This window comes from Ursus arctos, unplaced genomic scaffold (genome assembly GCF_023065955.2).
Source record: "Ursus arctos isolate Adak ecotype North America unplaced genomic scaffold, UrsArc2.0 scaffold_10, whole genome shotgun sequence".
In the NCBI taxonomy this organism is placed as follows: Eukaryota; Metazoa; Chordata; class Mammalia; order Carnivora; family Ursidae; genus Ursus; species Ursus arctos.
In genome coordinates, this window is record NW_026622764.1 from 59,588,759 (window position 1) to 59,652,032 (window position 63,274).

General features: G+C 45.3%; 1 protein-coding gene across 2 annotated transcripts; it reads right to left on the reverse strand.

Annotated features, from left to right (window-relative positions):
- Positions 1–10,243: 10,243 nt before the first annotated feature.
- On the reverse strand, positions 10,244–40,695 carry SLC25A15 (solute carrier family 25 member 15). Of its 2 annotated transcripts, none has more exons than XM_044381785.3 (7): positions 40,558–40,695; positions 36,079–36,203; positions 21,857–22,115; positions 17,808–17,945; positions 14,578–14,747; positions 13,533–13,691; positions 10,244–12,480 (listed from the first exon to the last, which is right to left on the reverse strand). In XM_044381785.3, exons 2-7 carry the CDS (start codon positions 36,131–36,133, stop codon positions 12,356–12,358), a joined length of 906 nt encoding a protein of 301 aa, XP_044237720.1. In that variant the 5' UTR covers positions 36,134–36,203; positions 40,558–40,695; the 3' UTR covers positions 10,244–12,355. The 2 variants fall into 2 exon arrangements, with proteins under 2 accessions (XP_044237720.1, XP_026348974.1); XM_026493189.4 differs by lacking the exon at positions 40,558–40,695 and adding an exon at positions 39,020–39,154.
- Between the last annotated feature and the right edge of the window lie 22,579 nt (positions 40,696–63,274).

Sequence of the window (63,274 nt, forward strand, 5' to 3'; positions counted from 1 at the left end):
TCCCCTTCTATTTTTTGGGATAGTTTGAGGGCATAGGTATCAACTCTTCCCTGCATGTTTGGTAGAATTCACCTGTGATTCCATCTGGCCCTGAGCTTTACTTTGTTGGTAAAGTTGTTTGATGATTGATTCAGTTTCATTTCTAGTCATTGGTCTGTTCAGATTTCCTGTTTCTTCCTGACTCAGTGTTAGAAACATAAGCCTTCTTTTGGAATAAGAATAATCTTCCTTTGAGATTGTTATGATCAAAGCAGAATGGGAATGGGGAGACGGTCAGAAGAAAGGGGGAAAGGAAAGGCTTTGAAATGAGTATTTTGTCGAGTGCACTCTCCTGGGATTATCTCAACCTCTCATGATCTTTAAGCTCTTTATAACTCTAAGTTGTAGAAAATGAATAATACTGTAAATAATTTTTGTACATAAAAATACAAATTAGTTGTGTGTAGTGGAATGCAACTGATTGTTGAGCCATTTTGTATCTGTAAACTCACGTCATCAGCTTTACCCCCCTATAGATGCGCAGTACTTTTTTTAATTGAAGTACAACTAACATACATTAGCTTATATTAGCTTCAGGTGTACAATATAATGATTTGATAATTTTATACATTACTCAGTGTTCATCAAGATTACTCTCATGGGGCACCTAGGGGGCTCGGTCTATTAAGCATCTGCCTTCGGCTCAGGTCATGATCCCATAGTCCTGGGATCAAGCCCCAAGGCAGGCTCCCTGCTGGGTGGGGAGCCTTCTTCCTCTGCACCTCCCCCAGCTTGTGCTCACTCGTGCTCTCTCTCTCTCTCTCAAATAAATATCTTTAAAAAAAAAATAAGTTTACTCATTATCCCCCTTTATTTCACCCATCCCTCCACCCACCTCCCTTCTGGCAACCACCTGTTTGTTCTCTGTATTTTATTTTATTTTAAAGATTTTATTTATTTATTCGACAGAGATAGAGACAGCCAGCGAGAGAGGGGACACAAGCAGGGGGAGTGGGAGAGGAAGAAGCAGGCTCATAGCAGAGGAGCCTGATGTGGGGCTCGATCCCATAACGCCAGGATCACGCCCTGAGCCGAAGGCAGACGCTTAACCGCTGTGCCACCCAGGCACCCCATGTTCTCTGATTTTTTGTCATTTTTTTTTTAATTCCACATGAGTGGAATCATATGGTTGTCTCTCTCTGACTTATTTCACTTAGCATTATATTCTCTAGGTCCATCCACATTGTTGCCAATGGCAAGATTTCATTTTTTTTTTTTTACAGCTAAGCAGTATTCCATTGTGTGTGTGTGTGTGTGTGTGTGTGTGTATACACACACACACACACACACACACACACACACATCTTTACTACATCTTCCTTATCTGTTCATCTGTAGACAGGCGCTTGGATTGCCTCCATACAGTGGCTATTGTAAATACTGCTGCAATAAAAACATAGGGGTGTATATATCCTTTCAAGTTAGGGTTTGCATATTCTTTGGGTAAATACTTAGTAGCAAAAGTACTGGACCATATGGTAATTCTATCTTTAATTTTATGAGGAAACTCCATACTGTTTTCCCCAGTGGCGTGTAGTTTACTTTGAACCAGCTGTAACATTTTATTGGTTTTTTATTAATTAATGAGTTAAATAAAATTTTTGACACGTATTTTAAAAATGCAAGGTACAGGACAGTGCTATGGTACGCAACAATTTCTGTAAAACAGAAGTGGGAAATAACATGTATTCATATTTGTGTGTACATACATAAAAATCATATTTGATTATATGTGCATAAAATACCATTTGGAGCTGGAGAAATAGGTGGGAGTGGGTGAGACAGACTCTTCATCTCACGTCTTTTTTACCTTTTTAACTGTGTAAATACGCTTTATTTTAAAAGTTTTAAATGTGTGGGAATGAAGCTTATAAATCAGTGCCCTTTCCTATCATGTGATAAGTATTTGAATTAATTTACATTTCACTGATTTCTGGTGGACATCAGTGCAAAGGAGTTCTGCAACTGGAATGGGCTGGGGGAAATAAGCCTAAGAAATGATGACACAATACAAATTAATAATGTGGTATTAGTGAAAACAATGCAAATACAATATGAACATCTAGAATGATTAATACGTGACTTAGTTAGAATATTTATTTCCATATCTTTACTTCTGTGCATGTTTATGACATTTATGGTTAAAAGAAAAGCAGTAAGAATTAATTGAAGGCTTGAGAAACCAGCCCTTTAAGAACTACTAAAAGGGGGTCATTTGAATTGAATAAAGAGCGAGAAACCATTTGTCTGTAGATGTATCCTGAATGCCACAGGAATGTTTGGTTACAGCTGTCCAATATCTTCTTAGAGACTGCCCTAGGAACTGGAGTTAGACGAGGGCAAGAGGAATTTGACTGTTTATTTAGAAACATTATGGGATGTCTGAATGAAGCAAGCAACACATTAGCAGAAAAGGTTGCAACTCACCAACCTGATTTTTTTTTTTTCTAGAAAGGGGAAGAGATGAAATTCAAAGTTTTAGAAGATGAACTATATGTCTTTTTTCCCCCTCCAGCTTTATAAATTGTGCTTTAGGAGACAAAGCTGGGCTCAAAGCTTTGTCTTCTGGAGATGGAATCCAAGCAAGACCAACGTGATTCAATATTGACACACTGTTAGCTGGGATAATTTTCTGTTTAATCCATAATGTTAATCGGTGAGACATTTTGCTCTTTGCTCTAACGAGTCTAACTTTATTTCCTTCAGGTGTTGGAAAAGGCAATGGAAGTGACCTAAAAGTACAAATAATAGTGCAGCACAAGATCGTCTTTTTCTGTTCAGCTTCCAAAAACTGTCAGGTAAGAGCATGTAAACTGAAAATTCTGGTGTTTGTTTTAAATCTCAATGTTAAACCAGCATGTTGACCATCACTCGCCACAAAGACAGACTCTGTTGTTTTCTCGTGACCATCCAACCTGGTGTCCCTGGGTTTGGATGCAAGTCAGAGATCAATTAAACGCATTATTCAAAATAGTTTTTTCAGGGCATTTTCCAGAATATATTTTCAGTTGAGAGTGTTGCTTGGCCTTTCATTTTTCCACACAGGCCAAGCATGTTCCCAGGAATCGATCAGAATTTTAAATTCATGTATCTGGTCATGTTTCGCCATATTGTCTTGGTCACTTTATAATAGGGCATCGATTCTGAAATTTTAGTGTGCATGTGAATCACCTAGGAGCTCGTAAAGATGCAGATACCTAGACTGTACCCCAAAAGTATGATTCAGGAAATCCGGAATGGGGCCCAGGCATCTCTAGAGTTAGCAATGTCCCAAGTGATTCTACCTCAGATGTCCTATGGGACTGCACTGCGAGAAGGAGCGCAAGAGTGGTCGGACGGGGGCAGATCTCTTTGCCCGAAGCAATGGGACCTGACAGTCTGCTTTCTTACATGTTGACGCAGTGCCTTAGACTACCCACCTTTTCTAAAGCAAGAAGAAAGCTTCCTGCATCTAAAAAGTATAAACCCTCAAAATTCTCTCGCAAGGTTTTGTCTCTCTTCTTCTATTGCTTCTCCAACACCACTCCTTCCCCCTTGCCCCTCGGAAGACACTCACCCAGACCTCATCCTTGACTTCCTGTTCTCTCTGCACACACTCTACTCTTGGTTCTGCTCATCCATTCCCCAGCTTTAAACTATTTTTTTTTCTTCCATCCACTCTACACATTTACGAGCACCCACCACGGGGCAGGTGCGGGGTCTCTGCCCCAACGATGTAACCACATTTGTCAGTCGGAATTTGTCAGGTGAGCTTTTTCTCTGCTTCTGCAAATGACACCAGAATTCTCTCAGGCCTTAAAATGTAGTAGTATCTTTCTCTCTCTGCTGTGCCCCCACATCCAGTCACTCAGTTCCTTCCTGTTGGTTATACCTTGGGAATCTCTCTTCACTCTCTCCATTCCCTTCTGTTCCCATTGCCACCGCCGAGTCCAGCACCTCATTTGCTCATGCCCGGATTTCTACAACGGTCTCGCTACCTCTTCCTTCTCCTCATACAGTACAGTGTAGAGAGTCCTGCAACATGCGGGTATTTCTCTGCTCCTACTGTGAAAAGCTGTAAGTAGAGCAAAAGAGGAACGCACTGTGCGCCCGTAGCCAAAGCCAGTTAGTATCTTTGGCTCAGTAAATCTGTAAAATAAAGATCACCTCTCAAGTGTCGTGAGGATTAGATTAGATAATATATATCAAGTTGCTTTGTGAGCTATAATCACTAAATAAGTGCTTTAAGTGGTAACTATCGGGCCACTTGGTCACAGGAAATGCCCCTCCGCCCCGTGCTTCGACAACTTATTTCCTGGCTCTTGAACCTTTAAGACCTTTCCCTTTCACACCTGAGAACTGAGCTTATTTCCATCAGCCACTTGACCACAGACTCCATTCTAGATAGATTGGGTGCCCTCTGACCCTTGGAACACAACACTCTCATTTACGTTTCATGTGTTTTCTGGCCTTTTCTCTCCCTCCCCCACACCACCCTGTGCACAGGATTCTCTTTTCACTGTTTCTCATGTATACAAATCTTTCCGTTTCTTCTCCTCTGTGAAGCTTTCTTATTCCATGCTTCTCATTAACCTCCCCAAAGCTCACAACCACACACAGTCTTCATCATGCAGCTTGACGTGTAATTTATACATTCTATTGTTTCTTACGTGTATAGCTCCCTGAAGCATCACCTGAGTCTGCCCCTTCTTTTGTATTTTGCACAAGGACTAGCACAGACTCTTCTCATTGTGCGTGCCGCTATTATACAAGGGTAAATGAGTAACAAAGAAATACTCAGTATAGCTTCAAAGTCCTTCATTCCAGAACCTTGGCCGATCTTTGGTCACTCCATCCAGTAGTCGGCTATGGACAAGGTCTGTGATCCCATCAGCAAAACCTTTTTGATAAAACATGACCAGTTACATATTGCTTTCTGAATGTCAAGGCCAGCTTTAAAACTGAGCTTGAGTGTGTCCCAGCATATGAAAATCAGGTGACACACATTCAACAGTAATGTTTAAATTGTAATAGAAAACTGAATACTTCGGTTTTCAACAGTGCAGTACCATAACCTCCAAACATGTTGGCCTTTTTTTTTTTTTTTAAGATTTATTTATTTATTTGACAGAGAGAGTACAAGGAGGGGGAGCAGCAGGCAAAGGGAGAGGGAGAAGCAGGCTCCCTGAGGAGGGAGCCCAGTGTGGGGCTCGATCCCAGGACCCCAGGATCACGACCCGAGCTGAAGGCAGATGCCCAACTGACTGAGCAACCAGGCACCCCTCACATGTTGGCCTTTTAAAAATGTGAACAGTATTGCAACTTTATAGAAATAATGATTCACATTTATTTATATGAGTAATGACTGGGCTGGGAGACCAAGCGTACTTGATAAACCCAGGAAGCCTCGATAAGCAAACTGAATTTCACTGTTGTTCCCCCATTGGCTAGGGTTATAGTTCTGAATTCCATGTGACCATTCACAGATTCTTCATGATGTTGAAACAGACAGCGTAATAATTCATCTGTCCAACTGCCCACCTGTGTGTGACGATGTGAAAGTGCAGTTTTTCTCTTCTTCGGTGAGTAAGAAACAACCTAGGCCGATGTTCTCGTCTGGCCTTTTGAATGATTCTGATTTGGGTTTCCTTTGCTACAATCCCAGTAAGGAATATGATAGATGCCAACCTCTAGCCAGGGCCGGGGAGAAAAACAAGTCAGGTCTATAACAAAATTTTTTAAAAGAACATAGGTAAAGAGATTTTTGCTCAGTTATTTTTTCTAAATTCTATACAACTTGCAAATCAGAAAAGGAGAGGAACCGTGAGAGACTATGGATCCCGGGAAACTGAGGGTTGGGGGGGGTGGGTAGCCAGGTGATGGGTATTAAGGAGGGCACGTGTTACAATGAGCACTGGGGGTTATACACAACTAAGGAATTGTTGAACACTGCATCAAAAACTAATGATGTACTATATGCTGGCTAACTGAACATAATAAAAATTCTATACAATTGCATATATTTTCAAATGAGAAAAAAACCAAGGTATGTTTACTCCATAGTAGCGATCACATTTTTGTTTTGGATCTTTAAAACACATCACTCCCCGTAATTTATAAAGTACTTTAAAATGAGGGAGATTTGACTTTCCTTTGAATTGATATATAATTCATTTTAAATAGTATTTTTAACCCAATATTTACCTGATGAAAAATGGGAACGTTTGCCATTAGGAGTAACTTCTACTGAGCAGAATGTACAAGTGTTATTCTGTATGTAACAAATTTCTAAGCCTCAGTAGTTTTTTCTATTAAGATCATCAGGCAGAACGGCCAACAACTAACGATGCTGATCAGTTTAAAGCTTGTATCCTGTGCCCTCTTTCACCCCCTTGCTTGCTCCCTGTTGTGGGACAATCTGTTCGATAGGGAAATGGTATGTGTGTGGAAGCAAAGTGACCTGGGTAGTTTCCCATGCCGGACGGTCACCCTTTGATTACCGAAACCAGTCTGAACTCTAAGTTCATGGTCTCTAAGCAGCACGGCTACAGGCACTCCTGGCCCAGGCAGTGTTGGTAATTTTGTGATTTTCAAGGGCTAGGAGATGAAACCACTTTCAACATGTATAGATATTATTACTGACAGTTAATTATCAACGTAGCTGCTCCTTGTAGAAATGGACAATCTCTTTGGACATAAACTGGCATCATCGGTCTCTGGTCAGCACTATAGAAACTAGATTAGAGGACTGTTGTCTAAGTTTATAAATACAGAAAAAAACTACATTTCCTTACATTTTGATAGAAACAGCAAGAGAAAGAAACGGCCCTTTCTTAAAGCCTCTTCCTTTGTGTCATGAGTGAAAGGTTATATAGACTGTTAAGGGTTGGGTGTTTAATGGCTCCAACTGTTTGACAAATATAGAAAGGAAGGAATTTTAATCTCTTTGGAATTAGTTTTTAGTAGTATTTTTACTATAAAAAATAACTTTTTTTTTTTAAATTTTAGGATCTTCCTAAATACTATGACAACTGCCCATTTTTCTTTTGGTTCCATACATCTTTTATACAAAATAACAGGTACGGCTCTGATATAATCCAGTAGAAACAGCACCATCTCCAAGGTCTGTGTAAGGCAGAATGACATTCCTACCTTCAATTTATAGAAACCAAGAAATCCTCAAGTCCCCCATTCTTCACTGCCTTTCTCCTCTTACTCTGGCTATGTAAAATAGAGAGCTATTCTTGAGAACCACTGAGGTGTTATCCCCAAAGTCCACGACATAGGACTGTGTCACATGAGTTAAAACACATTCTAGTCAGATTAGAATTACCCTATGGCAGGTCCTCCATATGTATTCATCTACTGATGACAGATCGCCCACCAAATTCTATGCCGAAAAGGCAGGCATCCTCGAGAAAGGCTTCAGCTAGTTTAAAGGTGACTGACACACTTAGATCTAAGGAAGAAGTTATAAGACAAAGTATCAGTGAAGACCGCTTTAAAAAAAAAAATCATTAATAGTCTCCCATTTAAAAATGATTTTCTGGTGACTAAATTAGGAAACCTTTTTTTAAAAAGGTAATTAACTGAAGATTACTATTCTAAGGAAACTTCTTCCCTATCTGGAAATTCATTCCTGAGTCTAGAAGTTCTCTAGAATTCTAGTTCTCTAGTACTGCAAGGAGTATTTGTTCCTCAATGCTGAGAAGCCGACACGTACTGGTATCACCATACTATCCATCCTCCAATACAAAAGGGGAAAAATATTTTTTAAAAACTCATGTTTTGAAGTAGTTGATTGTACGTGGCATGAATGCATAGTTCCCATGACATACAATCCTAGCCTTTTCTTCAAATCTGAACCACCTCTCATCATACTTCAAGTCCAGTAAGGCAACAGTAAATGGAACATCTGGTCTACATACTTCTAATAACTATTTAATGGAGTGAACTTTGGATTTGATGGAAAATTTTTACCAAACAATAAACCTTGACTCCCACCATGAACAGAGTCCCCGCAGGAGACAGGTGGACACAGCTTCATTTGGTGCTTCTGCTCCAGGGCAGTACTTGCTAAGGGGCCCAGTTTCATCCTTTACACCGGCATGCTCACAGTGGAGAGGCAACACATTAGATCACTTTTCTCCTCACTTTTATAGAGTCCTAGGTTTCCCTACTACTAGGTACAGCGGTTTTGTTCATTACAAGGCGGTCAATTAGCAAAAGTGCCCTGTTCTCATTGAAGAACCTCTCGGTATTTTAGTACTTGGTTTTAACACACATCTAGTCTGATTTCATATGGCAATTTGTTGTATTAAAGTCAAATGTCACTAATTCCATAAAAGGCAACGTGAGAAGACTCAGTGACATGTTGTTACTGATGATTAAGATTTTGTTCGCTAGTAAAGGGGGAGGGGGAAGACTTGGCTCCAGGGAAGCCGACTGGGATCAGGAGAGGGGCTGAGACTAACCTGGTTGACCTTCTGTGCTTGAAACGATGTTTCTTCTTTTCAAGGCTTTATCTTCCAAGAAATGAATTGGATAATCCCCATAAACAAAAAACATGGAAAATTTACCGTCCAGAGTTCGCAGTCGAGGTATATTTTGATGAAGTCGTAGCTGATACCTGATCAAGTGTAGTTCCCTTTCTAGGACAGAATCATGTTCTTCCCGATCCCTGCCACATATTTATGTCTTCTAAACCTACTTCCTTGCTGGTATACTTATATTTACATTGTATGTACATATGTTTTTGAGAAACCTTAAATATATACAAAGTAAAATGTCAGTGGTGCTTTTTTATTTTCTGAAGGCGCTATGGCAGGGTTGAGAGAACTACTGAGTGTAAGAGCTTGGAAACAACTTTCATATCAAAATAACATTTAAAATGGTTCCTCACAATGCTGTGTGAGGTTTATTATGCATTTTTGGGTAAGTATTCCCTGCTTTCACATTTGTAATTTCAGATTAGAAAGGTCATTTCTATTTTCTTCCTCCACTTGATTTATAAGCTATTTGTTAACAAACATCAGATTGGCGCCAAAACTTGTTTTAAACCCAGAGAACTGTTCATATAAGCAGTCCCACCACTGCTTGTGCTACAAGCTTCAATTACAGTCCTTGGGGAGGACAAGAGACTCTTGGTAAACGTAACCAGATGTTACTGTAGATTCTTTATCCTTTTTTGTAACATCACAGTGAAGTATAAAGAAATGTCTGCCTAGAGACATCATCTAGATTATTTTAAAATCCACCCCCCTTCGCCTCACCGATCCTGCTCCCAGCCAACTTCATTTAAATTTAGGAAACTCTATGAAGAAAGGTTATCTTTTCATTATAAACACTGGTTAGTCCTGTGTCCACGGGGAATCCTATTCTCTTTGGTACTGGATGCTAAGTACCTTTACGTCCTTGTATCTTAATCGTCCTTATTTATGGACCTGGCCTGGATGCAGGTGCTCTTTTTCCCTCCAAATAGCCCTCCAAGGGTCCCAACTGCCAGTGCAACAGCCCATCTAAAAGGCTTTTTAGGAAAAGATGGGACTTTATTACTCCTGTAATTTGTGTTACAGAAACACGTGTTGCAGCTGAACAGCTTGTACTGTGCCCGTGAAAATGCATGCAGCCTAAGCCAGAGCGGGCAGACCAAGCTGCAGGCTTGGGGCGGGGGGGATACTTAGCTGGCGATAAGGAACGAAGGAAACCCTAATTTTTAAGACTTGCTGTTTGAAAGAAAATTATAGTTACAGTTTCTCTTCCCTAACCCTCCAAGATGCATCAAAATTCCTGGCCATAAGGATTGCCACACTCCTGTGCTTTTGCTCGTATCAAGAGAATTTATGGAGGATGCCTCCTTAGAACCTGAGGTAAATATTTCCGTGAACAACTTGAGAATCATCCATCATGATACAGCGGAAGGATACTGTTTTTGTCAAAAAGAACTAACTACCCTGGAATAGAACTAGCCAAAATGTAATAGGAAGCTTAACTATTTTTAACAACAGAACAGCATCCTGTCCCATCACATGCACAAGGCACAGGGGGAATAATGCTAGCAGGCCAACTTTCACAACTGCAGAATATATTTTATATCCGGAATACTGCCGACAAAAAACAGTGCTCATTGCAATAAATCCACTACCTTGAAATATTACTCTACATAAACACTCCTGACGGCTGGTTCTTAGCATGTAAAGTACTTAAATCATCATATACTCAAATATTAGGTAAATAATTTAATGATAGAATTGCTTTAAACACACGATTTCAAGTTACTGTTTTTGTCTGGAGTACAGAGCTGAAATGGTACAAAGTGTGTCCAAATACCGAACCATGAATTAAGCAAACAAACAAATTGCCCTGATTTAGGTCTCATTCCTTACTCCTACTTGTACTTGCCTCGGACTGTTGCTATTGCAGCTAGTTCAATCTTTCTTTAAAGGACAACGTGTGAGAGGGTCCACTGCCGACAGGCCTAACTCAGCTGGGCTCACGGGTGCAAGGCGGGGGCTCAAGGATTCTGAAGTGGCTTACTTCCTGCTGGAAGCCAGCCCCATTTTCTCTTGCTTCAGTCCAGGCCTGTCCAGATGAAGCACCACTCATAGCTACTGACCATTGAAAAGAAAAGGCAGAAAAATGGTTTTCTTTCAAAGAAAAAGCAGATGGCAGACCAGCCATTGCTCCGGAGTCCGTCAGGCACAACACTCAGCAACCCCCCCCCCCCCCGCAAAAGTCTGCAGCAGCCCCCGGGGGGTCAGCAGCTCACTTCCCTGACCCTCTTGCTTCTGGCACATGGCTAGAGTTAGCACAGAGACTCTGCAGAGAACAAAGAGCTTCAGGAAACCGGAGGTTTCACTCAAGGCTGACGCTGTGCCAACACGGACAGACACACACGGGACAGACAGGAGTAGTGTCAGCCTGCTCGCTTCCAGCCTACCTAAGAACACTTGTTACTGAGAGCGCCCTTGCTGGTCTTGGAGCAGCATGGAATGATGAGGCTTGCCTAAGTGGGGACAAGAAGGGACCCTCTTACACCAGGTGACCTGGGGCTTGGGGGTGGAGGTTAGTGCATACATACGGCATAGCTTAATAAAATTACTTGGCTTGTTTCATTGCTTTAACTCCCTATATACAATCATGAAAAGCCACGGACTGCCAGTACCAAATGTAAAAGGCTCCAACACTGTAAGAAACATGGCAGTTCTGGATCCCGAGATAAACGTGAGAAAGGGTCAGCCCCAGCAGCACTCACTGTGGAGGACAAGCACTAGGTTCTGTCCAGTTCTGTCCAGCACTGTCCTCGAGGCACCAGACAGGGAGCAAGGGCTTCTCTTGGCTTTGGCACTCTGCTCCCGGGAAGGGTTTCTGATCAGGGGAGGCGATAAGTGAGTGGTCCAAAGTGGATCAACAGCCCATAGGCGGTCCAAAGAAATACTCTGCAACCCTACCCGGACCAGGACCCAGAGACAGAGGCTAAGGGCTGCTGTCAGTCACAGGTCTTCACACAGCACAGCAGCAGAGCCCCCCGCCCTCGGCCTCTCCCTAAAGCCCAGCAGGGGGGGAAGTTCTTTGGGAGAGAAGGAAGCTGGCGCAGGTGAGGGGCGTGCTGCTCTCGCCACACCTGACACTGCAGCAGGTGTAGATGATCCCACCTAGGGAATGAATGGCACTATTTTAACGGTAGAACGTCCTGGGAAAATCCGCGATGCTTACTCCTAACCTAAACCATGAACATGGAAGCCGCACCGGTACGCACGTATGTTCTCCTCGACAAAATCTACATGGATATTTTAGTTTTCAAGCACCACAGAAAAACTTAACAACTTTAGCCACTTAGAGTACGTACCAAGCAAATTTTAAAAGAGACCCTACATCTAGAACGAGTGCAGCGATCATTCAGAGCCATCTTCATGAAACATGGTTACCTCTGAGTTTTTCTCGTGAGGTTTGAGCTGAAACATGGGACCAAACTGTGCTTTGCTAACACGTACCCATCCGATCTGCATGGACACATACAGGTTTATGCCAAAGCCCTGACAGAACTAGAGTTAGCCGTTCAGATTGTGCACAGGGCCGGCGACTCACCCTAAATGTCCCACCAAGGACAACAGCAGCAACTTTTCTATTTCAGTATAATTATGGGCAGAAATTATAGGATATAAAATAGAGGCCCTTTCCACAAAGTTTAAGATTTAGGGTACAATAAGGGAAGACCAAAAAAACAAAATTCCTATGAAATCAAAATAATTCCACATTGGTCTTGTACTCCATGAAACCCTGAGATGAACTGTAGTCATCCAACACCTCAACTTAGATCTCGGTTCCCCGGGACACTTCAGTATGCTTCAAACTGGCTCATCATCAGCTTCCTGCTGTATTCGTAGGCCAAAAAGAGTGCCCCATTGGCAGGGAACGCTCGAATCATAGTAGGTTTCAGTCCAGAATATAAGGCCGTTATTCCTAGAAGATAAAAAGTGATCAAAGACTGAGACGCCCGTCCTTGGAGAGACCCCGTGAAGCCACAGAGCACAGGGCTGGACTCCTACAAATCCAGACAGCGCACTGAACACCAGCAAGTGATGCAAGGACTTCTTTCTAGATTTCCCAGGACTAATGGGAATGAAAGAGTAACGGAAACAAGGACAGGCATCAGGTCTTCTGGCAAAGCTGGGTGATGCTCAGATACCATATACACTAATCCCAGCCCGGGTTCACTCCTGGTAAGTGGACCAGGCCCAGCGGAGGCCTCATCTGGGCAGACAGAAGCAACCCCAGGGCCACAGGGGGCGGCAGCCTTGCAGTGTTGCCTGGGAGGGCAAAGACCGCAAGGCATTGGGCCAAAAGCAGAGTCGGAGCCCCGTGTCTACTGCTGGCACTGCCCAAGGTGGCTCTGAAGGTCCAAGTGGATGAGGGAGGTGTAAGTACACTGTGAAACTACGAAGTGTGATGCAACTCTGGGGTATGAACTAAACTGTCTCCACACCCTGGGACTGCTCACTCTCAAAATCAAGCCCGAGAAGTTCACATCCCGAGCTGGAAGGTGTATAGTGGATGCTGGAAGGACAGGTCTTTACTCACCAGTGGCACGACCCTGGCTTTACACAAACATCACCTAGAAAATCTTTATCCTCCTGCAGAACGCTCAATCAGAGCCCATCACCTTCAGGAAGTCTTAGCATTAGGGACTTGCTGCACGTTCTTTAAACTCCCTTAGTGGTTCTGCTAGAGATCATTTTCTGATACCATATTATATAGAACAAATGGGTCCCCTCAGGCAGTCTATTTTTAAAGTTCCCTCCAGGCTACTCAGAACACAACATCCTGGCCCAGAAGTGAGGAATAACAATATTAAGCATTCTTGAGAATGGAAGTAAGCTAAAGAAGGGGTTTAGAAACGGAAACCATGCTAGAAAGAGGACAGGAGGCAGGGGAAGAGAGCAACCTCAACAAGGCTTCCAGCGAAATGACTGGTCTACACACACCCACTCCGTTTCTGCAATGAGCAGACTCACCTTCATTTCTCACAATGCTTATAACGGTTCCGATAAATCCTGCCTGCTTTCCAGACATGGAAAGAACTTGAATTCTGGATTTGACGCAATCCACTGGGTAAACAGCAAGCCAAAGGCAGATTCCACCAACTCCACCGCTTAACATCAAAGGGACAGGGCCTAGAGAAGGGAATGAGCAAACAGCGTCCTGTCTCAAGACCAGCATTTCCAGAGGTCAGTGTAGTGGGGGCTGCAGGTAGCTGAGAATAAAAATGCTGAGGCTCTGTCAGTAAGGCGTCTGCCTTCAGCTCAGGTCCCGATCTCAGGGATCGAGCCCCCTTTGGGCTCCCTGCTCAGCGGGCACGGGGACCCATGTGGCACTCCAGGCCTGCCCCTCATCACGGCAGGACCAAACTGGTGCCGGTCACTGTGGTGCCACAGCCCTGCTGTCCTGCCCTCCAGAGGGCTGGCCCCGCCAACGTAACACCCCCGCCATGGGGCATGAGAACAGTGGCCACTGAAACACAGGCCCCGTTTTTTCCAACAGTCTCAGTCTGAAGTATTTCAATATTTTAATACCCCACAGCCCTGATTCTTCCTTAACCATGAAAACCAAAGTTGTCTTCAGTTAAGCCTGGGAGCTTGCCTAACTGCAGAATAAGTCCCAACACTGAAGGGACGTGTTGGAGAAAAAAAAAGTAATCATTCATGCAAGCCAAACGTGCACAGGGTTGTCAAGCAGCTACACAGGACAGGCTAGAAAGAACGACACTTTTCAGTGCTCCGGAAACACTTTCAAGATTTATTACCAAGTTTTAAGCTTATGGCAAAATGCCTTATAGGCGATTTACCCATTTTTTGGAGATTTCCCACAGGAAAAGTAATTTCTGTATTCGCCCCTAAAATGTTATTCTAGTAAAGAAGTTTGGGATGCCCAACTTCAGCCCCGTCACGAGGACACGAGTGCACCCAGTGGAAGGTGCCAAGGCCCCTTCCAGCCTCCAGAAACCCCAGGGCCCGGCAGACCCCCACGGGCTCCGCAACAGGCACCCCACGTCACGCTTACCTAGTTCATCCTTCGATCTCCCTGATGCGAAAAACGACCTGCTCAGTTCGTAGCCGCCAAAGAAGAAGAAATAGCCGGGCACCTCTCGGAGTAAGGTGCTGGAGAGGCCGTGGTAGAAGCCCAAGGGGCCGTCCTTCCTGAGCACGGTCTTCACCACGGACCAGACGGTGCTGCAAGGAGACAGGGAGCTGCGTTTAGGGCAGGTGGGAGTGGGGGCGGGGGGGGGGGGTGGCGAGGCCAGTGATCCCACCCCAGTGACCGCCTGGCTCAGCCCTGGGCAGGCAGGGAACGGCTAATTCTAGAAACAGAAGGACCCGGATTCTGAGACTACGAGGCTTCTGCAGGGAGGAAATCTCAGAGCAGCACAGATACGATTATTTTGGGACAGCTGGTCTCACCTGAACTACCCGACAGCAATGACATTCAGGTGCACGTTCATACAGAGCTGCGCGTGCCCGCCACAGCTCCGGCCAAGATTTCAGCCGACCACGCCGGAACCCCATCTCAAATGGAACCGTGTTCACATTTCCCAAGTGTGCCACTCAGCCAAGGAAGCCCTGAGAATACTCCTGGAAAAGGAGTTCCCTGGATTTTTGGAAAATCAGAAAGACGTCCTCTGGCTGTGGACAAAACAGCGAAGGACCTGGACCAGTGCCCGCACGCGCGGTGGGCTCCCAGAGCCGCTCTGGGCCAACTGCTGGGCTCGCCGCCGCAGGCAATGGCTACTTTGCGGTGCGCAGGAAGCAGAAGGCAAAGAAGTAGGTGGCACCGAGCAACACTCCTGCCCGCGGACAGTTCTCCCGGGGGGGGGGGGGGGTGTCTTCAGGAATCTGCCCCACAGCTTCCGCCGTATAAAGGATTCCGTGAGCAGATCCGGACCCTCAGAAAACGTACAAATAAAATCCAACCCCTATCTGATAGGCAGAGAAAGAAAAGTCAGGGAAAGCCAGACAAGCTCTTGACTTTTATACTGCTTGTATCCCCTTGCCCTCCATAAACAAATGTGTTTTTTAGGGCATTCGTCCATTCTAGATGTCCTTATCCAAGACGTAAAAGAGCCAATACCTATTTTCTTCCGACACTAAGAGAAATTACGATAAGGAGCTGTCCAAACTCAGCAAGAACTGAAGGAATGTGTCCTGAAGGAATCTGTTCGGGGGCTTAGGGTTTGTTTTGTGTTAGTGCAGGGGATGAGCAAGGGAGTAGATGTTACTTGAAGGCAATTCTTACAAATTCTACAGGGCAAGAAGCACCGAGTATTTAGTTCCTAGAGCGTAGGTAGGCAAGAATTCTTATTTCAGGCTGATCAGAGCCCTGTAGCAGCTGGGACGCAGGGCTACACCATGGCAGGCTTTCTCCGTCAGGAAAACAGCCCCGGAAGCCATATTCTCAGTGCGGTTCAGAGAACCCCTTGCTCCTCACTCTGCTCTCAGCAGGTGACTGCGCTTGGACCAGTGAAGAATCGAGCCCCCAGGTAATAAGAGGCACTTCAGCAGGCTTCACCGGGCATCACTCACTATCCAGGTCCTTCCTGCAACTCGGCTCCCATTCTAGTGGGAATGCAACACGGTAATCCAACTCTACGTGACCGTGACCGGCCCGCCTTCTGACCCGTCTTAACCCCAGGCTGCCATACACCCCCGCGGGCACTGCCGCACCTAAAATAGAGTCAACCAGGACTTACTTTTGGGCAAGTTGTCCATTCGCTTAAGTTTTTGGAGCCAACAATTACTTTCTTTAAAAATACCTCAGGGAACAAATGGAGGGTTGCTGGAGGGGAGGCGGGGGGGGGGGATGGGGTCACTGGGTGATGGGCATTAAGGAGGGCGCCTGTTGGAATGAGCACTGGGTGTTATATGCAACTGATGACTCACTAAATTCTACCCCTGGAACTAATAATACGTTAACTAAATTGAATTTAAATAAAAAATTAAAATTGAAAGAAAACACCTTAAACTACTTCTAAGGGACCTGAGAGCAACTTCCTGGGTGCTATTCGTGTTCTACCTCTTAATCTGGGCACTGGTCACAACCGTGTTTATGACTGTTAGAACCCCCACTCATGATTTCTGTGTATACACGTATCTCAACAAAAAGTTTTGAAGACTTATGCTTTTGGACCTCTAGGCTATAAGTAATAGATTCAAACTGGTTGTAATGAGTCTCAAGGGGGCAGATACAGAGCTCTATTAGAAGCCCCATCCTCTGGGGCGCCTGTATGGCTCAGTCGGTTAAGCATCTGCCTTCGGCTCAGGTCATGATCCCAGGGTCCTGGGACTGAGTCCCGCATCGGGCTCCCTGCTCAGTGGAGAGCCTGCTTCTCTCCCTCTGCCTGCCACTCCCCCTGCTTGTGTGCACGCACTCTCTCTCTCTCTGGCAAATAAATAAATAAAATCTTTAAAAAAAAAGAAAAGTAAAAAGACACCCCATCCTCACTGGGAGGAGACTAATTCTATAAATGGTCAATTTACCTGATTTTTCCCATCAGATTCACAGACTTTGAGTTAACCACAGTGATGGAGAGCTTTAGTCAGCCAGATGTTAAGATAAATAAGCAAGTGTTGAGATTAATAAAGACAACAAATTGCTTTACAATCCAAATCAATCATACTGTACATGACACACTGTCATGTAACTAGAATCTGTTTTCAAGACACATGGCGGAGGAGGGGGGACTGTTTTGATGGTTACAGAGTAGCTCACGAGGGCTCTGAGGCATGTTCTCAGAACCCGGGCCCTCTGTGGGTACGTGTGAAGGATCGGGGAGGGAGATAAGGAAGCAAGCAACCCTAGGATCTGAGCTGATCAGCCCATGTGAAACCTGGGAATGGGCACCAGATATTCATCTTGGAACCCAAATTGGCACTTACGAAGGCTCAGCTCTCAGACACGGTCCCCAGCTGCCTGCTGTGTGCCTGCAATCCAGCTGGGGACCAGGCCTCATGCCTCAACAAGCCAAGAGTGATGGGAGCTCCCGGACTCTCTGCTCCCCAGGCATTGACTATCTGCCTACAGTGTTCTGTGGTGGGAGCGGGGCTGGGTCCAACCACCAGGAAGTTCATTCAGAAAGTGATCCTTTAACTGGTAGGGGAAAGAGTTTTAAAAACGCAGTATTTTGGAGCAGATAAATCTCTTTCTGTGCCACTTAGTTTTGGTACAATATAAAATCGACAAATGCTCAATGCAGCAAGGCAACAGGGACCCAACATTTGTGCCCAAGCAGTGCTTACTTCTGGCTTCTGGCTATCTTTCCTGATGACTCCATCTCATACATGGTCTGTAGCCGGCACTTGACAAGCTCAGTGGGGCAGAGCACCAGGGCGGCAAAGGCAGAGGCGAAGGAACCCGCGGCCGCATTCTGCAGATCACTGGAAGGAAACCAGCACGGGAGTCCGGTTACTCATTCATTCAGCACTCACCATGCAAAGCACGCGGCTGGTAAGGGAGGGCAAGGATCGAAGGAGAGGGGCTCTTTCCTGAGTGCCCGCTGGGAACTTGCACACGCTGCTTCATCTAAGGATCCCACAGCCCTGGCAGGCCAACACCGACACCCCAATTTTCATATGGAAAAAAACAAGGCATCGAATACATAACGCACCCGAAGTCACACCACTACTATGTGGCAAGGCTAGGATTCAAACGCCGGTCTGCCTGCTGCAAAATCCATGCTCCTTTCCTCAGTCATAGTGCTACGCACGGAATGTATCCCCCATCCCTACAGCTCTATGCTGAAGCCTTAACCCCCCCAAGGGGACGGTATTCAGAGGGGACCTCTGGGAGGTAATTAGGTTTAGATGAGGTCATGAGGGTAGAACCCCCCCAGGTTGGGATTACAGTCTTAAGAGACCACCGATCTCTCTCCACCCTTTGAGGACACAGCAAGAAGTGTCCATCTGTACATCAGGAAGTGGGCCCTTGCCAGACGCCCAGTCAACCAGCACCATGATCTTGGACTTTCCAGTTTCGGAAACTGAAAAACGAACGTTTGTTTACGCCGCCCGGTTGAGAATATTGTGTTACAGCAGCCAGAACTAAGACACAGTGATCTAGAAAACAGAGAGAGAGGGGAAAAAATGACCCAAACTCTCACCACTCAGAAGACACAGATCATCAGTGCTTCAGCGTAGCTGCCACTACGCCAGGACCACCCCTGCACGCCCAAAATCCAACCCGGAGCAACCACGTGTGTGATGTAACCGTCGTAGATGAAAGCCCAGGATAAATTTTTAACCAAAAACCTGCTCATTGCAAAAAGATTGCCCAGTTCTGCTGATGACCTCCTGACCTCAGCCCCAGAGAGCAGCAGGAGCTGCTGGCGGTGGGGACAGGGTGGAGGCAGTGCCAGTCAGCAGGCCCGATGGCTGGAGGTAAGATGGCTATGTCAGAAACCTAAATGGAGGAACTGACGCACATAAACACAAAAACCAGAAGGCTTCATTTCACCTCGGAGGGGTCTGGTACCGCCAGCCAGTCACCAGCAGGGCTGTGAGAGTGAGGTCCCACCAGAGTTCAAAAATACGGGGAAAAGTCTGAGAAATCACTTGTCAGGAATTCTCTGAGTGTTTATGAGGGTTGGAAAAAAAGATCCCTTCCAACCTGGGACAGTGTTGTCACAGGAGCCACTGTCACAGGAGCTCGGCTGGCACCTGGGGTCGGGCAGGAAAGACCGAGCTGCTCCCAGGACCACTGGCTCCCTGACTCTCACCTGTTCAATGCCAGCAGCCCGCCGTCACCTAACCCCCGGGCTGCCACCCCCCGTGAGGTAACCCCCTGGCTGCCCTGGGTAGCGAGGTCCCCTCACAGGTTTTCCCCAGACCGTGAGCAAAAGCCTAACAGACCTAGCTCACGAGCTGTCCCGGAGTTACATTAAACAGTTACATAAACTGAGGCTTATACTCCTGAGACAGGAGCATAAAATCAAGGGCCACCTCTGATCTTAGCCCCAAACTTCTATTCCCTGGTGACCTGGCCTCGGCGCCGTGGGCAGACAGAGGGCAGGCGCCCAGGCCTGGTGGGTCCCAGAAGAGTTGGCTGGGAGCGAGGCTTGCTTCCAGGAGGAAGACCCTGCTTGCAGTCTGGACTTGCTTTTCATTTTAGAGAATCGGGTATCAGACCATTACCTGGCGAGAGCCAGACACACGACTGTACTTGCTCTCAGCTTCTAGCGTATGGAAGCTGTCCAACACGCTTCACCCTGACTTAGCGGTTTGTCAAAACCAAAGCTTAAAGTGGCTTCTTTCGGCCAGCCCACAGATCCGTACTTTGTCTCCCTCAGGGACTCTCCATCAACTCGCTGACCGGCAACAGCGTCGTTAACCAGGGCTTGCCAGCTTTGCTGGCACAAAGGTGGCATCAATCGAGGTGGACCTCTATCCAAGCGAAGCTAATGTCAGCTGCCTACGCTGCGGTAAGGAGTCGGCCACCTGAACGAACCCCAAGCACGCTGTCTAGTGCAACCACAAGGCCAAATCAGACTTGCAGCGGACCCTGGCGCTCTAACGAATACTCTCGTCTACCAGGGCACTCAGTGAGGGGCGCGGGCCCCAGGCCGCACCTGCAGGAGAGGCGTTTAGACCTGGCACTGAAACCTCAGTAGACATAGGATGGGATCTGGTAAGCATCGACTGCTTGTCACCCATTCAACAAACATGCACCTGAACACTCCTGCTGTGCTAAGACCCCGTGCGGCCAAAGGTCAAAGGAGAACCCTACTCGGGGTGGCGTTCAAAGCAAGGACAGGCAAATATTTACGGTATTATTGCTGAAATTCACGGCAGGTTCTTCCAAGTGGTGCTTTCCTTTCACTGCCCCTACTTATCACGCCTTCCTCTAGACCTGACCCCTACACCGGAGTCCAGAGCCCCCACTCTGGTCTTACGGAAAGAGTACGGACAGGGACTCGGAAGACATGGCTTTGGGTCCCGCTCTCGGTTAGGAACTCAGATAACAGGATCCGAAACCAGTATCTGCACGTCAGTCTTCATCTCTACAACAGAACAGCACGGGCTTTGCTGAGGGCTAGACAAAACAGGACGGCCGCGGTGTCCCAGCTCTGTAAACTCCAAAGGAGCGTTTCCCCCCAGGTAATAAGCAAACGCTGCTCTGTGGGATGAAGACGCAGCCCCCTCCCACCTCACCAGAACCGAAGAAGAGGAGGCTGCGGGGGTAGGCCACGTGAAACAGGACGGCTTCTTGGCTGTCGGACCTCCTCCAGGGCCGCGGGGGGCTGCTCGCTATCTCCGTCTCCGGGAGGCGTGGTCCTCCAGGAATGCTGCAGGGACCTACACCTCCGGTCTCCTCCCAGAGAAAGTCTCCCCCTCCAGTGGGGACAGTGACAGTTGCTACAGTGCTCTGTCAGTCTCTATCATGAGATCGCACACTCTCCCAGTTTGTCTCCTGCTTTCTTCTTTACTTCTGCCTCTTCTTCATGACCCTTCTGTGCTAGAAGGTCCTAGAATCAGTGCGCAGCCCTCTACAGTCATCCAGTCCCAAGCCTTTAAAAAATAAGTTCCATCCATGAAGACAGAACTCCTGCCTACAAAAGGGCACATCTTTGAGACCGCCATGCACCTCCAGAGAACATTTCTGTACAAAAGGGGCCTACTTTAGTCAGGTGGGACCTGAGCTGCAACAGGGTTTCCAATTCCTACCAAATGACCCATACGGCTATTTGCCCTTCGCAACCATGAAGCTGATACAACTTTAGATGATTTAAAATAAATCAACGTTCAGAAAAGGGAGGGCTACACGCCCCAGTGGTTCCTGGCTTCTTTTTAGTCTCTGCGTAAATAAACACCCAAGGGACGACCGAGCACAAGCCGAAGTCTGAGGTTTGGGCAGACGTGGCCAGACAAAGAGTGCATTCATCTCCATCTTCCCAGATGCTTCCAACCCTTCCGAAAATTCCAAGTCTCTCTCAAACCTGTCTGGCTCAGGCGGCTTCTTCCAATCCTCTGCATTTTGCTGATGAAGCGGAACCCAAAACTCGGCTCACAAGTTCCATCTATGGCCCCAGTCCAGCCCTTGTGCCTACAGGAGAAGTACTACCACCAGCAGCATCTGAAAAGCATCTTCCCGAAGAACACCGACACGTAAGGGCGGCTCCTTCTCCATGCGGCATCGCGGACTAGCCTGCGGACACCTGTTTTCCAAGTTTTAGAGGATGACGGTAGACGACTTCACAAGCAGAAAGAAAGGGGTTATTTTAAAAAAGGAAACAGTCTTCCCACAAGGTGTCGTAAAAATCTTGACTATGCAAGTGTCGGTGCCCACAACTCACCTCAGCCTGGCCTGCTTTTCCAATCCAGCCACTTTCCGCACCACCTGCTGGCAGAAGCCGTAGCACATGAAGAGGACGGAGTTCTCGGCGATGTTGGCGATCAGCGCCGGGCTGGTGCCCTTGTAGAAGCCGCGGAAGCCCACCTGGGAGTAGGTCTTCAGGCAGCAGTCGGTGAGGCCCCGGTACAGGCTGGGGAACGTCTGCATCTTCACTTTCAAGGTGTCAAAGGGCTGCCCGGTCAGTACACATGCCGTGCCCCCTAAAACCAGGACAGAAGTCTTCTCCAGCAGCAGTCTACTGTGCCAGAACGCAGCCTCCAGCCCCCACGGGAATGAGACATGAGCAGCCTACCCCAGGGCTTGCTTCCGTTGCAGTTCACTGCACCCTCTCTCCCCGCCAAAACCTTCGAGCCCAGTCCCATCAACACCAAAGGGTCCCCAGCTCCGGCCCTGAAGGGGTCCGCCCTCGGTGGCAGAGACAGACATGTGTTCAACAGTCAAAACCACAGGACGCAAAGGCGTGGCGTGTGTTCTGGGGAGTCCGCAATGGGGTCCGATGGACCTGGGCTTGAAGCCTGGCTCTGCTGAGAGATTCTGGACAGGTGATATTAACTTCGGAGCCTTGGTTCCTCATCCGGTTAGCATGAGGAGTAAATAAAAATGGACGAGAAGGCGTAAGATAATGGCTGCTGCACGAACGGTTATTGAAGAGCGGCTACTGTGTGCACGCAGCCATTCAGAGGGAGGAGACGTCGGCAGGAGCGAATCACTCCCCTCTGCCTAATGCCCAGCAGTACAGACGACCGTCAGAAAAACAGAGAAAGAGGCAACGGATAAAGATGACAAAGAATCTGGCTAATCCCTAAAGAGCTAAAATTTGACCATGTGGAAAATTTTCAGTTGGATTCTACCAATTAATGATTTGTATTCGAATAGAGAATGTACTGAAACTTACCTTTGCTTCGCACCGATCACGTATTTTTACGCTTTTCTATTGTAAGAGTTTAGAAAACCGCAAAATCTAAATCGCTGTAGAGGACTTCAATAAAAATTCTGAACATAAGGAACAGCGTGAACTATAACCACCTCTGTCATATCCCCAGACCCTGGACTGGGTCAGCGTTTGAGAAAGGCCACTCGTTCACGCTTCCACCTTTCCTGGGCCTCAGAGATCACTGTATCTCAGATGTCCCCAGGCTGTGTCAGGAAACCTAACCACTGGATTAGGTTTTTAAAGCTTCATCAAAATTGAAGAGAAGGCTGGGGCTCCCTGGGTGGCTCAGTCAGTCAAGTGCCCGACTCTTGATTTGGGCTCAAGGTTGTGAGATCGAGCCCACCATCAGGCTCTGTGCTCAGCATGGAGTCTACTTGTCCTTCACCCACTGCTCCTGCCCCTCTCACTCTCTCTCAAATAAAATCTTAAAAAAAAAAAAGTTGAAGAGGTTTACATAAATATTTAAGAAATGCTATTTCATAACTTTGACATTACACATAGTTACTCTGACTAAATAGTGCAAAGTAGAGACAGGAGAGGGTCTGTTTTGAAAAACTCCCATGTAATTACTGGCAGATAAGCAGACATTTTCAAGGAGTCTGAAAACTGTGAGCTCTTCTTTTAAGCAATCACAAGTTTATCTGGGCTCCTCTCCCTACTTTCTTCTAGGAGAGTAATGATACATTTCCACTTCATCTTGCCAAATTATCCCCAGTTCTGAATTAGTGGACTATAATTCAAGATGTTACTACAACTATAGTTATTCTCTCTCAGGTACTTATAGGAATAAAATAGGACCCTAGTTATATAAAAATAATTATTCCAAAAGAAGAGGTGAATGTCAGCATTTTTAAAGAGGACACATAATTTAGGTAACCTACATGGAGATAAACTGAATAAAGCATTTAATTCAGAGCATTACAATTTTAACTGGAACTTCTCCCTATTTTAATGCGATCATCTTGAACAGCTCGGATATCCCGGGTTGCTAACGCTTGCATTTGTTGCATACCTGTAACAGTTACATTTCCCACAGAGAGAAGGTAGGAGGCTAGTGCATTTTCAAATGCTAACTACAATTCTCTCCTTTGATCGATGGAGGTAACTGACTCCCATGTAATTTACCACAAATGATACTGTCCAGGACCCTCTTAAGTGGGTGGTGACAATTCTGAACACCAGCACCAGCCACTGAAACCTAGCAGGTCCTCAGATGTCCATCAAGTATCCATGAAGCTATGAATAACTCATAGGAATACTTCTCCACTTGCTTAGAGCACAGACAGACCTCTGATCATCTCGAGTGAAAAATGCAAACAATTCTGCATTCTTTTATAGGTGTCCCAACAGGCCCTGCATTTTATTCTGCAGGAGAGGGGCTCAGACCATGGTGCGCTCTACACTTTACCAAGGCCAGTGCTGCGGGTTTTCTATGCTCAAAACAGTTGAGTCAGCAAATAACAAGGTGTTAAGGAAATCTCTTGGGGCAGGGATGGTGTCAGTGGTGAAAACAGGGAGGGCAGAGTTGATGACCAAGAAGCAGACCCTTTACCAGAAGGTCCAGGACCACCAATCTCATACTCAATGGAGGCACTCAATAAATGTTCTGTTTAACAGCACAGGGAGGCATATCATTTTCAAAACATTCCAACCAAAAAAGGCTCCTGATGGACTAAATGCTCCAATCAAAAGATAAAGGGGGGGGGGTACGCCTGGCCAGCTCAGTCAGTAGAAGATGTGACCCTTGATCTAGGAATCATGAGTTCAAGCCCCAGGTTGGGCATGGCATTTACTTAAAAAAGCAACACCTATCTATATGCTGCCTACAAGAGGCTCCCTTCAGACCTAAGCATATATACACTGAAAGTGAAGGGAAAACATTTAACAAAGGAAAAAAAAAAAAGACACTGGGGTGGCAATACTTACATAAAACAGACTAAACTAAACACTGTAGCAAGAGACAAAGAAGGGCACTACATAATGATAAAGGGATCAATCCAACCAGAAAACAAGAGCATATTGTAAATATCTATGCACCAACATAGGAGCACCTAAATACATAAAGCAATTAACAGACACAAAGGGAAAAACTGACAGTAATACAGTAATAGTAGGGGACTTTAATACCCCAGATACATCAACAGTTCACCCAGACAGAAAATTAACAAGGAAATAGTGGCTTTGAACAACACATTAGACCAGATGAACGTTAACAGATACATATAGAACATTCCATCCAAAAACAGAATACACATTCATGTCAAATGCACATGGAACATTCTCCAGAATATACCATTAGGCCACAAAATAAATCTCAATTAATATAAGAAGATTGAAATCATATCAAGCACCTTTTTGACCATAACAGTATGAAACTAGAAATCAATCAGAAGAAAAAAAAAAAAACTCATAAAGCACATGGAAATTAAATAACATGCTGCTAAACACTGAATGGGTCAACCAAGAAATCAAAGGGGAAATAAAAAAAAACGCATGGAGACAAATGAAAACAAAAACGCAATGGCCCAAAATCTCGGAGATGCAGCGCAAGTAAGTTCTAGGAGGAAAATTTATAGCAACATAGGCCTAACTTAAGAAACAAGAAAAATCTCAAACCACTTAACCTTATACTGAAAAGAGTTAGAAGAAGAACAAGCAAAGCCCTAAGACAGAAGGAAATAAAGATCAGAGCAGACATACGAAAGACAAAAAGCCATAAAAGATTAAAAAATAAATAAAAATGGACATCACAGAAATACAAAGGATTGTAAGATTATGAAAAATTACATGCTAACAAATTAGACAACCTCCAAGAAATGGATAAATGCCTAGAAACATCTAGAATCACAAACAGAAAATGTGAACAGAGGGGCACCTGGGTAGCTCAAGTCATGATCTGAGAGTTTGGGATTGAGCCCCTCACTGAGATCCCTGCTCAGTGGGGAGCCTACTTCTCCCTTTCCCTCCACCTGCTGATTCCCCTGCTTGTGCTAAGTATATAAATAAAATCTTAAAAAAAAAAAAAAAAGAAAAGAAAAGAAAAAAGAAAATTTGAACATACCAATTACTAGAAATAAAACTGAATCAGTAATCAAAAAAAAAAAAAAAAAAACCAACAAAAACAAAAACCTCCCAACAAACAAAAGTCCAGGACCAGATGGAGTCATAGGTGAATTCTATAAAACACAAAGAAGAGTTAATACCTATCCTTCTCAAACTATTCCAAAAAAATAGAAAAGGAAAACTTCCAAATTCATCCTAGGAGGCCAGCACTACCCTGACATCAAAAGCAGACAAAGACACTACAAAACAGAAAACTACAAGCTAATATCTCTGATGAACACAGATGCAAAAATCCCCCTCAACAAAATATTAGCTAATGGCATTCAACAATACAGAAAAAAAAAGCATCCTTCAGCAAGATCGAGTAGGCTTTATCCCAGGGATGCAAGGGTGGTTCCAATATTCTGAAATCAATCAGTGGGATGCACCATATTAGCAAGAGGATCAAAACAATATGATTATCTCGATAAATGCAGAGAAGCATTTGACAAAATACAACAACCATTCGTGAAAAAAACTCTCAACAAAGTAGGTTTAGAGGGAATATAACTCAACATAATAAAGGCCATCTATGAAAAACCCACAGCTAACATCATACTCAATGGTGAAAAGCTGACAACTTTTCCTCTATAATCAGGAACAAGACAGAGATGGCCACACACCACTTACTTAACCTAGCACTCAAGTCCCAGCCACAGCAATCACATGAGAAATGAAAGGCATTCAAATTGGTAAGGAAGAAGGTATGCTGTCACTGTCTACACAGGACATGATAGAGACACCTGGGTGGCTGAGTTGGTTAAGCGTCCAACTCTTGATATTAGCTCAGGTCTTGATCTCATGGTCATGAGTTCACGCACTGCACTGTGCTCCACAGTGGGTGTGGAGTCTACTCAAAAAAAGAAAGAAAACCTTAACGATTTCACCCAAAAAAAAAAAAATTAAAATAAATGAAGTAAATTTGTAGGATACAAAATATACAGAAATCTGCTGCATTTCTATACACTGATAACAAATTAGCAGAAAGAGAAATTAAGAAAACAATCCCATTTATAACTGCACCAAAAAGAATAAAATACTTAGGAATAAACTTAACCAAGGAGGTAAAAGACCCGTACTCTGAAAACTATACAGCAATGAGAGAGAAACTGAAGACAACAGAAACAACTGGAAAAGTGTACCATGCTTGTGGACTGCAAGAACAAACATCACTGAAATGTCATGTTACCCAAAGCAAATCAACAGATTCAATGCAATCCCTATGAAAATACCACCAGCACTTTTCACAGAACCAGACCAAATAATCCTAAAATTTGTATGGAAGCACAAATGTCCCTGGGTAGCCAAAGCAATCCTGAGAAAGAACAACAAAGCTGCAGGTGTCGCAATCCCAGATTTCTACACATACTACAAAGCCCTTGGCATGTATGGGTGCCCTCGGGCTGGATCCCTTGTCCAGGCACTGACACACGGCTGTGCCGAAGACCAAATCCTGCTCTGCAGAGAACTTCCTTCCAGGTGAAGGACACTCACTCGATAATTTTATGTATATATTTGAGTCTATTACTTTTAGCCACTTTTTCTTGAATTCCCTGTCTTCCTCCTTTCTTTTTTCATTTTGTGGGAGTGTATCTTTCAGTAGTTCTCTCATAAATGATTTCTGGCTGGTAAATTTGATGAGGCATATATATATAATTTTTTTTTAAAGATTTTTTTTAGTTTGGCAGAGTCTAGCAGGCCTGCAAAACCAAAAATTACTCTTCAGGGAAATAAAACAATCCTGTTTTGACTACATATCCACAAAGTCTTGTGTACAATCAGAAATTGCTGGACTTGGTGTGCCTGGCAGGCTAGGTCAGAAGAGCATGCAACTCTTAATCTCAGGGTTCAAGCCCCACCTTGGGTGTAAGGATTACTTAAAAATAAAATCTTTAAAAAAAAAAAAAAGAAGAAGAAAGAAATTACTAGACTTTCGCAAAGAAATAGGAAAATATCACCATAGGGAAAGAATTCAGTTGACAGAAACTGACCAAAAGATGGCTTGGGTATTAGATTTAAAATGCAAAGACATGTCAGTAGTTACCGTGATGAAGTTTAAAGGCTTGATGGAAATTCTGGACTTAGTGGTTGAAGAGATAAATAAAATCTTAAAAAAAAAAATTTCCTTATTTATTTGACAGAGACAGAGCACAGCAGGGGGAGTGGCAAGCAGAGGGAGAGGGAGAAACAGGCTTTCCGCTGAGCGGGGAGCCTGACGTGGGGCTCAATCCCAGGATCCTGGGATCATGACCTGAGCCAAAGGCAGACACTTAACCGACTGAGCCACCCAGGCACCCCAAGATAAGGAAATTTCTTAAAAATAATCTGAATGAGGGCCCATGTAGGGCTCCCTGCTCAGTAGGGAGTCTGCTTCTCCTTCTCCCTCTGCCCCTCTTGCCTTTCCCCCACTGTCTGCACTCACTTGTGCTTATTTGCTCTCTCTCTCAAGTAAATAAAATTCTTTTTAAAAATGACCTGAAGGAAATTTTAGAAGTAATGAAAAATCCAAAGAACTCCAGTACCAAAAAGGAGTGGCAACAAATGAAAGATTTAGTCACGCAAAAAACAGGATTCAGAAAACAGAAGCAGCACCCTCTAAAATAGTTGAGGATATTGGAAACTGACTTTTAAAAGAAAAGAAAACACTAAGTAGCAAATTAGATGGGACTAAAGAGTACAATACAAACCAAGGTAAGGAACTGTCCCATGATGAATCACAAAATCACAAAGGCAGGGGAAGTGTGGCAGAAGCCATAAGCAAGACAGTTGATGGACGCAGAGACGCAGCATCCTATAGAAGTAACAGGAGAGAACAGAGAGATTGCAGAGGATGGACTGGTCAAAGAAAGAAGAGAGGAAAAAATCCCTCTGAATTTAAAGAATAAAGAGAACATTCTACAAATCTCCAGAGAAGATGAAGGAACAATACTCACGTTGGCAGCAGATTTTTCATCAGCAACACTGAACATTAGTGAGCAATGGAGTGATGTCTTCAACATTCGAAGGGAAAATGATTTTGAACCTAAATTTCTATATCAAGTTAAATTAGCATTTAAGCATTAAGCATGGTGAAGGACCTTTTCAGATATGCAAAGCCTCATCAAATTTACCAGCCAGAAATCATTTATGAGAGAATTACTGAAAGATACACTCCCACAAAATGAAAAAAGAAAGGAGGAAGACAGGGAATTCAAGGAAAAGTGGCTAAAAGTAATAGACTCAAAGCATGAAACTGGGGAGGAAACTGGTGATGGCTTGAGCTTTCTATTTGTTAAAGAAGTAAAGGTTACTGAGCCAGAGAAGGTGAAGAACTTAGAGACTCAGGAAGAAGAATCTTCAGCGTAGAAGGAAAAACAAACCCTCGAGGAGGAAGAGGCCTCAGAGCTAGAAGAGGAGGGAGAAGAAGCTTGAGGAGGGGGAGGAAAGAGGCTTGAAGGGGGGGGGGAAGAGGCTTGGGGGGGAAAGAGGCTTGGGAGGGGAAAGAGGCTTGAGGAGGGGGGAAAAGAGGCTTGAGGAGGGGGGAAAAGAGGCTTGAGGAGGGGGGGAAGAGGCTGGGGAGGAAGAGGTGGGGGGGAAGAGGCGGGGGGGAAGAGGCAGGGGGGGAAGAGGTGGGGGGGAAGGGGCGGGGGGAAGAGGCTTGAGGAGGAGGGAGGGAAAGAGGCTTGAGGAGGAGGGAGGGAAAGAGGCTTGAGGAGGAGGGAGGGAAAGAGGCTTGGGTGGGGAAAGAGGCTTGAGAAGGGGAAGAGGCTTGAGAAGGGGAAGAGGCTTGGGGGGGGGAAGAGGCTTGGGGGGGGAAGAGGCTTGGGGGGGGAAGAGGCTTGGGGGGGGAAGAGGCTTGGGGGGGAAGAGGCTTGGGGGGGAAGAGGCTGGGGGGGAAGAGGCTGGGGGGGAAGAGGCTGGGGGGGAAGAGGCTTGAGGACGGGGGGGGAAGAGGCTTGAGGACGGGGGGGAAGAGGCTTGAGGACGGGGGGGGGAAGAGGCTTGAGGACAGGGGGAAGAGGCTTGAGGATGGGGGGGAAGAGGCTTGAGGACGGGGGGAGGGAAGAGGCTTGAGGACGGGGGGAGGGAAGAGGCTTGAGGACGGGGCGGGGGAAGAGGCTTGAGGACGGGGGGCAAAGAGGCTTGAGGACGGGGGGGGGAGAAGAGGCTTGAGGACGGGGGGGGGGAGAAGAGGCTTGAGGACGGGGCGGGGGGGGAAGAGGCTTGAGGACGGGGGGGGAGAGGCTTGAGGACGGGGGGGTGGGGGAAGAGGCTTGAGGACCAGGGTGGGGGGAAGGGAGGCTTGTGGAGGATGGGGGGGAGAGAGGCTTGAGGAGGACGGGGAGGAGGAAGAGAGGCTTGAGGAGGACGGGGAGGAGGAAGAGAGGCTTGAGGAGGACCGGGAGGAGGAAGAGAGGCTTGAGGAGGATGGGGAGGAGGAAGAGAGGCTTAAGGAGGACGGGGTGAAGAGAGGCTTGAGGAGGACGGGGGGAAGAGAGGCTTGAGGAGGATGGGGGGAAGAGAGGCTTGAGGAGGATGGGAGGCAAGGGAAGAGGCTTGAGGAGGACGGGGGGCAAGAGAAGATGCTTGAGGAGGACGGGGGGCAAGAGAAGATGCTTGAGGAGGACGGGGGGCAAGGGAAGAGGCTTGAGGAGGATGGGGGGCAAGGGAAGAGGCTTGAGGACGGGGGGAGAAGAGGCTTGAGGACGGGGGGGGGGGGAGAAGAGGCTTGAGGATGGGCGGGGAGAAGAGGCTTGAGGATGGGAAGGGGGGGAAGAGGCTTGAGGACGGGGGGGGGCGGGGGAAGAGGCTTGAGGACCAGGGTGGGGGGAAGGGAGGCTTGAGGAGGATGGGGGGGAGAGAGGCTTGAGGAGGACGGGGAGGAGGAAGAGAGGCTTGAGGAGGACGGGGAGGAGGAAGAGAGGCTTGAGGAGGACGGGGAGGAGGAAGAGAGGCTTGAAGAGGACGGGGGGAAGAGAGGCTTGAGGAGGACGGGGGGGAAGAGAGGCTTGAGGAGGACGGGGGGAAGAGAGGCTTGAGGAGGATGGGAGGCAAGGGAAGAGGCTGGAGGAGGACGGGGGGCAAGGGAAGAGGCTTGAGGAGGATGGGGGGCAAGGGAAGAGGCTTGAGGATGGGGCAGAGAGGGAAGAGGCTTGTGGGGGGGGGAGGTATTTACCATGGTAAATACAATGCATGGAGTTGAGGAAATAACCAAAAAGGCCTGTAGTTATGTGGCTTGGGACTCTGAGAAGAAAAACTGGTGAAACATTGGATGGAACAAAAACCTCAGAATAAAGAAGAAACAGCTATGCTCATAAATCAAGGAGTTGGGACAGTCCGTCTGACCTTGTGCTTGGCCTCTCCCTCAAAGTCACTAGAGATAAGTTCTGGTAAGCAGAAAAGGCATTTATGTACAAATCTGAGTACTCCGTCAGGAATCCCACACTTTTACGAAAAACAGACACAAAACTCTGCAAACAGAGGAGCCAACATCTAAAGAAACAGACAAAATAAGAAACAGAAGAAAACTTTAGAAGTATAACTAATAACTTCAGAGAGATACAAGAGGAGATTAGAAATATTAAAAATTATCATCCAGAAGCCTTGGAAATGAAGAACCCAATAGATGCTCTGAATAGAAGAGACACACTTGAAGAGACAAGGGACAATCCAGATCAACTTGAAGAATTCTCCAAGGACACAATGCAAATTGTATCCAAGCAGATAATAAAGATCAAGAGACAGAGGACAGATCCAGGGGCTCCAACACCCATTTGACAGGAATTCCAGAAAAAGATATTAAAGGGAATGGAGCAGAGGAAATAATTAAGGAAATGATTGAAGGAAACTTTCCAGAGCTCAAGAAAGATTCAAGTCTTGAGACTGTTGGTGCTTACCAAGTACCTAGTAAGATTGATGAAAAGAGACTTACTCCTAGAAAGTTAGGAATGCCAAGGATAAAAAATCATGAAGTCTTCCAGAAAGAGAAGAGGGAGAACCTACGGAGGAACAAGATCAGATGGACAGCAGATTCACCACTGGATACTTTGGATGCTAGAAGTAAATGGGGCAGGATCATAAAAATTCTGCAGGGAAAAGGCTTTTTTTTTTTTTTTTAAGATTTTATTTATTTATTTGACAGGGAGAGAGACAGCCAGCGAGAGAGGGAACACAAGCAGGGGGAGTGGGAGAGGAAGAAGTGGGCTCCCAGCAGAGCAGGGAGCCTGATGTGGGGCTCGATCCCAGGACCCTGGGATCACGCCCTAGGCCGAAGGCAGATGGAGGCAGATGGAGGACTGAGCCACCCAGGCGCCCCAGGGAAAAGGCTTTAAACCTAGATTGCTACATCCAGCCAAAGTGGCATTTTATTTTGAAGGCAAAACGACATTTTTTGATATCAGAGAATTCAGTTTATTTCTTGCATACCCCCTTTGAAAGAATTACTCGAAGATATACTTTAGCAATCTAGGGTGACTATAAACACATACACACAATATAGATTATCTTCCTCCCACAGCAAAAAAATCAACAAGGAAAACAGTAAAATAAAATGCCACATTTCTACCCAGGAAGATGAACAGCTAACGGTGTACTTGGGGAATAGAGGAAAGGAAGGCTACAGATACTAGCTAGATGTTGGTAAAGTTAAAGGGTGCGTTAAAATTAATGTTAATCTTTGTAGCTTGTGTAGGAATATACTTTCTAAACTACTAGGGATCACTTCTAGGCCTTCTGGCTGAAGATCAAGTGTAAACTACTAGGGGGAGGGAGGGAATCGGTCAATATAACCATACACAGGAAGAGGTGGGGTGAAAGTAACACAAAAACACAGGAAAAAAGATGGCAGGAGAAGTTAAAAAGAAAAAGGCAAAAGTTGAACTCTTATCAAGAGAAGGGTAATTTTATAATTTATACTGATACGAATCTTGACTCTCTATATTAAACCTTTTCCTTCAAAAAAAAAAAAAGATACTAGAAAGCTATAGTAATCAAAACAGTATAGTACAAAAAGAGACACATAGGTCAAAAGAACAGAATAGAGAGCCCAGAAATAAACCCACACTTATAGGGTCAATTACTCCACAACAAAGAAGGCAGCCATATGCAATGAAAAGACAGTCTCTTCTATAAATGGTGCTGGGAAAACTGGACAGCTACATGCAAAAGAAAGAAACTGGGCTACTTTCTTTCACCATACACAAAACTCAAAATGGACTGAAAACCTAAATGTGAGATCTGAAACCATAAAACTGCTAGAAGAAAACACAGGCAGTAAGCCCTTTGACACTGGCCTAGCAACGGTTTTCTAGATACGTCTCCTAAAGCAAGGGAAACAAAAGCAAAAATAAACTATTGGGACTACACTAAAATAAAAAGCTTTTGCACAGTGAAGGAAACCATCAACAAAATAAAAAGACAACCTATGGAATGGGAGAGGATATTTACAAATGATGTATCTGATAAGGGGCTAATATTCAAAATATATAAAGAACGTCTATAACTCAACACCAAAAAAACAAAACACTCCAATTAAAAAATGGGCAGGTGACCTGAACAGACGTTTTTCCAAAGAAGACATCCAGATGGCCAAGAGAAACATGAATTTTGGCATGAGGACAAACGTCAATGGTCTATGTCACATTAAGAAGCTATGCTAGTTAAGGCAAACAGCAACAGAGCAGTCAAAGCAGGGAGTGGGTTTAGAGTTGTCAGACTACTGTATCTTAAAGAGAGACCAAGGTTCTTCATGAAGGCGGTTTAACTTTTGAGCTCCACACTGCATCATTTCAACATTATCCAATGACCTATCTTCAAGTCCTCCCCTGTCCTGGCTGCTTGGAATTTCTGAAATTTCTTTGCTGGGATTTCTCCTATACTAGCAGACAGGCAGTGACAGCTTCCCAGCACTTTACAGTAGAAGAACTGGACTAAAAACCTGCTGGATGGAGGAGGTTTGTTTCAAAGAAAAGGAGGGACACGGAAAAGAACACACGTATGCTATACCTGCATCACCTCAGGCCATGAAGGCCCAATGTCCCCATCTGGACAGCTGGCAGCAGCGCTCCCTCCACCCCCAGGAGTGCCGTTGGCCCATGACGTTGTATTAAAGACAAAACAGGGCCAGTCAAGGAACCAAGAAACTCTTGTCCTAGCCCCGTCCTGACACCATCTAGCTGTGCAATCATGAACAAATCCACTCGCCCTCTCCGGGTCTCCTTTCTATATATACAGTGAGCATGGGAGCCAAAGGTCTCTGAAGGCCCTTCTAGCTCCATCACTGGGAGACTGAGACCCACCCAAAGTGGGGCTATGGCCTCCCGTTTGCATTCCATGCATCTCCTGGCAGAAGTTCTCAGGTCACTAACACGAGCCTCCTCTGCCTGCCCAGGAGCCCCTCGCCTGGCTTAAAGCACGGAGCCCTGCAAGGGAGCCTGTTGTCCTCCAAAGTCAGACGCCGCAGGGCGATGCCACATCAGTGAGGGGTGACCCTCTGTTACCAGTGCAGGAAGAAATCCTAGCTAGTTAGCAGGAGAATTAAATGCCATATGTAGGGCCCAAAACATGTTAATACTATTGTAAAGAAGCATGTCCAACAGCAAATGCCCCACACACCAGACCCCCAACTACACAATTACAATTGCAATTTGCATCTTTAAAATTCACTGTAAAGCATATATGTGGCACCCAAATGCTGGTCCACACAGAAATGCCTTTCTCGGAAAAAGAAAATTCTATCACAACAGTTTCTACATCTTTGGGAGACTGACTGACTGACATTTAATTCCAAAAGCTGAGAATCTCTCCTGCGGTTAAATACCATCCTATGGGAGAGACAAACACTGAGCCCAGAGCATTCACAGGACTGTTAAGAGGGTGCCGGAGGCAGGCAAATGGGTCCACCATTCCCATGGTCAGTGTCATCTCAACGTGGTATGGAGGGGTGGCGTGGGGGGTGGTACATGGGGCCTGGGGGTTGCAGCGGGGCTGGGACTGACCCAAAGCCCTCAGCAGGCAAGAAGCCAGTGGGGCAAAACCTAGGCAGCCCTTAGTTTCCCCTCCTCCTGGGTCAGGACGCTCCTGCAGTCTCTAACCTGGGACCTGGTGCCTGTACTTCTTATCAGTGTCTGTAATGCATGGTCTGTAGCCTTTCTCATTAGCCTACCTCGGTCGACCTTTGGTTCATGAGAAAATACTTTGTTCTCTAAACTGCAACTTCTTTTTCACAATGAAGGGAATGATAGGATGACAGGTGGTGGCCCCGTGGCTGCACCTGATCTGCTGACCCAGGAGGCCCCACTGGGTGAGAGGACAATGGGCAACTCACCCCCCTGGCCTGTCACTCCCAGGAGCTGCCACCCATTATAAGAATCAGTATATGGGGCAAGAGTAAACCAGGTTTTCATCTGGGAAATAGGAACATTCCAGCACTCCTCTGGTGCTAAAATAACACAGGAACCTAGAGAACCAAGTCACTACCCATACACTGCCAATTACTGAGCTCAGGCTGAGTAAAGGTAATCCTTTCAAAGAGCGGCCTGTGTGTTGCAGGCACTGCCCAGGTGTACTTACTTGTGCCCTATGAGGCCGCAGTCTGCCCTGGCGCTCGGCCCCTGCCCAGCCCACCATTTCCTGGCAAATCGCAGGGCCTCTCCTTTCCTTTTAGGGCTTTAGAAACCATCAAATATCAGTCTCATTTACCAAAGACATTTCTAAAGGGTGTCCTCCTTTCTTTCCTGGGCAGTAATAAGGACAGTAACTAGGACTTCCCTGGAGAGATGGCACAGTGTGATTCTGGACTACAAGGGCTCTGAAGATGGCCAGGCTTGGAGGAAAATCCCACGTCACCTGCATATCCCAGTTGTGTGACAATGGACAAGGGACTTCAGCTCTGAAATGTGAGGTTTTCCAGCAGTAAACTGAGGACATTCCACCCTGCACCCCGACTCATAAAGTGTTACTACAAGGGAAATACTCTATCGTCTGCTCTTCTTGGAACACAATATTATACTTCCATTACATGGATTCACTCCAAGGCGAAAGCACGTTGCTTCTGGAGTGACAAAGGTAATATTTTCAGCACCCTTTCGCTGGGTCTCACTAGTAGCAGGTACTTGAGGCACAGAATATGGGTTTCCCCCTGGAATTACCTGCAGCTCCTGCTGTGAGGTCAATGGCAGCTTGGATAGCAGGACTGGACTTCATGTTCGCCCACTCCTCTGCTGGTCTCTATGGAAGGCAAGTCTTTGGAGCTTATGATGGGTGTCTCATATCCCTGAAAGGAAACAAGAGCTCACCATCAGTGAGGCCTCTGCTGCCTCCCTTTTCCTAGAACTGCTGCCTAGTTACTGGAACCTCGACTTTTGGGAGCTGGGAGATCAGTTCTACATTTCTCCAAAAAAAGGCGGTCAAGGTGTCAGTGCAGCTTAGCGACTGGCCTCCCCTTCTCCCCGCCCACCATCTCCCCATAAAAAACTCACAAGTCAAAAACCTTCAATGAGTATCAAAGCTACAGCCACTTGTAGGAGACACTTCAACCGACCTTTCTGAAAAACTTACAAATGAATGCCGAATACCACAGAAAACCAAGTCATATCAAACTAGTTTTTCAGAGGCCTAAGTCTAACTATCAGTCAACTGGGCTCAGTTCTAAATTCAGACAGCAGCCTGGGTTGAGTCCTAAGAGGAGGTCACGAAACAGTAGGTCTGGAAAGGAATGGATTAGGCGCTCTGCAAAGTGACACATGTGTGGGTCTGAATGCCTGCTCTGCCACCAGCAGGGTGGGCCCTCGGGCCCCTAATGCTGGGGGTGCCCACATATAAAAGGTGAATAATAAAAGTATTACCATAATACAAAGGCAATCACAAATAGCCATGTGGGACAGATATTCTTAAAACTATAGAGTACAGCACCAAACATTAGTAATTGTCATCAAAGCCCTCTCCAGACCTCAACCATAACCGTGTACACAGAACACCTGGGGACCTTGTTAAAATACAGATTCTGATGTGCTAGGCCTCAGGTGGGACCAGAAACCCTGCCAGTCAGGACAAGCTCCAAGATGAGGCCGATAATGACTGGCCACCAATCACATTTTGAGAAGTAACACCTGGTCCACTGTGTCCTAAATTTGGTAACAATCACTGGGGCACCTGTTAAATAGTCAAATAACCTGGCCTCTCTCCTAGTGATCTTGATTCAGCATGTTTGGGCTAGAGCCTAAAAAGTTTGGGAAAACTACAGTCTACTCCTCTACCTTTAGAAAAAAAAAAAATCAACTATTGTGGAGGAATCGACTTTGTAAATATGGATTTTAAAAAAGGAAAGGTGGTTCATTAACACAAAATATCAAGATAACCAATTCAGCAACCAATTCTGTGTGGTTTTCAATCTACGTTAAGTGACTTATCCGTGAATAACAAGGAACCGTTTTTATTCATCACACTAAAGACCTTTGTGCCCCAACTCAGGCCACCTCTCAGGGTGGTGGGCCAGCTGGATCATTAACGAATGCCAACGTCCACCCAAACGTCAGCAGAAAATAATTTTATCCACTAAGAAGCTTTTTAACCCCTTGACACATGTTGCAAATGACCAGACACCAAGAATCTTGCTTTCTTTACAAAAAACTGTAAAACCAGCAACCACAACAGCACTGTACTGGACTTGAAAAGCAACTAAGTTAAACAGACAAGACATGGATTTTATGTTACTTATAGGACTGGAGAGGCAGTATCAATAACTACAGTTGATAACGTCAGGCCATCCAGTAACTAGAGAAGGATACGAGGATCCTAATCCAATCTCCTTTTCCAGATGGAAAACTGAGGCCAGAAGGCACGAGCTTTTCCAAGGTCATACAAGTAGTCAGTGGATTCAACTAAAGTCTTGCCTTTTGCATCTGTGCCTACCAACCAATACTTAATTCCAGAGTATTCCAACCTGACCAAGAAGAAAAGCAAGAAACAAACACCCAACCCTGCCTTCTAAAGGAAAAATGGAGGCAAGTGGGGAGAGTCACATGGGGCCCAACCAATGTGGCTTCTCCACCCATTCTTTCGGTGCGGACATTTCTTTGTTTATAAGAAAGGCATAGGTCCTACTGTGTCATGGGTGTGAATTTAACCCCTTCAGGTAAACCAAATTTAAACACCTCAAATCCCACAAGTAACGACTCATACAATTATTAGGATACTAAACGGTGACGGGAACTAACAGATTAACTCAGAACGTGTGGGCAACCGATTCAAATTACTGTGTCGCTTAAGAAGGCGACTTCCAGACGTCTTGAAAAACACACATAGCTTGGGGGAGGCAAGACTGGTCAGGAGTTAAAACTCATTCCTGAGCCAGTTGAAAAACTGAATCCTGTTAGTGTCCCTTTACCCCTCTTGCAAGTACACGTGGGTCCGACTCCAGGAGAGACAGACAACATCGCAACCACAGAGCCTTCTGTTCCCTGGAGAAATTAATCTCTCGCCTGGGAGAACGCTCTGAGGCTTCTCCACCAGGTAGCACGAACTGCAGGAAGATTCCAGCTTCAGGCTAAAGCTGGCGCGGCCGGCGGCCGCCCTCCCGCCCGTCGATGACTAGCGCCGGGACGCACACGGCGCTGCGATGCCCGTCTGGCCGCTGAGACGCCGGCCTGGCGCTCCTGCTCGGGGCTCCAGAGCCTGCTGGGCGCAGGGGCCGCCCAGGGAGACCGCTTCCAACTTTCTCCTCCTGGCTTTAACGTTCTCTGCCTCTATCCCAACAACCTGCAAGAGTCTCCCATTCATACACGCCCCCGCCCCGGGCCCGGGCACCGGCGAGGCCTGATGACACTCCGAGGGGGCAAAGAGGACAACCTTCCCGGCAGGTGAACACCACGGGGAGGAGGCCGCGGAGCCCGCGAGTCTCCGGCGAGTCCCGGCCGGCGGCGCCCGCAGCTCCCTGGGCACGTGTACGGCGCGCCGGGCCGCGGACCCCAGAACCCCGCCCGCCTGCCCGGGAAGGTCGCGCCGCTTCGGCGCGTAGGCCCGCTCGCGCCCCTCTCCTTCCCCCCGCGCGGGCTCCCTGCAGCCCGGAGCGCCGGCCGGGGCTGCGCTCACCGCCGCGCCAGCTGGCCGCACGTCCTGCTCGGGCTCCGCCGCGGGCTCTCGGCTCTGCCTCCGCGGCCTGGGCGGCCGCTTTACACCCACGTCGACCGCCGGCCGGCCCTCCGCCCCGCCCTCCCGCGCGGGAGCGCAAAGGGCGGCGGCCCCAGGGGCCCCGGAGCACCCCTGCGGCGGGGGGCGGGCTGCGCGGGGCTGGCGCCGGGAAAGCGGAAGTCCGCGGCGGAGGCGGCGCGCTCGGGGCGGCGCGGGCCGCGGGACCCCCGGCCCGGGAGCCGGGCAGCTGGAGGAGCTGGAGGGCAGGGAGCCCGGGCCTCCGGGCTGCTTCCCTTCTTCCAGGTTCCCGGAGGGCCCCTGAGAGGCTCGACCCCGGTTAGAACTCAGGGCGGGGACTGGAGGTGTCAGGAGGACCCGCTGAAGTCGTTAGGCCGATTAACCTTGCTGGGACTCAAGGCCTCAATTTTAAATTATATTTGAGTACAAAAGTACTGGAAACGTAGTGATGAAAAATACATTTCGCTTATTGCCTGAAAAAACCCCACAAAACAAACATTCCCCGTTCTGCCTATTGCAGGGAAACCCACCCTCACCTACGACATTCGAGGTTACACTCACCGAAGAAAACTGGTGGTAAATCTGGCTTCTCTGATCTTTTAGCTCCTAATGAGTTACAGGCTATTTCTATGGCCCTCTTGGCATTTTTATTAAAAAGCACTATTCAAAGAATCTTGTATAGCGGGAGTAAAGGAATTTTCTCTAGTTCCCGAAGACAAAGAGGTTAACAGCTACTCAATTGGAAAGATCTTAGTCCATTATTACTGACAGCTGCTCAACGTACTCAGTCATGGCCTTCGGATTTCTTTGGTTCAGTCTTCATGCATTTATTTTCATTTTCTACACTGTATTTTCTTCCTTAAACCATGCTATTTTTTCCTTTTACAATTTGTTTTTGCCCTGTTTGATTGTGGTGTTGGACTACCGACAATGTCACTTAAGTGATGGGGGGAGGGGGAGATGTAAATATTCCACGTGACTTTCGTTAGTGCTGAAGGTGGCTGCACAACTGAATAGACCTCCCTGAGGTAGGAGGTACTCTGAAGGCATCAGAGCTCCTGATAATTGGGGGCACTCATCCAAACAGCACAAAACCGTCTTTTCACAGAATTAGCACTTCAGGGGCGCCTGGGTGGCTCAGTTGGTTAAGTATCTGCCTTTGGCCCAGGTCATGATCCCAGGGTCCGGGGATGGAATCCCCCTGGGGGGGGGGGGGGGGAGGCTGCTCAGCAGGGAGTCTGCTTCTCCCTCGACCTCCCGCCCTCCTGCTTGCTCTTGCTCTCACCCTCGCTCTTGCTCTCTCGCTCTCTCAGATAAATAAATAAAATCTTTTTTAAAAATTAAAAAAAAAAAAGAATCAGCACTTTAGAAGTCAAGTTTCTGAAGCTTCATTACAGAAACACGCCAGGGAGTTTGAAATACTTGCCCAAAGTGACCTATGACCTGACTGGTGGGAAGCAGGACTCAGGAGCAGAACCTACCATTAAAACATCCTAGCGGACGGAAGGACTTTCAATATCCCCTGGTCCAGTGGCTTCAGCAAGCTGGAAAAATGAGGCTCAAAGAAAAACCTCGTTAAGAACAGATCCAGACTACGGTTACAGACTGAGAAGAGCACTGGGGTGGGCGCCAGGATGCTTGTGTAAAAATCTGGGTGACCTTTAGTGAGTCATTTAACCTTTTCAAACCCCAGCCTTCACGTAAGTGCAGCACAGCCTCTGATGTCCGTGATCCTGCTGGGGCAATCCGCCACGTGTGCCGCTGCTGCTCGGGCTCCGGCTGGTGCCATCCACCACCCGGAGGGCAGGCGCTACTCCCCTTCACTGTTGTTCACTGTTGTTGCCCTCGCTGAGCGGCCAGCCCCCCTCGTTCTTTGTGTTGTCTCCCTTGAGCCCCTTCTTCTACTCGCGCCACTCCTATTACATTTCTTCTCTCCCTCACCTCTCTTCAACAACCTTAGCCTCAGTTTATTTGTAGACTCAGAAACAACCAGGAAATATTTGTGCAAAATTTTAACCCCTAATTTACAAAGTTACCTTTTTTTGCAAAAACTTTCATCCATTTGCCTCTGTCCTGTTGTCTTGCTTGCTGTATCCTGCTGCCTCGCACCCTGGCGGGCGCCAACGATCCCAGTGAAGGATCGGAGGCTCAGAGAGGCCAAATCACTTGCCCAAAGTTGTATAGGTGCTAATGAAAGAGCTGGAACTCCACAAAGTTCTGTTCAATCCTGAAGTTCATGTCCATAACCTCCCAGAAGCCTTTTTTTTTTTTTTAAAGCAAGAGAGTTACAGGAACCAGTTCTTTCTCCTGAAACACACCTCCCTTCACATTTTATAAATTCACCTTAGCAGCTTAAAAACCCTCACAGGAGTGGCTCTTTCTGTTTTCTTTGCATCAGGAATAGAGAAACAAATATAAGATGTTGAAAAGTTTAACATCTCACAGAAACTCAGAGAACTGATTAGAAAATCACCTGCTTGGCAACCATGCAAACTTTGTTCTAAGGGTAATTCCCCAGGTATCAGATGGCCTGGAGAGCAGGACTTCAGAGTCCTGCATTACTGCTCTCAGTATAGGTAGGTTAACCCAATGGCATTTCAGATCTGGGTTCCAAACAGCAAGCAAGTCAATGCACTGACCCCTCCACTCCTTGTTTGCTACACGTGGAACTGCGCAATCCAGGGACATTAGTGCAGCTGACTGTGTGATGGAGGGGTAGGTGTGACGCAGGTCACAGGTGAGGGGACATAGTGGCTTCATGGAAAAGCGGGACTTTGCTACTTCAACAGTATTTCACAATGCACCAGTTAATGATACCAAAAGGAGAAATAATTTCATCACTTGAAGCATTTTGGCCCTGATACCGTGTGGATGAGTCTTAACAAAGTGTTAATTGGAGTTGTAAATAATTCAAAAACGTAAATTATCTCTGATTCAAGGGTACTTTTAATTAATGAGAAAGAAGAAAAAAATGGTTTGATTACACAACTCACAATCAGTATTGTTGGCTGCTTTATTGAAAACGTTCTCAAATCTTTTTTGGAATCTGACAGAGTTTGTATTTGAAATAAACATGCATTTGGATTTTTGTTATCTATCTGGAGTAAGGGAGTATTTTGTATCTCATGAAAGAGTTATTAAGACAATGTTTTAAAGGGGGGCATTTTCGTTTGCCTTTTCCTTGACAGCTTTTTAATGCTACAAGCAGGAAAAAAAAGAAAATCAGCTGAGATGTATATTTCATGAGCCTTAGATTTGAATTTGTAATATATATATATGTCTTTAAAGACTTAATTTATAATTTATAATATAATAAACATAATTTATAATAGCAAAGACTTAAGAGAAATGCCCATGAATGGATAAAATTTAATGGATCACCCATAAGAGGAAATACTGTGACATAATTTTTAAAATCATTTTCTTAAGTCATATGCTTTAGGATATATTTGGCTACGAATTACGGGATGCACAACTATTATTATGTTTATTTTGAATACAAAAAGAAATCTAGAAATAGGAAGTTCCAGGGTTGGTTAATTTATCAGCCAAAAAGTATCTGGGTCAGCTTCTCTATGATTCTCTTGACTTTTCCCTCATGATCACTAAGTGGCTGCCACAGCTCTATCACATCCTCACATGTAACATCCAAGGCCAGGAAGGAAGCATTCTCAATATCCTTTTTATCACACACAAATAAATCTTTCCCAGAAGCCCCTGTCAAGCTTCCCCTTGTGTTTCACTAGCCCAGAACTGAGTCTCATGCTTGCCCAAACATAAACGCTGGGAAGAGAATGGAGTTACCATATTTGGTTTAGAAAAGGGGTCAGCAAACTTCTGAAAAGGACCAACCAGCTAGTAAATATTATGCAGGGCATGCAATCTCTGTCACATCTACTCAGCTCTGCTGTTGTAAACAAAAGCAGCCATAGACACAGGAAAGAGATAAGTATACTTGAGTTCCAATAAAAGTTTTATCTGTGAGAATTGAAATTTGAATTTCATATAAATTTAACCTGTCACAAAATATTATTTTGATTTTGATTTTTTCAAACTTTTAAAACTGTTAAAAACAACAACAACAACAACATTTTGTATGACTCGTGGCCAAACAAAAAGAAATGGCAGGCCAGATCTGGCTAGCAGATTGTGGTTTATCGACCTCTGGTTTTGACCAATGACAACTTATCCCCTTGGGACTGTAGGAGAGGCCCACGGTTCATGAGACATCACCACTGCAGACCTGGAGGGGGTGCAGGGAAAGCAACGTTTTGTTAGGTAATCAAGAATGTCCCCTACAGCACATTAAGCATATGGGAAAATGCTTACGGATATCATTATTTTTAAAAAGCAGATTATAGGGGGTGCCTGGGTGGCGGCAGTCGTTAAGCGTCTGCCTTTGGCTCAGGGCGTGATCCCAGCATTCTGGAATCGAGCCCCACATCAGGCTTCTCTGCTAGGAGCCTGCTTCTTCCTCTCCCACTCCCGCTGCTTGTGTTCCCTCTCTCGCTGGCTGTCTCTCTCTGTCAAATAAATAAATAAAATCTTTAAAAAAAAAAAAAGCAGATTATAGGGCGCCTAGGTGGCTTAGTCAGCTAAGTGTCTGCCTTTGGCTCAGGTCATGATTGAGCCCCATGTCGGGCTCCCTGCTCAGTGTGGAGTCTGCTTCTCCCTCTCCCTCTGCCCCTCCCTCTGCTTGTGCTCTGCCTCTCTCTCAAATAAATGAAATCTTTTAAAAATTAATTAATTAAATAAAAAGCAGATTGCATGTCAATATAGACTGCAATTGGACAGTCCCAACCATTTCTGCCTGTTGAAATCCCCCTGCTATTTACCAAGACCTGTATTAGACATGGGCACTTCAAAAGGCTTTTCATGATCCCTAGTTCTCCTAAACATGTCTGTTCACTGCTTCCTGTCAGTAACACACTTTCATTTAGCACTGATGGGCTCTGCATCAGCCTCACTGAGTGCTGGCAATACAGAAATGAAAGACACGATGGCTAGCCTCAGAGAAACTTCAGTCCAAGTATAGGAGGAAGAAGAAAATAATTAAAATTTGTTGAGGACCTGCAGCAAGAGGGGTGTGGGTAAGTGTGGCATCCCAGAGAAGGGAATGAATAAAGGACAGAATAGCGAGTTTTAGGGGAGGCTCCCAGGGGACCCCCATATCAAGGTGGGTTTTGAAAGACAAGTGGCCCTTTCTGAAGAGGAGGAAAGCCTGTTTATGTATCACTCAGAACTCTTAGTTGCAGTCAACAGAAGCCCGCTTGGGAGCACCAAAACAAAAGATTACGAGGATGCTGGGTGACTTTCGCATTCGCTGAATGAGGAGATGGGGCACCCGCAAAAACTTCTTGCAACAGTCTCAAAGCCCACTGCAGAACTATTGAGCCACGGAAACCATGCTGCAACTCCTTCAGAGCTTCTAGATGGTATAGTTTGTACCACCGTTCCTCTTGTCCCAGGGTCTCTGCATCATAACTGCGGCTCTTCCAAAGCCAGGCACCTTTGTTACTAGCCTTGCCTAAGAAGTCGCTGCCACACCATGTCCACTGCCTTGTATGGCTCATTTCCAAATTGACAAATCACATAGAGGCAGCTGATGGAAGGAGCCTGAGTCATGTGCCTGCACCCTGATCTGCAGAGAGGACTGGGAATGTCAGATTTCTGGCTTGTCTTGCTGGAATCACTTGGTAGGAAACTCCCTCAGTGTAGGCAGGGCTTTAAAACAATGCCAAGCAGCCAGAAAACACAACACATGTCCACTCCAGAGAGGCTGAGCATTCACAAAACAAAATTCGACCAAGTGAACTTAAAGATCTATTTGGCTTTATTAAGTAATTCATGAATCGGGCAGCATTCCATCTAGCAAGCAGAGGGAAGCTGAGAGGAGCTGTGCAAAATGGAAGGTTTTCATAGGAAGGAGGATGGAACAAGAAGTTATTTGTAAAAGAAAGGATTGTTTCAGGCCAGGTCAGCTTCTTCTATGGGGAAATAGAACAGCAGGGTTTATCATGGAGATAACCTCACTAGTGCTGATCAGTAAATTTCATATCGACTGTTAAAAGGTCACATTCCCCGGCTAAGTTGAAACTGTAATTAAGTCTGGGTTTGCAGTCATGGGGAGCAAATGATTCCTATTTGGGCTTTTTTTTTTCTTTCTTTTTTTAAAACAGAGAAGACTGCATGTGCAAAGGTACAACTCATTTGGGGAACTGTAGCAGTCTGGCTGGGGTGGGGGGACGGATTTGGCTGGATGGGTGGGAGGAGTCTCCTGCTGAGCCCTCAGGGCCCCTGTAGCAGAATCTACTCTGTGTGCCCGGCTGAGGCACAAGAATTGTGACTTACTCCTCCCCTGGCCTGGGCTTTGCCCATGGTAGGTTTTAGGTGCTGTCAAAATGAATCACTGTGAAGGGTGCCTGGGTGGCTCAGTCAGCTAAGTGTCCGACTCTTAATTTCAACTCAGGTCATGATCTCAGGGTCGTGAGATGGAGCCCTGCTTCTGCTTGAGATTCTTTACCTTGCCTACTGCCCCTCCCCCCCTCCCCCACACCACTCTGGTGCACACATGCTCTCACTCTCTCAGATAAATAAATGAATAAAATCTTTAAAAAGAATGAGTCATTGCAACAAATTTGTTGGATTGCATCGCTGTCTTACAATTTACCAGTATGAACATTGTAGGTATCTACGGTCTTCTTTCCCACAAACGTCTGCTTGAGATTCTCTTCCTCTCCCTCTGCCCCTCCCCCCCACTCTCGTAGGTGCACACTCTCTCTCTCTAACATAAATAAATAAAATCTTTTTTAAAAAAGGAATCATTGAGGGCGATTGGGTGGCTCAGTTGGTTAAGCATCTGCCTTTGACTCAGGTCATGATCTCCGGGTCCTGGGGCTGAGCCCCATGTCAGGCTCCCTGCTCGGCATGGAGTCTGCTCCTCCCTCTCCTTCTGCCCCTCCCCCTTGCTCGTGTACTCTCTCTCTCCCAAATGAATAAATAAAATCTTTTTTAAAAAATGAATCGTTGCAATAAATTTGTTGAATTGCATCATCGTCTTACAATTTACCAGTATAAACATTGTAGGCGTCTATGGTCTTTTTTCCCCCCCAACTGGACCTATCTGCAACGGACACTTTTCTAAAAGCTAATTTGCTTTAGATACAAAGTATTCAGTTACTAACTCTTAAAGCCACATCCCTGTTCTTTGATGATGCTTCCATTTAGATGCAAGATCAAAACCATTTTTGATAATGGTTATAAAATATGGCTTGAGAGCCAGAATGAACAATAATCCATCCAATGATAAAACAAATGAAAGCATTACCAACTTTGCAGATCTTTTACACTTACCAAATTAATCATAGTAAGCATTACAAGCATTTTATAATATTTAAATATTTTAATAAGAATTGTAAAGGCCGTTTCCCTTTGCCTTCTTTTTTTCTTTTGTGATCATAAGCTGCAAAATCTACTTATAATTGGTCCTATTTTCTTAGAAGTGCAAACTTCTCAGAAATATATGAATAAATTTTCTCCTTCAGGTTCTTTTCATTTCTTATGTTCACATCTGACACCAACCGGATATAGCCACTCAAATTTTCAGAGTCAGTAAGCACTCAGTCCAGCTTGAACAATTGCCATTGGGGGAGGGGAGACTTAATGTATAGCTTCTCCATAAAATCAGGAGGAACAGTTCCTCCTTCGGTCACCATGAAACACTAGGTCAGGTGACACAAATGGTGGCAGAACAGTTGTCTTGGCAACTATAATGCTGGGCTATCTCAACCTTACAGTTCTTAGATCTTTCTTCCTCTCGTCTATATTTTGGTCACTGTGGTCAATGGGAGATTTGAAGTTTATCCTCTTGGGGAGGATCCCTTTCAGCGAACCAAACAAGACAACCAAAGAAGGAAGTCTTTACATTGTACCCCCAGGGGTGTTGTGTAGACTGATCATTTAATATATGGTTAAAAATTGTCCTGTTTTTATTTTTTTAAACTTTTTTTTTAAGCAGGCTCCCTACCCAGCATGGAGCCCAACACGGGGCTTGAACTCACAACCCTAAGATCAAGACCTGAGCTGAGAACAAGAGCCGGACACTTAATCGACTAAGCCACCCAGATGCCCCTGTTAACAATTACACTTGTGATTTAACACCAGAAAATGTAAGAGGAGGCAGACTCCTCTCGTCCTAAACTGGTGCTGAGACTCAAAGCTTAAGGGAAGAGGTGGTAAGTCCCATACATTCCAGACAGAGCTGCCACGAGTGGGTAACCACACCTCCTTGTAGGGTGAAACAGACGTGGCACAACCTGCTGCCTTCTCCCCATCAGCCCAGCCCTCCTTGTCCAGCCTCCACGTCACAGTCTATAGTGGGAGAGAAACTGATCAGGTGGCAGGGACATGTTTGTCATTCGACCTAGGCAAACTGGGAGGGGCAGGGAGAGTGCAGGGCTCTTGTCGAGATGCCTATCCTCCCCTTCACAAGATCATTTGGGTCACCAAAAGAATGAAGGGGGTGGAAGTGGGAGAAACAGGTGAAGGGGATCGAGAGGTACAAAATTCCAGTTTTGTAAAATAAATAAGTCACGGAGATGAAAAATACAGCATAGGAAATATAGTCAGTAATGTGGTGAGAACGTTGCGTGGTGACAGACGGTGACCACACTTACCATGGCGAGTGTTGTGTGATGTATAGCATTGTCAAATCTCTATGTCGTATGCCTGGAACTATTGTAACATTGTATGTCAACTACACTTCAACAGTACATTTTCTTTTTAAAAAATTGAAGGGAATATGTTTGGCTCTCTCCCCAGCTGGCAGATTCTGAGCTGCCAAGTCTGTGTCCTCCATGGTGCAGTAACTGTCGAGGCAGAGTCAAGCATGATAAGAAGGTCTCAGGAGGGCTTGGTGTGTGTCTTGGGAGCAGCCAGGGTACAGAGGTATCATGGACCTAAGGACTGATGCCTATTTCTCACAGAGAGATTTCTGAAGGTGGAAAGGCTTAGCCTGCTGGTTTGAAGGTATAGTGGCTTGATGAAGGACATCAGGGCTCTCAGCCATTCCCATGGCTCCACATGAAGGAAAATATCATCACAGGAAGGGGAGGAGCCTGGGGGGCTGCCCAAGGAGCCAAAAGAGACGATATATCACCTGAAGAGGGCATGGGGGGTAGGCTCACCACAGCAGACACCACTGCCCTTGTCCGAGGGGACGTTCCACCATGGAGGGGGCCAGGGCAAACCTGCACACTATGCCCTAGAGAACCCCACAGCACAGTCTCTATAGAGCCCTCCTCTGGGCAGAGACCACCAGCATCAGACTGACCCAGAGCAAGGCCAGTGCAAAAGGCAAGCCTGACTTTCCTATCCCCTTTCTGCCCCATCTTTGAGGAGCTGAACTCAGAAGAGGAAAGGGAGGAGAGGAGAGAAATTGGAGTTGGAATTGGATCAGACCAAATTATCCTAACCAGAAGATGAGAAAGTTTTAAGATTGGTGTGACCAATCTATTTTAAAATGCAAGCCAGCCCCTCTTTACTGTGCTGTACTTTTTAATTTTCTGTAGCATATCACGTGCTATATAATTTACTTAAGTATTATGTCTCTTATTTACTGTCTTTCTCTTTCCCTCTCACCTTTATCCTCATCCCAAAGTGTAAACTCGGCAAGATCAAGGATCTTTGCTTTTAACCGATGTTTCCCTAGTGTCTGGAATGATACTGTCCGTTTTGGTAGCCCATCACTACATGTGGCTGCTTAACTTGAACTTAAAATGAAATAGAATAAATCCATTGCTTCAGTTGCCCTAGACACATTTAAGTACTTAATACCCGCATGTGGCTAGCGGCTACAGTATGGCGCAGGACAGACATGGAACATTTCAATATCACTGAAAGTTTTTTTTTTTTTAAGTAGGCTCCACACCCAGCATTGATCCAAACGTGGGGCTCGAATTCACATCCCTGAGATCAAGACCTGAGCTGAGGTCAAGAGTCAGACGGTTAACTGACTGAGCCCACCCAGGTGCTCCTCACTGAAAATTTTAGCAAACATTGCTGATCTCGAACAATAGCTGGCATGCTGTGGCATTCAATAAATATTTGTAGAGTGAGTAATTGAATGGCCAAGTTGTTTTTAAGACAAGATAGTCCATTGGTTAAGAGAACAGGGTCTAGAGGCAAATTGCTCTATTATTAGTAGTGTATAAACTTGGGTAAATTACTTAATCTTTCTGTGCAACCATCACAAGACATTTAGCCATTTATTAACATTTAAAAAGTGCTTTTAGCAAATTGGTTATTTTGGAAAACCACAGATACGACCACTGAAGGGGTACACGAATAAAGGGATGCACCCATTCTTTGGAAGGTCCAGTATATTTGAGGCAACATACCCGAGAGATTATTGCAGGCTTTGGAGTCAGATGGCTTGAGGGGAAAATCCCAGCAACTATTTTTCCAGCTGGATGATTAAAATAAGTCTTCTGGGGTGAGAATGAGGGAAAGATATGGTTCTACCAACTGAGGCTCTGTGTACCACCCCCATCCCCACTACCCCCAACGCCCGGGTGATCTCACCAATGAAGACTTCCACATGCCACATTCTAACCCTCTCTTTATAAGAGGATTCTTCACCCTCTGTGGGTAAAAGACTAAAACATGGCATTCAGCCAGTCCCCAAATGAACATCCATCATTCCAAGCCGTTAGTCAACATCTCCGTTCCAAGCTTTGTGCTAAACACTGGATGTTTGGAGAGGAAATGCAAAATCTCATCTTCCAAATAGCTGGGACTGCAGCAAGGGAAGGAGTGTTGCAGAAGCATGTTCGGGATGCTGGGGAGCAACAGGGAAAGGGCACAGGACCGAGCCCAAGGAACCAAGAAGGGCATCTGGAGGAGGTAATGGCTGAGTCTTGAAGTGTGAGAAAGAATTGAGCGTAGGAGATTGAAAGGAGGGAACAAACCATGCAATTGCGTGAGAAGACGGGAGAAAGAAGTGTGATAGACTAGGAGCCCCGATGGTTCAGTGCAGGAAAAAAGATGACGGTAATAGGAGAAGAGACTAGCAAGGAGCAGGGCTGGCCTCCAAGGGTCCCACAGACCTGCTAAGAGTGTTGAGGGAGCTGGTGAGTAGACATTCTTTGTGATAGCAATGTGGACAGGTGGAGAGGTAGCATGGAGATGAGGTTAAAAGTATGGGCTCTAGAGCCAGACCGTCCTGTCCATGAAGACCGGCTCTCCCATTTGATGGCTTTGTGATGGCGGACAACTTCTTTAAGCCCCAAATTCCTCATCTTAAAAAGGGGAGAATAATCCTACCTGTGTCATGGCATTTTGTGAAGGTAAGACGAGGTAACATATATAAAGCACTTGTTATAGTCCCTGACACATGGTAAGTGGACATTAAGTGCTAACTATTATTATTATAGATCATTGGAATAATTAGTAATTCGGTTTCTTGTTTGCCTTATTTTTATAGTAAATACTAATTGAATAAACTTAATCACAATGATAGGAATTTAAAATGTTATCTGTGTACCCTAATAAAAATATAAACATTTTATTCATCTAACAAAAATTGACCAAGAACGATGTGCTAGGCTGTTTTAGACTCTGAGAATTAAACAGTGAACAAGGCTGACCGAGGTCCCTGCTCTCAGACAGCTTATATTCTAGTGGGGAAGGCTGACAATAAATAAGTAAACAAAAGGGTCGACAAGATCTGTAAGCTCCAAGAGGCAGGGAGCCTATCTGTTTGTACCCTGATATAGCCCGAGTGCGTGAGACAGTGCCTACTGCAGGCACTCAATGAATGTGCTGAGAGGATGAAAGGAGATTGTTTCACACGGTGACGAGTGCTGGCAAGGCAAAGAAACTGGGCAACACGATGGAGTGGGAAGGTTGGCTTCACCAGTTTTGGGGCGGCTGAGAAGGTGGCTGTTGAGCTAAGTTAGAAAGAGGTGAGGGAGGCAATCATGGGACAATCTTTGAGAAGAATAGTCCAGGAAAGAGGACATTCCACGCCAAAGCTGAAAGTCCTAGAGCAAAGCTGAAACGTGTCTGTGAAGAACAGAAAGCAGCCCCAAGTTGCTGGAAGTGCAGTGAGCAATGGGAAGGGAGGTGGGGGCAGGAGGTGGGAGCCACAGGCAAGCGCTTGGCATGTAGGGCATTTAGGTCCATTTCTTTGCCCTGCACAGAACCCATCTGGGAAGCTTTTCTATTCTTCGGCTCAGAATGTCCACAGAGTGGATTGCTTTGTTTGTCAGCTGCCCTTGCTCTTGTAGAATAGAGTCACCTTTCCAGGCTGGGGACCTGGAGACAGACTGGATTCCTCTCTCCTGTTGCCAGGCCTCTGCACTGCGTTCTACCTGCTCAGTGTTTCTGGCTGTGTTAGGTTTATTTGTGAGGTTGATGTAACAATCTTACTCCCTGGGGGAAAAAATTCAGAGTGCAATGGGGAGCCTGTTAAGGATTTTAAGCAGGTGAAAAAAATGGTCTGAATTAAGTTATTAATGATAGCTTTGGTGTCTGGGTAGGGAAGAAATTGCAGGAGAGTGGGAATGACAGGAAGGGGCCAGTTAGTTGACCATTGAGATAGTCAAAGCTCAGGACAATGGTGGCTTACACTGGGGGCCTAGAATGGCGGCGCGGAGGAATGAGGGAACCTCCAGCTCAGGTTCCAGTCATTTGTAGTCTTTTGGCAGGGATGCACATGCACACACACACATACCGCACACCACACCACACATACCCTACAGACCACAGGCACACACACCATACAGACGCATGTACCACACCCCCGACACACACTGTACCACACATACCCTACATACCATATACACACACACCATACAGACACACATACCACACCCCCGACACACACTGTACCACACATACCCTACATACCATATACACACACACCATACAGACACACATACCACACCCCCGACACACACTGTACCACACATACCCTACAGACCACATACACACACGCACATACTGCACACCACACACATATACCCTACATACCACACACACACACACACACACACACACACACACCATAGTATACCCTCAAACCCCCCACACCCCCACACACATACTACACACCACACACATACACCCCCCCACGCACATACCACACACACACTACAAGAGCACCACATACCGCCCGCCACAACACACACACACCCTGGTATAAATGTTTTCTGTACCCTGCAATTATTTCTGCCTCCAGAGGGCACTTGAGCCTTACAAATACATCCCAGGAGCAAAGCACGTTAACTCTCAGGCAGCGAAGCGGTTTCCCCAGGGCATAATTTGAGAGGGCCGGGAAAGCAAAAACAAAACAATCTCAACTGGAGCTACAGTCTTTGCTTATCGGAATTTAAAAGCTCTTCTCTTAAAAATCAGATTTTCTTGCAATGGCTTGTTAAGTAAGTGTGAAATAAGCCAGCACTTGGGGCTTTCGCACATTCGTGAGAGTTAGTTGAATTATACAGCCCTCCTCCTGGTGCCTAGATGAGAGAGAGGCAGTTTGACAGGCCGGTGAGGGGAGGAGAAGCCCAATTTCCACAGATGTGGCCAGGGTGCTAGGCCTGGGAGAGGCCCAACAGAGGGAGACTCTGAGGAAAGGCAGGCAGCAGACAGGCAGGCCCCAGGGACAGAATGAGTATGAAAAGGCGAGGGCTGTGGGTGGGGCGACCAGAGAACTTTCAGGTACTTGAGAATTTGGGCTGGGGACAGTTCTGCCTGGAAACATCTCTGCCAGCTCCAGAAATCACTTGCTGTGTCTGACGCTGTGCAACGCACGTTAGAATGACGTGATCCTGCTCTTCGAGACACTTAAAATCCAAAGCCATTTTACATATCAATCTACGGAGGATGAGTCATCTTAATAGAGGCGGAGAAGCGAGCACCTAGACAGTCTGATCTGAAGGGCACAAAGCCACTTCCTCTTCCGGCCCGTCCCCCACACGGGGCCACGGCTGCAGGTCTCCCCGCCCCCCACCGCACCTGCCGCTGTGCTTTGGCTCTGGGCACTGAGGACCCAGTGCGGAGGCTTCCATGTGCTCCAGTAGGCTCCCCTGCGTGCGCCCCCACAGGAGCCCGTGACTGTGTCGCTTTGACCACATTGCCTTGTAGATCTTGTCGCATCACCGGTTAACCTGTGACCCGGACCAGACCACCAGCCCCTGGAAGCAGGGATGAAGTCGTACTCGTCTTTGTATTCCAAGGGGACCGAACCTGTATTTTCATATAATAAGTGTTACGTATTGATACGAATACCAGGTATCTGCATCTATTTTAAGCTGTGTTTGATACTCTTGTTTGACTAGGATTATAGCCTAGATTAGCTGGAAATACATCTATATCTATAGAGAAAGATAAACATTTCCAACTGTGGAAAGTGTGGGAACACAACAGCTCTTACCGCACCTGTGAAAAAGAAAGAGAAGCATTACCTCTGACATTCTGCCACACACACCCACCCATTCCCCACCCGAATCAGGAAACCTGGTGACACACTATGCCCCAAGTGAGCCCAGCTAGCCTAGCCTCATTCCTCCTCTCTGTGCCTTCAGCCAGCACATTGCCTGGGGAAGAACAGTAATAATTTGAGACTTTTGCTGGTGAGGTCACGAGTAAATCGAAATGACTAGCTGAAAATGCTGGATAGGTGGACTTACTCTGCAGGCGTATTTCACAAAGAACAAACCTCAGTGTACCAAAGCCGCTGGCAGCCTGGCTACTTGGATTTCCAAATATTGACTTTCCTGGACTTCCTTCTTACATGGTGTCATCCGTCTGCTGTGACACGCAGTGAACTTGCATCGGATGATCCTGATGTCATTCAGAAAAGTAAACGAGATAGCGCCTATAGATTGTTTGATGCTCAGTAGTGGCAGTTAGTGTTGTTATTATCACAAATTATTTACTTATTTGTTTACTTTTTTTGAGAGAGAGAGAGTGCGTACATGTGGGGAGGGAGGGGCAGAGGGAGAGAGAGAATCTTGCACAGGCTCCATGCCCCAGCAATGCAGGGCTCAATCCCATGACCCTGGGATCATGACCTGAGCCGAAATCAGGAGTCAGACACTTAAACAACTGAGCCACCCAGGCGCCCCAGTATCATGAATTAATTTTCCTATTGCAGGTATATATGGTACCTCCCAGTTTTGTTGGAAAAAGTATATGCACTTTTTTACACAAAAGCAATGCAAGTTAATTTAGAGTTGATTTTAGAGAAGGAACTATTTTGCACATAAAATAACTTCCTTTTATTTACATATGAAATCATAAATCTGGATATTCAGCAATGTCTACCAAACCTTAAGATAAAATATAAAAATCTAAGGGAGCTCCTGGGTGGCTCAGTTGGTTGAGCATCCGACACTTGATTTCAGCTCAGGTCATCATCACAGGGTTCTGGGATCAAGCCCTGTGTCCCGCTCCACGCTTAGTGGGGAGTCTGCTCCCTCTCCCTCTGCCCCTCCCTCCCCCGTCTCTCTTTCTCTCTCTCTCTCTCTCGCTATCTCATAAATAAATCTTAAAAAAATATATATATATATAGGGGTACCTGGGTGGCTCAGTTAGTTAAGCATCTGCCTTCAGCTCAGGTCACGATCCTGGAATCCTGGGATCAAGCCCCACGTTGGGCTCCCTGCTTAGTGGGGAGTCTGCTTCTCGTTCTCCTGCTGCCCGTCTGTCTCCAGCTCATGCTCTCTCTCTTTCTCTCTCACTCACTCTCTCTCAAATAAATAAATAAAATCTTTAAATATATATATATAATCTATAACTAAAAATAAATGTATTGGTATCAGTGAATACTGGTATATAGTAAACAACAAAGCAACATATTTATAGGAAATATGAATCACATATACAGGTGATGCTGGTGACTGAGAAGTAATTCATAATATAAACTCAACGTGATTGCATGTGAAGTGTGTATAGACAGAGCAAGTGTGAATGGAATAAAACAAGCAGCGAACACTTCGATGAATGCATAAGCAAGCAGCCACAGAGCCTGCAAAACTCACCTGGGCATGGCACGTGTGTCCCACCGACCTGCCATCAGAGAGGAGCGGTGTCTCTATCGGCCCTGTCGTTGTCCACTAGCACGAACAGATCAGCAGCAAATGGCCGATTGGCAGAATATTTCTAACTTTTCCCAAGATGTATTATTTACTTAGGTCTAAGGTGTTTCTTAGAATTAGCATAGTAGTTAAATAATGTACGAAAGGAACATGGGTAGATTCAATATTATGGTAAGTGCATTAAGATGAAGTGAAATTGCTTTTCCCATTAAGCTAGCCTGCTATTTTAACATCTTTGCTGCTATTCTGTAACTTTGTGTAATTTTACCTGTTTCAATATTTTTATATAGTTATTAATATACGCCCAACATCATTTTTCAGCCTAGTGAGCCACTAGTCATTGAATCCCACTTCTAACTTCATTGATAAAAAAAAATTTCAAATGATCATTTATTCATAGAGTGCTTTGGAATCAGTTATATATATACATATATATGTATGTATATATATAACTGTAGGTGTGTGTGCATGGGTATGTGCATGTGTGTTATGGCAATAAATATAATTACCATACTGTACTGTAGATAGCTGTCAGCAAAGGATTTAAATACTGCATTCTGGTAGCTGGGCTCATCCTTCCCTTCTGCACTGCTGTGACACCTGAGGAAGGTCTAATTCCCAACCCTGATCCTTCCTGTCTGTCCACCCTATTGCAGAGAACCAAGAATGCCTGTCTGTATCTCAGGATATGACCCTTCCTAAACTCGCAGGCTGGCCTTGTCCAAAGATGAGCTATGATTCCGAATATTTGAAAAACTCTTCTCAACATCCATACTAAATGTATATACTGCCTTAAAATACAACTGAATGTGACATCAATAATATTTTTATTTTTAGATTCCTGCCTTTGAATCATAGATTCCAGAGATCTGCAGCACCGTGAGTTGGCTGGAAACAATGTTCTCCTTAATTCTTAAAACTCTTTCATTTTCTTCAACACCTGCATGTAGAAACATATTAAAATTCTTTTTTTTTTAAGATTTTATTTATTTATTTATTTGACAGAGAGAGACAGCCAGCGAGAGAGGGAACACAAGCAGGGGGAGTGGGAGAAGAAGAAGCAGGCTCCCAGCAGAGGAGCCTGATGTGGGGCTCGATCCCAGAACGCTGGGATCACGCCCTGAGCCGAAGGCAGGCGCTTAACGACTGAGCCACCCAGGCACCCCGAAACATATTAAAATTCTTAACAACAGGGGCGCCTGGGCGGCTCAGTCTGTTAAGCTTGGACTCATGATTTTGGCTCAGGTCATGATCCCAGGTCCTGGGATCGAGTCCTGTGTCTGCCTCTCTCCCTCTCCCTCTGCCCCTCTGTGTGCCCCCCCAAATCAATCAATCAATCAATCAATCAATCAATATTTTAAAAAATTCTTAATAACAATAATAATACACTCTTCCTGGACTATCTAGTAAAAGTTGACTGATGAAAGTTCCCTGTTAGGTCCAGAAGTAGTAATTGCTGGATAAATTGGTTTTGGTGTTCCCTGGGAATGTTGCGTTTGAAATCAGAAGACATCCTTATAAAGGACAGTGCTTCCTAGCCTTCTAGACAGTTTAACATCCTCAACCAAAATGGTTTTCTGCAGGAGCTTCAAACTTGGCAAACACATCTATGTGCCAGGAGGATGGGTCCACCCCAAGTCAATGTGACCGAAGCTCCTGTGCCTAGGACCCTTCTAGACCTTGTCCTATGTACCTCCTAATCTAATGTTCGTTTTTAACGCCACTAATAATGGGACAGATGAACACCAATGTCTCTTGATATGGAGCACAGTGAAGACTATAACTTCACTTCTGTGGTTCTCCTGCTGAAAAACGAATAACTTCAATCTAATGACTAGGAAACAGGAAAAATAAATTGAGGGTGTGCTACAAAATAACTGGCCTGAACTCTTCAAAAACCTCAAGGTCAAACAGCTGAAACTAATGTAACATTGTGCGTCAACTATACTTCAATTAAAAAAAAGGTCATGAAGGACAAAGATGGACTGAGGAACTCAACAGAGTCAAAGTAGAGAAAGAGGCATGGAATTAAATGCAACCTGTGATCTCTGTTCAGGTCCTGGATGAGGAAAACAGTTTCTTTTGCTTTTGCTATAAAGGACATCACCATGTCAGTTGGTGGAATTTGAATAAGGTCTGCAGATTGAATTATAATATTGTATTGATATTAATGTCCTAATTTTATAATTGTACTGTACTTAGGTAAGAAAATGTCCCTTTTTTAGGGAATATACCCCAAATTATTTAGAAGTAAAGGGAATTATCTCAGCAGTTTACTTTCAAGTGTTTTGTAAAATAATAATAATAATAATAGGCAAGAGAATGAAAATGATAAAAAAACAAATGTGATAAAATGTTAACATTTATGTAGTCTGGGTAAAGGATATGAGGACAATATTTGTAGGTTTTTTGCGACTTTTCTGTATGTCTACAATTATTTAAACATAGAAGGCTTACTACAAAAACAAAATTGTCTTCTATACAGCTTCTGTGATTTTTACACTTTCAAAAGATATTATCATTCACCTTTTATTTTTTACTATAAGCGTAGTGACCTTCTCCATTCTTACTGTGGGCTAGGCACTCCTCTAAGCACTTACATGTGTTTTAACCCACTTAATCCTCATAGCTACCTTGAAGGTAGGTGCTATTATTATTACCTTTCCACAGATAAGGCATCTGAGATCCAAAGAGGGTAAGAAAACTTGCCCAGGGTTTCTTGGGGAGAGCCTGGTCCTTCACTCTGCCTGTCACAGAAAAACCACATTCTGCTGTATCTATTATACCGGAGCTATAGAGTTGTTGTTGCTGTTTTTTAAGATTTTATTTTTAAGTAATCTCAACACCCAAGATCAGGAGTTGCGTGCTCTACCAACTGAGGCAGCCAGGTGCCCCTGAGCTATAGAATTTTAGTGTGATTGCTTTATTCTTCATTTCTTTGCTTTGAATTTCTTGGAAAAATTATAAATAGTTTAAAAAACATACGTTAGAGTTTATTTTTCTTTAATTCTGTGAATGTTGTGTGTGGTCTATGTCACATGGCAAAACTTCAAATAGTTTTGGGCCCTGTCTCAGTCTGTCTCCAGGTATTAAGGAGGTATGGAGACCATGAAGTTAACTCTCTAACATATAGCAAGACATCCTTCTTTTTTTGTTGACTTCGGCATCTGCTTGGCACTAACAATGCTAAACAGTGTCATCAATATAAATATTTGAGACCTGGGGCACCTGGGTGGCTAAGTGGGTTAAGCGTCTGACTCTTGATTTCGGCTCAGGTCATGATCTCAGGGCCCTGGGATCAAGCCCTGTGTCTGGCTCCCCATTCAGTAGGGAGTCTGCTCCCTCTCCTGCCTCTCCCTCTGCTATCTAATTAATTAATTAATTGATTAGTTAATATTTGAGACCTGAAATGGTGGAATATTTTCTTCATGATCCTTTGAACATGCGTGACTTATCTAGGTATTGTTTTAGGTCACCTTGGCATCAGCTCTAACATTAGTGCATAATGGCAAATTTATTGCTACTTTTTTTTTTTTTTAAGATTTTATTTATTTGAGAGAGAGAGAGAGAAAGAGAGAGGGGGAGAGAGCACGAGCAGGGGGGAGGGGCAGAGGGAGAAGCAGACTCCCTGCTGGGCAGGGAGCCCCATGTGGCTTGATCCTAGGATGGTGAGATCATGACCTGAGCTGAAGGCAGACACTTAGCCGACTGAGCCACCCAGGCGCCCCAGATTTATTGCTACTTTATTCAAAAGGGTTATCTCATGTTTTACAAAATCAAAATCAGTTTGAAGAAGCCCTTTCTTTTAAATAGTACAATCAATACCTATAATCTTCATCTGAAATACAGTCTCATTGAAATCTCTCTAGTGAATAAAATTTTCTTTGCTTACATTTATGTACTGTCAAAAAAAAATTTTTTTTCTTTGCTTTTTCTTAATTTCTCTTACCATACTAATCTCAGAAGCATGGTTTTGCGGACACCAGCACTTGGATGTTGTCAAGTGAACTTTGACTTTCAAGCTGGAATGATGCCAATGAAACACAAACGTGCCATTGAGCAGGCGTGAGAGCCAGTGAAAAGCCCTGGTTAGGAGTGAGCAGGCTGTGGGTTGACACTTACTAGTCATGTGACTTCGCGTGACTCAGCTAAATTCTCTGAGGCTCATTTTTCTTGTCAGTACATTGGGGATAAAAATCCTTGCCCTGGGGCACCTGGGTGGCTCAGTCAGTTGGGCATCTGCCTCTGGCTCAGGTCGTGATCCCAGGATCCTGGATCGAGCCCCATGTTGGGCTCCCTCCTCAGCAGGGAGTCTGCTTCTTTCTCTCCTTTTGTGTGTGCTCACTCTCTCTCTCAAATAAATAAAGAAAATCTTTAAAAAGTGAAAATAAAAATAAAAATCCTTGCCCTTACCTCAATTATTATCACAATGATCAAATTAAATAATGTACGGGATAGTTCCTTATAATATTTTATATTTATAATATTTTATATTATATAATATTTTATATAAACAAAAATATGAAGTTCTTAAAAGATCATCAAGATGATTGGAAATTTAAAAAAAAAAGGACAAACAAGACAGCAGAGTGGCTGATAAAGTGAACGGACTTAATTAAAAGTTTGCTAGGAGGTGATAGCAAGTCTCCAAAGGTGGTCCCAATGAGCCACTCCTCCTAGCATTCCAAGGGAGGTATAGTTCCCTTTCTTAGAACCTGGGCTGGCCTTGCCGCTCATTTTTTACCAGTGGAATGCTACGGAAGTGATGCTATGTGATTTCCAATGGCAGGTCCTGAAAAGCTGTGCAGCGTTAGCCTGGGCCTCCTGGAACACTCACTATAAGGTCAGGGGCTCTCCGTGTGCCACGCTGTGAGGAAGCCCGAGCTAGCCAGGTAGAGAGGCGCAGGGGAGGAAAAAGATCTCTTTTCCTTCTACCCATCTTAGGTTCAATGGCTGGGACCCTGTAAATTTAGACTGACAAAGGACAGGTTAACAAGAGAAAAACAGAAGTTTATTAGCGCATACACCGCACAGACACATGAGAGCGCTCAGAGATGAGTAATTCAAAGGCGTGGTTAGAATTTGGGTTTATAGGGGCGCCTGGGTGGCACAGTGGTTGGGCGTCTGCCTTCGGCTCAGGGCGTGATCCCGGCGTTGTGGGATCGAGCCCCACATCAGGCTCCTCTGCTGTGAGCCTGCTTCTTCTCTCCTACTCCCCTTGCTTGTGTTCCCTCTCTCGCTGGCTGTCTCTCTCTTTAATAAAAAAAAAAAAAAAAGAATTTGGGTTTATAGAGCATCTTAACAAAACAGCGCTAAATTTTCGGGGAAGTGACAAGATCTAGGCAAAGGATTTTCAGTGTCTAGGGCAGCAAATCCTAAGAAGGCAAAAATATACGGGGGAACTAATGTACACTAAGGGCTAGTTAGTAAAGTTGGTTATGTCGATTCCTTTAGCACCATCTCTGGGCTGACAAGGGGTTAGAGTTGTATCCAGTCTTAACTTGTCTTTCCTGGTGGAGAAGGGCGGGGGACACCGTCACAAATCTATGTCCTGCTTTTAGGCAAATAGGGGGAGGGCAGAGAGCTCGACTTGTATTTGCATCTTAAATGTCCAAAGCTCAAAATGATCTTTATTATCAAAATGATATATTTTAGGGCGGCATATTCTGCTATCCTTCAGAGGCCATGTGGAGAGAGAGCAAGAGAGAGAGAGAACATATTACTCAGCCAGGCCCTGTTTCTTCCAGCCATCCCAGCTGTGCCGTTAGATATGTGAATGAGAAAGACTTTGGGGACCTCCAATCCAGAGTAGCTGCTATCTGACTGCAGCCACATGACAGATCCCAAGGGGGAACTGCCCAGCTGTGCCCAGGGAACCACAGAACTGTGAGAGAGAATAAATTGTAGTTTTAAGCCACTAAGTTTTGGGGTGGTGTGTTATGCAGCAATTGATAACTGGAATATAGAATGATTTTGCTTTTTCTGTTCACGGAAGGCTTATCGAGTCCATTAGTGTAGAATTTCATGAGACATTTAGGACAAAGTCACTGATGTGTATCAGGACCTGTTGCGGTTGGTTCGCAACCTCTTGCCAAAGGCATTTCAAGGGGGCACTGAGAAGAAAATGACTAGTGAGTCCATGCCAGAATAGAAGGAGGGAAAACATTCTCTACTTTCAGGCTACATTTTTGCTGCTTTCATAAATGATTGCTTTGGGCAATGACACAAGTTATGCTTTTTTCAAAGGACAGGTTTTTCCTTTCTTTTTCTTAGGAGGTATTGAAATTCTCCTGTGGTTTAATTTGTGGCCAATTTTCTAATTGTAAATTTCTAACTGCTTTAATTATCTTTTTTTGTTACCGTCAGCTTTGCTGAGATATCATTCATATACAGTAAAATTCACACATTTTAGGTGTACAAGTCTACGAGTTTTGGTAAGTGTGAAAGGCCGTGACCCCCACCACAATCAAGGTTGAGAGTATTTCAATAAGTTCAAAATTTCCCTCAAAAAGTCATACTCGATCACCTTCCATCCCTACTTCCTGGTAACTTTTGATCTGATTTCTGCCCTGTAGCTTTGTCTTCTTCACATTGTTATGGAAGTACAATCATATAGTGTACGGTCTCTTAGGTCTGGCTCTGTTCACTGAGCATAATGACTTTGACGTTCATCAGAAGTAATAGTCTGATCATTACTTTTAATGCTGCACCAATTATAACACCTTTTCTTTTCTATATATACTTTCTAAGTGTATGCAGCGCTGTAAATAGCTAAATAAGCCATATTGTCATTATAGTTTATCTCGAAGTTTTGTCTGAAGACCACCTGCACCAGAATCACTTTGGGTGCTTGCTAGAATCTCAGATTCAGATCTTCTGAGCTACTCAGTAATGTGTATTAGTAAGCGCCCCAACATGACTTTTATGCATAAGTAAAATTATAAATCCTCAGGCATTCCACGATGAACAAGAATATCGGAGTTAAATGGTTCTGAGTTTGAATCTGGCTCTGCCATTGATTAGCCGCAAGAAGTTGGGCAAATTACTTAAACTCTCTGCACCTATTTTTTCCTTTGTACTTGGAAATAATTAATTTATTCCCCAAATATTTTTGAGCATCTATCATATGACAGGTATGGTTCTAGGAACTAAAATTGCTGCAGTGAGTAAGACAAGGTCCATTCCTTCATGGAACACACATTCTGTCAGAATGAGATAACAAGCATTTAAGCACATGAATATGAGATAAATTTCACCTAGTGATACTCTGAAAAATGAAATAAGGTTTTGACTTAGACGGTACCTTAGTTAAGATGAAAGCTAGACTACCAAAGAAACTCAAAAATACATTTAAACAAGAAGGAAGTGGTCCACCCCCCTTGCTTTGTGACCGTCTGGAGGAGGTGGTTAAGGACAGAGGTAGGATGGCTGTCGTCTTCATCTCGGAAATCCTTCATCTCTCCATTCCTTAGCTGCTTCAGCTCCTGTAATCTTGTCTATTCCAACGAGGAGGAAGGAGGAAAAGTTTGAGGGGAATTTGTGCCCATTTTTTTAGGGGTACATCACTTCTATTCACATTCTATTGATAAGATACAGCGGTCCCTGTCTGCAAGGGAAGCTGGGAAATGTAGTTTACGCTGTGGCCCCGTGGCGCTAACACTCCAGACTCTCGAGGGTTGGACTCTTGATTTCGGCGGAGGTCCTGAGTCATGGGCCGGGATGGAGTCCCGCCTCCGGCTGCGTACTCAGCAGCAGTCGGCTTGGATATTCTCTCCTTCTGCCCCTTTCCCTGCTCATACTCTCTCTCTCTGTCTTTCTAAAATAAATAAATATTTCAAAAATTTATTTAAAAATTAAAAAGAAAGAAAGAAAGAATTGAGCTAGGCTAAATTTCAGTCCCTACTAATTCATTAAGCAGGTTTCCTGAACATGTTTATGACTCATACACTTTTCCGTATTTCCGTTTACAAAAAATTTGCCGCCAATCTTGATTCTCTTTTGAGATGGTAGGGGAAAAGTTGATGTCAGCATTCACCCGCCAGCATGCAGCTCTAAGCTAGAGGTTCCCATGTGACCTATCAGCGGGCGTTCTCCC

Excerpts from the sequence above, each read along its gene's own strand:
- SLC25A15 (XM_044381785.3), bottom strand. The coding sequence starts at position 36,133 with ATGAAGTCCAGTCCTGCTATCCAAGCTGCCATTGACCTCACAGCAGGA. Across the intron at positions 14,748-17,807 it reads AAGATAGCCAGAAGCCAGAA|CACCGTCTGGTCCGTGGTGA; the intron begins GTAAGCACTGCT and ends GTCTCCTTGCAG. Across the intron at positions 12,481-13,532 it reads AAGCATTGTGAGAAATGAAG|GAATAACGGCCTTATATTCT; the intron begins GTGAGTCTGCTC and ends TTTATCTTCTAG.